The sequence below is a fragment of the Monodon monoceros genome, unplaced genomic scaffold, assembly GCF_005190385.1.
Source record: "Monodon monoceros isolate NGI ecotype Baffin Bay Population unplaced genomic scaffold, NGI_Narwhal_1 Super_Scaffold_12, whole genome shotgun sequence".
NCBI classification, from domain to species: Eukaryota; Metazoa; Chordata; class Mammalia; order Artiodactyla; family Monodontidae; genus Monodon; species Monodon monoceros.
In genome coordinates this window covers 94,584,630-94,656,718 of record NW_021703768.1, presented here as the reverse complement: position 1 = coordinate 94,656,718, position 72,089 = coordinate 94,584,630, and the positions used below count along the sequence as shown (strand labels likewise).

General features: G+C 39.0%; 1 protein-coding gene across 4 annotated transcripts; it reads left to right on the top strand.

The window, feature by feature from the left end:
* Positions 1–17,453: 17,453 nt before the first annotated feature.
* TRIM36 (tripartite motif containing 36) lies at positions 17,454–69,782 on the top strand. 4 transcript variants are annotated; one of them, XM_029217700.1, is made up of 11 exons: positions 17,454–17,762; positions 29,208–29,442; positions 35,919–35,939; positions 36,727–37,052; positions 38,598–38,744; positions 42,932–43,027; positions 60,125–60,378; positions 60,613–60,737; positions 63,944–64,234; positions 67,203–67,500; positions 68,953–69,782. In XM_029217700.1, exons 1-11 carry the CDS (start codon positions 17,700–17,702, stop codon positions 69,305–69,307), a joined length of 2,211 nt encoding a protein of 736 aa, XP_029073533.1. In that variant the 5' UTR covers positions 17,454–17,699; the 3' UTR covers positions 69,308–69,782. The 4 variants fall into 4 exon arrangements, with proteins under 4 accessions (XP_029073533.1, XP_029073532.1, XP_029073535.1 ...); XM_029217699.1 differs by lacking the exon at positions 35,919–35,939; XM_029217701.1 differs by lacking the exons at positions 17,454–17,762; positions 35,919–35,939 and adding an exon at positions 26,854–27,115.
* Positions 69,783–72,089: the final 2,307 nt, after the last annotated feature.

The window sequence follows — 72,089 nt, the reverse complement described above, 5'->3', positions numbered from 1 at the left end:
GCCACAACTACTGAAGCCCACGTGCGCAGAGCCTGTGCTCTGCAACAAGAGAATCCACCGCGATGAGAAGCCCGTGCACTGCAAGGAAGAGTATCTCCTGCTCGCCGCCACTAGAGAAAGCCCGCGCGTAGCAATGAAGACCCAACACAGCCAAAAATAATAAATAAATAAATTCTTTAAAAAAAAAAAAACCCTAAGGCTCAGAAGCTTTCTAAATAAACTAGCTGAAAAAAACGTCAGATTTCTGAAAAAGATTCAGGAAATCTCTCTTTTAAAAAAAAGCCTCACTTACAACCCACATGTACCTGCTGGCTGGTGGAGAAGGCAGACACTTAGTTTCAGTTTCTCCAGCATGGCTGAGTTATACTCCCTCATGTCTTCTCCCACACGATTTAAACTTGGAATCATGTTCAGAGAGCAGTTAACCACGGCTAAGTATGCTGCACAATCGAGGGCTATGAAATGGAATCCAGCCAACTGGCCCTCACTGGAACAGTGAACTTGGACTCTGGCCACTGAGCCAGTCAGCTAATGACCTGCCAACACAAACAAGCTTCAACGTTCACCCTCATCTCAGAGCTCTGGTAAGGCTTAGAGGAACTCAGTTGTGTGAAGGTGCTTGGTAATCTGTAAAGTGATTTTAATTGAGAAGCGTGCATTATCGTATTATCAGGGTTCTGTTCTGCTCTTTGTTCAGGTCTCCATCCCTGAAGAATGGGGCAAGAAACAAATGCAGTGATTTCGTTTCTCCACACACCCTCTCCCTTCACATTTAAACTCCAGGTATGATATTATGGATGGTGCAAGTGAATAATAGTAACAGATGGGATTCATTGAGTGGTCAGTCTGCTCTGGTTACAATTCTAATCACTTTACATGTATTAATTCATTTAATCCTTATAACAACTCTCTGAGCCAGGACTATTATTGTGCCCATTTTTATAGATGAATAAACTGAAATACAGAGAAGTTAAATGAATAGCTAAAGGTCAAATAGCTATAATGTGGCTTTATCAGTTGGGACTAGATTTGGTTGCATGTAACAGAAAACTCAAATAACATGGTTTAAACAAGTTAGAGTTTTATTTTCTCTTGAGTGAAAGAAGGTGGGCGGTAGGTAGTCCAAGGCTAGAATGGAAGCCCCACGATTCCTAGAGACTTGGGCTCATCTCTTTCTCTTCTCTAGCCGTCCTAGTGCGTGACTTCTATCCTCAGGTTCTCCTCAGGAGTCCAAGATGGGGATTGGAATGCCAGGCCTCAGAACTGTGTTTCAGTTAGAAGAGAAGGAAGGAGGGGGCAGAGGGCTTTCCCAGAAGCCCCACCTAACAACTTCCAGTGACATCTTATTGGCTACCCCTAGCTACAAAGAAGGCTGTGTTTTTGCTTGTTTTTTGTTTGTTCATTTGTTTGTTAAGTTGAGCACATTAATCAAGGTTTTGTAACAAAGAAAGGGGAGAAAATAAATTTTGGACTGAAGTGCCATAAAATAGTTTTTCAGACTAGAACTGTGGTGCTGGTAGCAGGTGAAGACAAGGCTGTATTTCTGGTTTTATTTCCCACTTGCAGTAGTCATTTAGAAAAGACAAGGTGATATATGCAATTTTTAAAAAGTTAGAACTTTACGAAGATTTCCAGCTTTTTCTTATCCACAATTTCGAGTTATAATTGATGAGACTCTGTAACTTCATAGTATTTAAATGGTCTTTTCAGTATTTTACAATTAAAAGAAAGACAAAAGTGGTGTTTAGATGAAATAATTTTCTTCCTTATTTTTATTCTGAAATTTTAACCTGAAGGTTTTTTATCTACAAAACATTACTCTCTGGGCTTCCCTGGTGGTGCAGTGGTTGAGAGTCCGCCTGCCGATGCAGGGGACACGGGTTCGTGCCCGGTCCAGGAAGATCCCACATGCCGCGGAGCGGCTGGGCCCGTGAGCCATGGCCGCTGAGCCTGTGCGTCCGGAGCCTGTGCTCCGCAACGGGAGAGGCCACAACAGTGAGAGGCCCGCGTACCGCAAAAAAAAAACAACAAAACACTACTCTCAGATTTCCCTTTCAAAGAGTAAATGTCCATTATTAGAACTTTCACTTGTCTTTTAAGAAAAGAAGGGAAAAGAATATTTGAATCAGATTTTCGGGGGATTTCTTGAGTTATACATGATTATGGCTAAAACCTTTCTTTTGACTTCAGTTTCTCCATTTGTAAGGTAGATATGTTCATTCATTCATTGAATATATATTTGTGGGCTTAGTAGGTGTTGGATACTTTACATATGATAGTCATTTTTGTCTCATTATTAACAAAATAATGGGGTAACGTAACAAATTATTTAGAGTTTGTTACTCAGTGAGTACTTTTACAGTTAAATAGAAAGTACTTCTTTTCATACAGGTAAACCAAATTTGGAATATTGAAAAAAGAAACTTAAAACTCCTTCTGGAATCATGAGATAGAAAGATTTCAGCTAGGTACACATTACACATAGTAAAACGCGTACTGTGAATCTTTACATGAAAGGATACTAGAAGATAAATATTAACAATTTTCCTTTTTAAGAGTAAACAATATACTATGAAATGCCTGTGTGAAATACAGCGCTCCCCCCTAGCAAGCTGCTATGTAGCTATATTGCTACTTCTCTAGGGAAATACTTATAGTGTCACTGTGTTCCAGAAATTATGTTAGAAAGAAAATCATAATAGAATCTTCTATAATGGGAAATGTCATAATAATGTTTCCCCTGATAGAATTCAAAATTGTGCATGTCTCAGTAAATGAAGAGATAGGAGTTCAGAGTCAGAGCGTGAGGCTGTGCTTGGGGTACTGCGGTTTATTCTCAGTTTGTTACTGATTGCAATTACCTTCTGACACTGGCCACACCAGTCAAACTATGGAATTCCCCGTTTTCTTTTGCCAGAGTACACGGGCAGCAGTGTCTGTGGGGGAACCTTGGAGCTCCTGGGAGCTTTGGGACGTAGTTGAAGACGTGTGGGCATTAGGAAAGGGGCCGCAAAAGTGGTTTGAGCCCTTAAAAGAGAGTATATCTGTTTCACATCACAAAAGACTCAGATCCCTCCATTTCAATTATGGATTCAAATAAGAAGCAGATTGAAGTAAAGCCGAGTCGTTGAGGAGAACTGAGGTAGCAAGAAGAGCCAGACTCTGAAGGAGATGTTCTGTGGGAAGGGAGTACATATCGTAGTTACAGAAAAGCAGCAGACAGGTCAATAAATACAATTCTCAGTGTGCTTTCCCGTTGTGCCATTAATCTTATTCAGAAGAAGGTGCTCTTTTAAGACTTCTAAGCATACACCATAGCTTCCCTCTGCCTTGGCTGGCCAGTTTGTAGGTGAAAATGTGGCTGCTTCTTGGCCAAAAGCTTGTCCTTCCTACTGCTCAAAGTCGACACTATTTTTATAGTATGATGCTTATAGAATCCCTTTCTTAGCATTTTCTTCTACTTTGCAAATTCCTTCCCAGATATTTCTCCCCTCTGTAATAGAATAGCAGTGCTCGAAGCCCTAGCAAATACTTAGATTAAGCAATAAGTCAGTGGCCAATATTGATGTTGTTAACATTTTTAACTTCAAATTAATGGAGATATGAGCTGTGTTCTTTGTTGAGGACCAGTGACACAAGAAGGAGATTTTTAAAATATGTCTTTGTGGCAAAATAAAACAAAGACACACTTTATCACTTTTGCCAGAGCCAATGAACTCTGCTATATGATAATCTTACACTAATTTCTTCCTCAGAATACACCCCCATCTCCTCACTCACTGCCACCAAAACCAATACCAGATCTGAATATGAGGTCCTGAAAATGGTCCCTTCTCCTTCCTCCTATATCTTCACTCCCCTAACTCTCACAAAACAAACAACCCTCTAAAATAAACAAGGAATTAGAGGAAGATGGTCGTGAGAACCAGCCCATTTATCTTATTTCCAACACTGATAAGTAACTCCCTTTATCCCTGGCTTATAACATCTCAAAGAAACAATGCACTCAGGATCCTTCAGGATGGTTAAAAAACATCGATGCTGAGCTATGAGGCAGGAGGAATAATACAAAGTGGACCTTTGCCCCAGGAGGATGACTGAGGTCCTGCAAGGAGATTCTTTAGCCTCGCAAAGAGCAAACTTCTGTGGCAGTAACACAACCAGGCATCATGATAGAAGCAGATCAAAGAAACTAAAAACGGAGTATGTGGTTAAATTATTTATGATGATGATGCAGCGGTATTGATCAGAGGCAGTTTTCTCTCTTAACCCTTCCTTCCCCGTACCTATAGAAGGTGTCATCCGCCAAAGAATTATGCCCCAATGTGAGCAGGTTGGGGGATAGGGGTGGGGTTAGTGGTTAGGACCTTAGTTAAGAGAAACCTGGTTATCCAATATAGTTCTAGCATATCTAATGACAAACAAACCAATGATCTCTTTGCATATCTCATTTCCTAGGAAAGAAATGGTATATCATTTCACAGTGTACCTTGCAGGAAAAAAAGGTTCTGCCCTCCCTATCAAGATCATATTACCTCAGCATCAAAAAATCTAGTACAAAATTGAAGCTTTCAAAACACAGCATGGTATTAAAAGGACATTTATATTTTAAGAATCTTGTTTATCTTGTTCACTGCTGAATCTGCACTGCCAGAACACTGCCAGGCACACAGTAGGCCGTCAGTCATATTTAATGAATGAATGAATGTTGTTGGTATACATATCAAGACTCAGTGAATGGACGTGGGATGCAGGCAGTGCAGCCTCTGCTCAGCAGTATGTCTTGTACGACCACAGTCTCCTAAGATAGCCTGAGTTGGCCATCCTAGGCTTCCTCCTGGGCCAAGTCTTGCTTGCTAGAGAAATAACAGTGTCCTCCGAGGACGAATTTAGGATATGTGCACGCAGTTCCAACTTTGCAATTTGGGAAACTCTGAGACAAGAATTGATCCTCTGTCCTTAAACAAACCACCCCAAAGCAGTTTGCCCCCCTCTTTGGGCCAAAGATTGTCTGTGATAAACTTCTGAAGAAAAGAAACTGCTAGAAAGTACAATATCCTTTTCACCTCAAGGGAAAGGGGACTTAAAAAGAAAACTCTTCTTAATGTTGCTGAGGTAACCAGCATTTCATTTGGAGAAAAAAAAAATCCTTATTCTGATGCAGAGGAGAAAACAAATGTTGGTAGCTGACCAAGTTGGTTCATTCTAAGAAGAAATTTAAAGAATTTATCCCCAAAAATAAAAAAAATAAAAAAATAAAATCTCAGGTAGCTGTAACTTAAAAAAAAAAATGGAGATCTATTGCCCCACATTCTCAGGGCTAATACAGATCTATACTGAAAATAAACCATAACATTTGTATGGTAAAAAAAAAAAAAATTATCCCGAATGGGTGTTGAAAAGTCACGTAGGAAAGGCATATTGTGACATATCTCTATAACAGACAACTCTGGCTAATGTATTACTGCCTTTCTTCCTAACAGTTAACATTTTATGGGATTAAACCAAAAAGCATATTATGGAAAGGGAAGAAAATGTTAGGTAGATGTGCTTAGTTTTCTGGTGATATTTAAACTGATTGAAAAGTACTAGAAATAATCAGGTTCCAGCAAGAATCTAAAAATGGCATCAGGGCTTCCCTGGTGGCGCAGTGGTTGAGAGTCCACCTGCCGATGCAGGGGACATGGGTTCGTGCCCTGGTCCGGGAAGATCCCACATGCCGCGGAGCGGCTGGGCCCGTGAGCCATGGCCACTGAGCCTGCGAGTCCAGAGCCTGTGCTCCGCAACGGGAGAGGCCACAACAGTGAGAGGCCCGCGTACCGCAAAAAAAATAAATAAATAAAAAATAAAAATGGCATCAGTTTTGAATTTTGAACAAGATAGAAGATAGAGCCATGCAAAGGCTTCTGTCCCTCCCATTCCAAATTCGTGGAAATGACAGATCTTTTTTTTTTTTTTTTAATTCATAGTAGTACTAGAAAACAGAAATGAATACACTGGGCGGGCCAGAAATTATTATAAGGAATCCTGAAATATGCAAAGCAGATGGAATAATGTTAACAGAGAAAAGCTACTACCTAAAAACGGAAATGACTTCAAATGTGCTACTGACTCAGGGCAGATAAAGGGAACAGGAAGAATCCTAGGCCACCAGAAAGTGACAGTTGGGACAAATGTGGACATTAAAGCAAAAATGCTGAAGAACATGTTGGTACATCAGATTGAGTAATGTATTAATAGATTTATGTATCATAACCAAGCAGGATTTATCCCAGAAGAGGTTCAACACTGGAAAAAAATTAATATAATTCACTCTATTACTAGATTAAAAATGAAAATCATACATTCATATATATAGATGCCTCATAAAAGAATTTGATAAATTTCAACATGTATATCTAATAAAAAAATTCTTTTTAGCATAGTAGGAATAGAAAAAACCTTCTTAACCCAATAAAGGGTGTTATTAACCCCAAATCCTCAACCCCCAAGATCCTCAGCTACAAAGGTGAATTATTTGAATGGTTTCCATTAAAGTCAGAAATAAATCTAGAATGATTGTTTTCATTTCTGCTATCCAGCATTATAATGAAAGTTATAACAAAATAAGAAAAAAAATCTCTAAATATTGGCAACAAGTAAGAAAAATGACCTATGTGTATTCAGATAATTTTTTTTTAATTCCAGGAGAATCAACTAACAAACTATTAGAAATAGTAACAGAGCCCAACAATGTGACCAGAAACAAGATCAATAGACAAAATCTTCAGCCTTAGACTGAATGTATGTGTCCCCTCAAAACTTCTTATATTGAAATCCTAAACCCCAGTGTGATGGTGTTAGAAGATAGGACCTTTGGTGACCTTTGGTATTAGAAGATAGGACCTCAAGAATGAGATTAGTGGCATCTATGAAAGAGATATTTTTCTTTCACGAAAAATGTCATGGGTATTTTGATAGGGATTACATTAAGTCTGTAGATTGGTTTGGGTAGAATGGACATTTTAACAACATTAATCTTCCAATCCAAGAACATGGGATATCTTTCCGTTTCTCTGTGTCATCTTCAATTTCCTTCATCAGTGTTTTATAGTTTTCAGAGTTTAGGTCTTTCATCTCCTTGGTTAAGTTTATTCCTAGGTATTTTATTCTTTTTGATGCTATTTTAAATGGGATTTTTTTTCTTGCTTTCTCTTTCTGATAGTTCATTTTTAGTGTATAGAATAGCAATAGATTTCTGTATATCAGTTTTGTATCCTGCAGCTTTACTGAATTCCTTGATGAACTCTAGTAGTTTTTTGGTGGGATCATGGTGTATAATCCTTTTTATATATTGCTGAATTTGGTTTGCTAATATTTTGTTGAGAATTATTGCATCTCTATTCATCGGATATATTGGCTTGTAAATTTTTTTTTGGTAGCATTTTTGTCTGGTTTTGGTATTGAGTAATGGTGACCTTGTAGAATGAATTTAGGAGTGTTCCATCCTCTTTAATTTTTTGGAATAGTTTGAGAAGGATAGGCATTAGCTCTTCTTTATATGTTTGATAGAATTCCCCTATGAAGTTGTCAGGTCCTGGCTTTTGTTTGCTGGGATTTTTTTTCTTAATTACAAATTCATTTTCACTACTAATGATCTGTCTGTTCAGATTGTCTATTTCTTTTTCTTTCTGATTCAGTCTCGGAACTGAATGTTTCTAGAAATGTGTTCATTTCATGTGTTTCTTCTAGGTTTTCCAGTTTTGGGACATACAGCTGTTTGTAGTATTCTCTCATAGTTCTTTGTATCTCTGTGATATCTGTTGTTATTTCTCCTCTTTCATTTCTTATTTTGTTTATTTGGATCCTCTCTTTTTCTTAATGAGCCTGGCTAAAGGTTTATTAATTTTGTTTATCCTTTCACAAAACTAGTTCTTGATTTCATTGGTCTTTTCAATTGTTTTTTTTTTGTTGTTGTTCTCTATTCTATTTATTTCTTCTCTTATCTTTATTATTTCCTCCCTTCTGCTGACTTTGGACTTTGTTCTTCTTTTTGTAATTAGGTTAGGCTGTTTATTTGAGATTTTTGGTATTTCTTGAGGTAGGCCTGTGTCACTATAAACTTCCCTCTTAGAACTGCTTTTACTGTATCCCGTAGATTTTAGAAAATTGTGTTTCCATTTTCATTTGTCTTGGGGCATTTTCGGATTTCCTCTTTGATTTCTTCGTTGTTCCATTGGTTTTTTTAGTAGCATGTTGTTTGGTCTCCAGGTGTTTGTGCTTTCCCCATTTTTCTCCCTGTAATTGATTTCTAGTTTAAGACTGTTGTGGTCTGAAAAAATGCTTGATATAATTTCTCTCACCTTAAATTTGTTGAGACTTGTTTTGTGGCCTAGCATGTGATCCATCCTGGAGAGTGTTCCATATGCACTTTGAAAGAATGTGTATTCTGCCGTTTGGGGATGGAATGTCTGATAGATATCTCTTAAGCCCAACTGTTCTATTGTATCAAGACCACTGTTTCTGTCTGGATGATCTGACCATTGATATAAGTGGGGTGTTAATAGTCCACTGTTATTGGATTATTGTCACTTTCTCCCTTTATGTCTGTTAATATTTGCTTTACATATTTAGGTGCTCCTGTACTAGGTGCATATATGTTAACAAGTGTAATATCCTCTTTTTGTATTGATCCTAATGCCCTTCCTTTTCTTTTGTTATAAACCTTGTTTTAAAGTCTGATATGAGTATTGCTACCCCTGCTTTCTTGTCATTTCTATTTGCATGAAATATCTTTTTCCATCCCCTCACTTTCAGTCTGTGTATGTATTTAGCTCTGAAGTGAGTCTCTTGCAAGCAGCATATAAATGGGTCTTGTTTTTTTATGCAATCAGCCACCTAATATCTTTTGATTGGAGCATTTAGTCCATTGATATTTAAAGTAATTATTGATAGCTACATACTTATTGCTGTTTTGTTACTTGCTTTCTGGTTGTTTCTGTATTTCTTCTCTTTTTCTTCTTTTAGTTTCTTCTTTTGTGTTTCGATGATTTTCTTTAGTGGTGTGCTGGTGTTCCTTTCTCTCTGTTTTTGTGTATCTGTTGTAGGTTTTTGATTTGTGGTTACCATGAGGTTCATATACGTTGACCTATAACTATGTCTACTTGTTTCAAACAAGTAGTCCTTCAGGTTCAAACATTCTAAAAGATCTACATTTTTTTACTCCCCTCCTCAACATTTTGTGTTTTTGATGTCATATTTAACAATTTCATGTTTATCTTTTTAATAATTATTATAGTTATAGTTGATTTTATAATTTTTTTTGGCTTTTAATTTTCATACTAGCTTATTTAAGTGGTTGATCTTCAGCCTTTACTATGTATTTGCCTTTCCTATAGAAGACCCTTTAAGACTTCTTTTAGAGTAGGTTTAGCATTGATGAACTCTTTTAGTTTTTGCTCATCGGAGAAGTTCTTTATCTCTCCTTCAATTCTAAATAATAATCTTGCTGGGTAAGGTATCCTAGGTTGCAGATTTTTCTCTTTCAGTTCTTTGAATACATCATGCCACTCCCTTCTGGTCTGCAACGTTTCTGCCGAAAAATCAGCTGATAGCCTTTTGGAGTTTCCCTTGTATGTGATTCTTTGTTTTTCTCTTGCTGCCTTTAGAATTCTCTCTTTTCTTTTACTTTTGCCATTTTAATTATGATATGTCTTGGTGTGGGTCTGTTGAGTTCATCTAGTTTGGGACACTCTGTTTCCTATACCTGGATATTTTTTTCCTTCTTCAGGTTTGGGAAGTTTTCAGCCATAGTTTCGTCAAATACATTTTCAATTCCCTTCTCTTTCTCTTCTCCTTCTGGGACCCCTATAATGCAATTGTTGGTACACTTGATGTTGTCCCAGGGACCTCTTAAACTGTTCTCATTTTTTTAATTTGTTTTTCCTTTTGGTGGTTGATTGGGTGATTTCCATTATTCTGTCTTCCAGATCACTTATGAGTTCTTCTGTATCACCTAGTCTGCTGTTAATTCCTTTTAGTATGTTTTTCATTTCAGTTATTGTATTCTTCAGCTCTGACCTATACTTCTTTATGTTTTCTAGTTCCTAGTTAAAATTCTCATTGTGTTCATCTATCCTTTTCCATACTTCAGTTAGCATTTTTATTCCTAATTCTTTGAATTCTTTGTCTGGTAAATTGTTTATTTCTGTTTCATTTTTTGTTTTTTCCCAGGGGTTTTCTCTTGTTCTTTCAATTGGGACAAACTCCTTTGTCTTCTCATTTTGTTTGACTTTGTCACTCTGAAATTGGGTGAAACAGTTACCTATTGTGGTCTTGAAGGAGTGTCCTTATGTGGGAGCATCCTCACTCAGTCTGTGTGTGCCCAGTGGCTTTGGTGGGGGGAGCTGAATCTCATGTGATCATGAGTCACATCTTTCCCCAGGGTGTGCTGGTAGCTGTCACCATGGTAGGAGGTGGGGCTTGAGATGGAGCGGCTAGGGCTGGAGCCAGGTGTGAGCTAGGTCTTCCCATCTTTTCTGTGACCATCATCACCCTATCAGCGGTGGGGTTGGTCCCAAGTTACTGGAACAGAAATCTTGAGAGTTGGGTCTGAGCTGGTCCTGTTCCCTTTAAGTGTGTGCTCTCGCCCCTCCCAGCACCAGTACCCTCACCCCAGAGGGAAGCAGTGCTGGAGCAAGAGGGGCTAGTGTGGGCACTTGGCATGAGTCAGGGTGTGGCCTGTGGCAGTCCGGCTGGGGTCAGAGACCCAGACTGCTTCTGATATGCTGCCTATGTAAGCACCAGTAATGGCTGCCCCCACCCTGCTCAGACGTCACATCAGCCACATTTTTGTCTCACTGCAGAGCTCTCTCCTTGGGCCTTGGCAGACCTTGCCCTAGTGTAGAGCTGTGTCATGATGCAAGTGGCTGGAGCTATCACTCATCTCAGGCTGGGGTACATGCAGGGGCAGTGGTATGCCGTCTCAATCCACTGTCTCTGCCCTGCTTCAAGAGCAAGCAAGTGTTCGCACACTCTTCACAAGTGGAGTCCAGGCTTCCCACAGCCCTCCTGTTAGTGCCACCAGCCCTCCAACCAGGCAACGGGGCTTGTCTTCCCTGTGTTGGACCCCAGGGCCAAGGCGCCCAATATGTGGCTTGAACCACTCACTCCCAGGGCAAGTCTCCACCTGTGTAATCTCCGTTTTCCTCTGAGACCTCTCCCAGGAGTGCAGGTCCCAACCTGATTCTTTCTCTTCCCTTTCTATCTGATTCTGTGTGTAGCTTTCTTACAGGCTTGGTTGTACAGCAGTCCTTCTGCCAGTCTCCAGTTAGTTTTCAGTGAGAATTGTTCCACATGTAGTTGTATTTTTGATGTGTTCGTGGGGGAAGGTGAGTTCCACATCCTCCTACTCTGCCATCTCGACCTCCTCCCTTTCATCACTGATTTGAAATATCACCTTTATTACTTAGTAAATCAACAGAAATCATGTAAAATCTAATCATAAGTTTTAATCTAGATTTTCTATTCTATGTTATTGATCTACTCGTCTATTCTTATACCAGTTCTAATTATTATGGCTTCATTTTTGTATTTGCTACAGCATTGTACTTTTATAAATTGTCTTGGCCAATCTTGTGCATTTCTCTCTTTTTAAAAAAAAAAAAATTATTTATTTATTTTTGGCTGCACCGGGTCTTAGTTGTGGCACGTGGGATCTTTGTTGTGGCATGTTTAGTTGTGGCATGCGGACTTCTTTGTTGCGGCATGCAAACTCTTAGTTGCAGCATGCATGTGGGATCTAGTTCCCTGACCACAGATCAAACCCGGGCCCCCTGCATTGGGAGTACAGAGTTGTACCCACTGGTCTTTTGAATTAATTTTAGAAGTAACTTGACATATTTCTAGAAAATCCTGAAAGTAATTTTATTGTGATTATTTTGGATTTACAGATTAATTAAAAGACTGAAGAAACATTGCTAACACATTGTCTTACAAATATACTAAAGGAGGTCTTCAGAATGAAAGGAAATGACTACAGATAGCAGGAAATTATAGGTACCAGAAATGATAAACTGTGAATAAATAAATTGTGTACATATATTTTTTCCTCCTCTCAATTTCTTTAAAAACACAGCAATCTTGTCTTAGATTGTGTAAAGCAGTAATTATAGAATGTATTCTTGGGTTTATAACATACATAGGTGTTATACATACATAATATGTATGGCAGTGGAGGGAGGAGGATTGGAACTATATTGTTAAGTTGCTGTATTTTACTGGTATTAAGTCAGTATTAACCCAAAGTAGATTGTGCTCAGTTAATATTTATATCATAATTCCTAGAGTAACTATTAAGAAGTAGTAATTTTGTTAAAATCAACAGAATAATGAAATAGGTTCACTAAAAAAAGTTTAACACAAAAGAATATAGTAGAGGAGGAACAGAAGAAGAACAAAGACCTAAGACATGGAAAACCAGCTTTACCTAGCTGATTCCTGGAATGCTGCACCCAACAGAAGAATACACATGCCTTTTAAGCATACATGGAATATTACCCAAAACAGATAATATTTTAGGAAACAATCAGTAAACTACAACTCAAGAGCCAGACACTTAATTTTTTAAAACCATCTTTAAGTGTGCAGTTCAGTGGCATTATTTACATTTGTAATGTTGTGCAACCATCACCATTAACTATACCCCAAATTTTTCATCATCCACAGCATAATCTCTGTACCCATTAAACAGTAAGTCCCCATTCCCCTCTCCCTCCGGTCTGTCTAATCTACTTTCTGTCCCTATGAATTTGCCTATCCTAGACATTTTATGTAAGTAAAATTATATAGTATTTGTCCTTCTGTGTCTAGCTTATTTCACTTAGCCTAATGTTTTCAAGGTCTATCCATATTGTACCATATATCAGAAGTTCATTCCATATTGTAGAAAAAAATATTCCATTATATGTATATACTACATTTTGTTTATCCAATCATGTGTTGATCAACACTTGGGTTGTTTATATCTTTTGTTTATTGTGAAAAATGCAGCAGTGAACACTTGTGTACAAACAAGTATCTCTTTGAGTCCCTGCTTCCAGTTCTTTTGAGTATCTACCTAGAAGTGGAATTGCTGGTAGTCTTATGTTTAACTTCTTCAGGTACCACTAAACTGTTTCGCACTGCATCATTTTATATTCCCATCAGCTATGTACAAGGCTTCCAATTTCTCCACATCATCACGAAGACTTATTTTCCATTTCTTTTAAATTATAAGCATCCCAGTAGGTATGAAGTGGTGTTGGGTTGCATTTCCCTAATGACTAATGATGGTTGAGCACCTTTTCATGTGCTTATTCAGTTGCCTAGTTTTGTAAATAAATGTTTATTGGAACATAGCTTCACCCGCTTGTTTATCTATTGTTGACTGTGCTTTCATCAAAAAGACTGTATTGCTGCAAGTGTTAAATGTTTAACTAATATCTCACCCAGTAAGAGAAGGTTTGCTAACTCCCATGTTAGCCCATAAAAAAGCCTTGATATATTTTAAAAACATTGAAATAATTTTTAAAAATGGTATTTGTTTAAAACTGAATTAGATTAGAAATCAACAGGAAGAAATATGGGAAAACTATTTAGAAATTTGGAATAATTTGGAACTTAAACAACATATTTCTAGATAGCCTGTCACAAGGAAAAATTAGAAAATATTTCTAAATGAATAAAAACAAACCCACAATGTGTCAAAATTTATGGAATGTAGTTAAACCAATATTTAATGGTTAAAGATGGACTGTTTCTCTGCTATTATTGGAATGAGGCAAGGATGTCAACTCCTGTCACTTATATTCAGTATTATAATGGAGGTTCTAACTAGAGTTATAAGGCAAGAAAAATAAAGGCATACAGACTAGAAAGGAAAAAGTAAAACTTTCTTTAATTACAGATTAATGAATTTTACAACATTGCAAGATACAGTTTATTATGCAATTATTAGTTGCATTTCTCTGTACAAGCAATAAACAGCCCAAAAATGAAATTAAGAAATCAAGTTCATTCACAATAATGATACTTAGCAATGCATTTAACAAAAGCAGTGCAATATATCTGAACACTATAGAGCACAGCTAAAAGAAATTAGAGAAAATCTCAATAAATGGAGAGATATTCCAATGTTTTAGAACTGGATTATGAGATGACTGCATAACTCCATAATTTAATAAAAATTACTAAACTGTACACTTACAATTGGTGAATTTTATGGTATGTAAATCATACCTCAATAAAGCTGTTAAAAATTTTGGTTTTTTAAATGACCTTTCTAGGTATAGGTGCTAGGATGCATTTGTGTCAGAAAGCTACATTGTATGTTTCCACTTTTGAAATAAAGACTGTTGAAGTAAATATGAGGGTTTATTAAAACCAGGATATTTTTATATTACTAATTCCAGTCTCTAACTCCTAAACTGCTAAACATTCATCGTCATAGATTTCAACTTCTAAATTTGTACAATTATTTATTTGTGTCCACAGCTAAGAAAAACTTGGAATGTGTATTTTTTGTGTTATTTGTTAAAACTATTGTGTTATGTTGTTTACTATAAGGAGGAGAAAATAGGGTGTCATGGATGAAAATGAAGCCAAAAGCTGTGGCTCTCTATAGGTTAGAGTCATTTCAGGAATCCGCATGGCAATTAAGCAGTTATATTGAAAAGTTTTCTCCATTAGATGGAAACTGACAATTAGATTTCCCACAGCGAGGGACTCTTTAATATTGCTAGACTTCTCAGTGTGAAAAATTCACACATCATGTAATCCCTCTATTAAATATCTTTCTTTTAGGTGGGGAATTTCCCTGTGAAGCAGCATCTGTCATGCTACTTTTATTATTTTTGAGAAATGTGAATTAACTTTTTTCTTAATTTTGGTTCCTATGGGGAATGAAGTTAGATATTAATCTGTATGATATTAATCTTATTTTGTTCTTAGAAGTAAGAGAAATAATAAAGCAAATTTTGTTTGGCACCTACTGACTGATCCTGTGTCTTTGAAGTCTGTACAGAGAATTTCAAGGGAAATGTTAATGCAGTCTTCATTTTGTATGCCTGTCATCTTTGAAAGGTTCTTAATGTTCCATAGTGCTATTCACTCAGTGACTAAATAAAGAGTGGTAAATACCACCAGGCATCTGAGTATAAATGTTCAGTGTCCAACTTGCGGACACCAATCTGGACTCTTATGGGCAGTTCCACTTCTTGCCACTACAGCAGCTGATTCTAAGACCCTTGCCCCCAGCCCCATCTTGGCCTTGGGTGGGAATCCAGGCAACTGTTAAGCATATTTTGCCTGGAGTATTTCCTAATAGCAAGTGATCGGGTGGACAGACCTTTTATAATAGCAACTTATTCAGGGAAAAGAGGAGCAGCTAGTGCTGCCGGATGGTAAAGGGATCCTTAGATTGGAGACATTAGCATTAAGAGGAGGAAGAGGTTACAGACCGTTTAGTTCAAAACCAGTCATTTTACAGAAGAGAAAATTGAAACTCAGCAAACTGGGACTTCCCTGGCGGGTTCAGTCCCTGGTTGGGGAACTAAGATCCCACATGCCGCGTGGTGCTGGCAAAAAAGTGAAAATAAAGAAGAAAGAAACTCAGGAAACTGAATGGACTTACCCCAGGGGTAGCAGAAACCAACAGTTTCCTACTCAGTATCTCTTTCTTCTTCTTCCTCACTAATAAATCCTTGATTTTGTTTAGAGTGGCAATGTTCCCAGAGTAAAATAATCACCTTCCCAGCCTTCCTTGTAACTATGGGTGGACATATGTCCTTGTTCTCATACGGGAGATGTAAGTGGAGGTCATTGGATGGGGTTTTGGGGGTAAGCTTTTTAAGGGGAAACATTTGGCTTATTTTGTTCCTTTGTCTCTCCCTTCCTCCTTCCTGCTTGTCATGCCTGACTTAAGACTGGTTTGGCTCTAACATCGTGATTTTTATTATGTGCCCAAATACTTTCTGGGTGTGAAAAACTCTCTTTTAAAGCAATACCTCTTTCTGGCAATCTGTCAAGTATTGCTAATATTGGGGAGGAATGCATTCATGGATGCTACAGACCTTACTTGAATTCTGTTTAGTTTTCCTTATGGAAGCAAAGGGCATACACAAGGTTCTGGAGAACTTGAGAAGGACAAGAAGCTTCTAAACAAGAAGCATTATGATTTTGTCTTATCTCCTACTGAGCCCAACTGTGAACACCCAACACATTAACTTTTGCTGCTTGCTCTAAGAGGCGATCGGCACCAACTTAGAAAAGTAACACACTGAAGAAGGAGCAAAGTTCTAGTGGAAGAAGAGTCAAGGAGCAACATTATTGGAGCTTTATGTGCAGGAAAAAGAAGAAAGAAATCATTATATACTTTTGGATTTCTGGACCAGAGAAGAGAAATCAGAAAATGACCCAAAGAAAAGGCAAACAAGAAAAACCCCTAAGGGAAATGGTTTCATTCTTGCAGTAAATCTTATAGTTGTGTCTAATCTAATCATAGCTGGCATTTCTTTTCTTTTCTTCTTTCTCTCTCTCTCTCTCTCTTTTTTTTTTTTAAAGAAAAGGTCATGCCCTTATCACTTTCCTCCTTTGCAAGAAAGATAAGAGACTGCCTATAGTGGAGGAATAGAGTAGTCCTGACTTTGTTCCGCCAAGTTTTCTTCTCAAGAGAAGCAAAGATAGTCAGGTATGAGCGAAGCAGGGAGAAGACTAAGAGGCCGTTTCAGCTGCAGCCTCCTAGGGGAGCTGCTATTTTAAAAAGAAGTATAAAATGTGAGAAACATGCACTGAATGTTTAACTCAATGAAATAAATAATTGGAAAGTGAGTCGTAACTAGGAGTGAGAATGTCCAGGAATCTTGCTGGCAGGAATCCTTTTTTTTTTTTTTTTTAAATTAAAGGAAAGTTGAGTATCAAGAGGATATAGAGATACAATCGACCTTACACACTTAGAGTGTTTAAAATACAATCCTGGTATTTGTTCTCATCTCAGAAGCGCTGGCTTGGTCTTTGTTACCTATTGGATTTCAGGAAGGCTGACTTGAGATGCGGCGTTGCCGTTTCCTGGGCCCTCACTTATTTTTTTTTCCGGCGCTGTCAGCCAGATCCTTTGTTGTGCCTGCTTTGCATTCATTCTCTCTGCCCTCGCACCTCCAGACAGTGGGGTGAGGATTTTTCCTGGTCCTTGCGTTGAGAGCTCCAGACAGCCGCCGTCTCAGCCATCGCATAAAGGACGGCTTTAACTATCCAGTGGGTGTCCGGGCTGGGGCGGCGCCACGCCGGGAGCAGACAAGCTTTTGTGTAGGTGTTTGTCTCCGCAGCCTTCCGACCCCTGGCAGGAGGCGCGGGCCGCGATCCCCGAGGAGGCGGGGCCTCCGCGCCCTGCTCCGCCCGGTGAGGATTTCACGGTCGCCACCGCCGCCGCCGCCCTCGTTTGTTGCGTTACGTCGCCCTGCCCGGAGCTAAGAACGCCAGACGTGGCTGCCCAGGAGCCCTCTATGGCCTTCATCCCACCCAACCCCGCTTTTTGCTTTTTCCCCCCGCTTTCTCATTTTTCCTCGTTAACAGCACACAGGCGGGGCGCTTGGCAAAACTCAGACTAAAAACAGAGCAAGAGAGAGAAAAAGAACATATTCGATGCACCTGCCTCGTTCCTCCCGAGTTTGCGAAGGGTCGTAACCATGTCTGAGTCGGGGGACATAAGTGAATTTGGCTACATCATGGAATTGCTAGCCAGAGGCAAGGTAAGTGCCGGGGCGCGCGGAGCCGCGGACTGGGCCCCCACTCCAGGCACTACTCAGCCTGTGGCCCCCACTCCAGGCACTGCTCGGCTTGTGGCTGTAGGCGTCCCGGGCCCTTGAAACCGCCGGGGAGGGCGGGGCTGGAGTCCCAGGTCAGCGCTCTCAGCCAGGGCGCCCCAGCAGCTGCAGAATGCAAAGTAGACGCTTTCTTTTTTTTTTTTTTTAATTGCGCGGCATTTCTGAAATGAGCCAAAAGGCACTTGGCCAGCTGGGCGACCGCGGGGGCTCTCGGGACGGCGAGGGTCAAGATCTCAGCCTGCGAAGATGGGGAGGAGGGTCGGGCATTGGCCAGGGGGCTCTCCTTGACGCACCCAGGGCTCCTAAGCGTGGTGACATCGAGTGGTTGACGTCGCCCGTCCAGGCGCGGAGCGCAGAGGGAGGGCCGGACCAGACGGTGGATAGGCGTGGAGGGTGGGATCGGGTTCAGCAAGCAGTCCGACCTTATGGCGGATAAATAGGAAAAGAACCCCCGTTCGCCAAGCCTTGGCGTTATCAGCACTCCTTCCAGGTCCTTGGCCGTTGTCCCAGGTCGGGAACATTTCAAACATCCTTCCTTTGGTGGGGAGGAGGAGATGCTAAGGCACCGGATTTCAGCCAGGCACCTGTCCCGGAGCCCTTTAGAAACCCAGGCTTGCGCTGTCGGTGACGCGTGGTGACCGCGCCCTCGGCCGGGCCGGGTGGCGCCGCGCCTAAGCTGAAAGCCTTGCGGGGAGGCGGGCCTCCGCGCTGCCTCAGAGAAAGTGCCTGGAGAGGCACCTAATTGGTTTACAGGCGGGAAGTGTCGGGAAATGCGAAGGCTGCGCGGTGCGCTGCCTGCCGGGATTCGCCTGTGGCTAGAAGGCGAGAAACGGCGTCTGCGTTTGTCTTCTGCACCTGGAGTTTCGAGAAAAGGTTGTGGCCCTGCACACGGTCATCAGAAAGGATAAGGATGATCTGCAGCTCTGGTGCGAGCACCTGAAACATCAGTCTCATACCTCACTAACCCCAACTCCGTGGATGCTTCAGGCCAGACAGTCCCGCGGCTCCCGGGGCTGGGGAGCCGGTTAACGCCCTCCCAGACGAAAGCGTCCCGGGCGAACTGTGAGCCTCCCTGAATTCTCTCTCCTGTTCTTCAAACACGGAACACACTCTTCCGAAACAGAATACTTACTAACATTTCGAAGGTAGAGGCTGTGCTTCGGGCCAACCCTATCATTTACAGCCCGGACCAGAAGTACAAATGGAGGACCCTGGTTCTACTTTTCTTCGAATCCTGGGGCTCCATCCTACAACTCTGGGAGCCTCCTGCACATGCATAGGGACATCCTGGCCAGCATCTCCAAGCTCCTTGTCGCCCCAAACAGCTTCCCCTTGGCCACCAGCACCCTGCCCCTCCCCCCCCCCGTCTGGGATGCGTACTACAGCCCTCTCTACCCTCTGGAGGACCGACCCTGGGGAAAGAAGTCCAGAAGGAGGTGCTGGCCCTGAGCGAGAAGGCTTGCCGCAAGAGGGCCAGAAACTGGCCCTCTAAAGCACACAGCAGGACCCTGGTTGCCTAGGAACTCGGGGGGCGGGGGGCGGGGGGCGGGGAGAAGGAAAGAGGATGCCTTTTGTTGATTGTAAAATAAATGTACCACTCTTGATGGGATCGGAATTGGATGATGGAGAGGTGAGTTTAGGCCCGTGGTGCTCAGACATTCTTCAGAGTAAGCCAGAATTGTATTAGTTGGTTAATAATACTTTCCTTCAATAGCAGGCAACACTTGATATACGGAGAGAATAGTTTTGAGGTGGGACCAGGGATCTGCAAGTTGACATCCCAGGTGATTATGAAGCAGGCAGGTGAACTTCTCATGAATACTAAATGGGCGAGTAGGGCAGAACCATTAGTGAACCCTTAAAACTTCTTATAATAAAGTCAGGTGAACAAAAACAAACCTCTCAGAATTAGCATTGTGTTTCACAATATGCTCACTGTAATGAAAAAACAGAACCCAAATAACCTTCTGGCTTCATCCACTGAATTTCTCTGCCTCGCTCTCCAGTAGGCGGACCCTCTTCACTAGGTTTCAGTAATGGGCCTGCAGCAAAAGCAGGAGCCGGAGGTCAGCTGACTTCCAAAGTTAGAGAGGCAGGTATCCCTGTGAAATCTCTGGAGTTGGGAAGTAGCTTCTCACAGTGAGATCTTAGGACAGTTCCTCCCTCTGCCTTTTATTTGGCGGGGTGGGGCGTGAGGGGTCAGGAGTAGCCTCCTAACCATTACAGCTCAAGCTTATTCTCTGCCCACTTTCCTCACAGCTCCGCCCCCTAACTCTATTTAAAACCCTGCTTATATATGTGATTATACAGGATTTGAACACCGAATACCTCGCTGAGTATTAGCCAAGGACTAGCAGACCTTTAACTTGCTTTATTTTCCTCTGAGAAGTTAGGTTCCACTTTGTAGCTCAAGTTGGTAAGGTGAAAAATAATGTGAAACTGATCTAATTACGCCAAGTTCATGGAGTTAAAATAAAAAAAAAAAAAGAGCAGAGGCTCTTGTCTTCCTAACCCCCTGCCCTTTCCTTCCCTTCCTTCAAAGTTGAGACCAGTGGGTTGACCATCATCCTAATTTCTTTCACTTGTCTCTGATGGCTTTAAAATTTTACAACGTTTAATACATGCTCATTGCAAAATATTCAAACTTTACAGAAAATTTTACAAGTAAAAGGTGGAACTTCACTCCCACCTCCAATCCACTGCATCTCCCAGGGGCAGCAGTTTGCTGTGTGTCTATTTCAAATTAAATTAGCTTACTGTTGTGTTCTTGAATGTGGGAGGTGAGCCTTTCATCTTAGAGTAACATAAAACCCACATGACAAAGTTGATCATCTAGTTTTACTCTATTGTGATGAGTACTTTAATATTTAAAGTACACAGTGATCTCTACCATTGTAGTCTTTCTGTTCATCAAACAATACCCTATGGGTATGGTTAATGCCTATGATAATTCTCAAGAGGTTTAAAAATCAATGTAAATGGACTTGCTTATATGTCACTATCACAGAAATACAGAAATTTGTACCATTTCTGGAAGCTGCTTTCTGAGGTTTTGTTTTTTTGTTTTGTTTTGGTTTTTCTTTTGTAACTCATCTCTCTGGGCTAAAAGAGAGCTTTCCAACTCTGTGGTCAATATCTAGGATTACACAAAGCAGTATTTTCAAACTGTTTTGGTCTCTAGAAAGATTTACCTTATTAATTTTTTATCATCTTCATACACTTCTTTTCTTCACACTATCACACACTTTTCTAGAATCATATAATGAAGATTTGATGACAAGGAACATAGAAGAATTTAAATTCAGTATGCTTCTTTATTTAGCATTTAAACATACTTATATTTATGTATTCACAGCCAGAAAGCACTTCTTGTTTCCCACAGTTCAATAATTACTGTTCAGGTACATCCAAGGAATACAATAGTTTGAGCAAAATAAAGAGGCTTTGGAAAGCTTACATTTAATTTTAATCGAGAAACAGGTGATGATTCCATTACTTGGTGAATTATTACTTTTAACTTTGAATATCTTTGAGGCACAAAAGATTCAAGAACTTTTATAAACACAAAATTTGTTTTCAAGAAGATGCTTATACTCTGAAAGAATTACGTTTAGAAAATCCTCACATCTCGACTAATGTAAAGTCTTAAACATCTCCTGAGACCAAAACAAACATACCACCAAATGATCTGTTTCAGAAGGCTCAATAGATAGTTGCTCACACAACTGAATCTAAACTGGCTGATAATGCTAAGGTTGTGCACACTGCAAAGTATCCTTTAAAATATTTTTTTATATCTTGGGATTGGGTAAAGTGTGTGTGCTGTGGGGAGGAGGAAAGGTGAAGAGATTTAGATGATAGCAGGATAACTTGAACATAGCTAATTTTATAAATATCAGAATTTTCCTCTGATGTTTTTACTACATTACTCGAAAGATAATTTGGGGGGAAAAAACTGTCTCTGAAACTGCTTTGTCAAAGAATGTTTAAATCATATTTTCTATTAAATTGAAATTGCATGTTAGACACTCCTGTGGGCCTGAGTAGGGATGCTAGAGTGACACCCAGGTTTGAATCTTGGCTCTTGGTATCTAGCCATGTGACCTTGAGGGTATTACTTAATCTCCGAATAGAGGTGGAGAGGACTTGTGACTGTTACCATGTCCCCTCTGAAGGGAATTATACCTATTTCACAGGGTTATTGCAAGGATTAAATGAATATTCTGTGCAAAGTTCCTAATACTGTTATTGGCACATAGTAGGCCTTTAGTAAGTAAAGCTATTACATCTAGCTACTTTGACAACAGGGTTGGGTCTTGAGACCCCTTATATGCAAACTATGATCATTAACAATGGGAGGTAGAGATGCCAGATAAAATACAGGATGTAGAGTTAAATTTGAATTTCAGTTAAACAACAGATTTTTTAATGTAAGTATATCCCATTCAATATTTGGGACATATACTAAGAAAGTTCATTATGTATCTGAAATTCAAATTTAACAGGGTGTCCTGTGTTTTTATTTGCTAAACCTAGCCTCCCTAAGTGTAGGAATAATAAGATGTGGTCAAAGGGGACCTGCTAACAACCTCTGAATATTATCGATATTGTTCACACCCCAAGTTGGCTAAGGGACCCCTTTGCCCACCAGTTATGCAGCCAATACACTCCTGCCTTTAATGGGGAAGTGTCTGCCAGAGCAGCACTGTACCTCTCATCAACTCTCAAATCGCTGGTCTGGTGCTATCAGTTAGCAGATAAATGCCTCCTGGATTTTCTCTTAAACAAACAAAAGCTTGAAATGGATGGGAAGATAAGGCTTACAAAACATCAAACATGAGTGTACGAAATGAGAGCGTCCTAATCGTGTTAAACTGAGCGGTAAGACCCTAAGTGCTGGAGGAACTCAGAGTAAAGGGAGCTGATCAATGAGAACTAGACTAATGAGGATGGAGGCTCTAGATTTGCACCTTGAAAGATGAGCTCGAGTTGGCTCGGCAAGGGAAATCCGAACTTCCTGGCTTGCTGGACTCCTCTCCCCTGAGGTTGTTCCCACAGAAACACTTTATGACAGGTAAGCTTGGCTTGTCAGATGCTTGGGTCAATAATTGGTAAATGTCATTTGTTGTGCCTTCACCTGTAACCTCCCGATACCCAGCAGCTTAGACAGTGCATGTGGCAGTCCACTGTGAAACCCTGTGATTGACTTCATTAATTGACTTCATTGCCACCTTCTTTACTTCCCCTAAGTCCAGGGGCTCTCTTAATTGAAAACCCAGGTTGTTTCCACCAGGGGGCAAGGTTTAGAAGTATGCTGGCCATGAGACCTTGTTGCTTGTTCTTGTTCAGGATATACTAACAGAACGGTACCCTGGCTGTTTGACCTCTGACCAAACAGATTAAGAGCCTCACAGCACTGACTCAAATATGCACCAGGGTCATTAGGACCTGACTTGGCCAGGAATTTAAGCTCTTGTTGGGGTATTAGGAGTCAGTGTGGAAAGAGAGCAAGTCAGTTTAGTGAATAGTGTAGAAACTAAAGGGTATCGGGTTTATATTTTAAGTGTGAGGTAATGAACATTTATTGAATGTCTGTTTTACCAGACCTGAATAGTGTATGTGTGTGTGTGTTTTGGGAGTGGTGGTTGATGGCAGGTGAAGGAGGAGAAATTGACCTTTTGGACTTCATGAAGCAGATAGACTTGAGACAGCTCACACCCTTGTGATAGAAGAGCAATTACACAACGCCACCAAGCACAAGATATCATAATATAGGCAGGAGTATTGAAGGTCTGTAGACTGGAGGGGGTGATAGATGTGGAATAGGCTTCCTTGTGTTGAATTTTGACCCATGTTTTAAAAGAAACTACTGGAAAAGAAAGTGCTAGGATACTCCAAACTGGGGAGGGGCAGGCACCAAGGGATGGTGTATGCAGTACAAACTGGGAGAATAAGGATTTAAAAAACAAAACAAAACACATCTTTCATGTCAGTCCTACATAAACGCCTTCAAATGTCTACAGAGAAGAAGCATGGTAATTCTAGGCCCTCCATACTACACTAGATTCATTTTGAGTTGTTGTAAGAGGATTTGAAGGCTGTCAGAGAGAGGTATGGGGAAAGGAAAGAGAAGAATTATAAAAAAAAACCGAAAAACCCAAACCATACAGGATTTTAAGTTGAGGAACTGGGAAGGCTCTTGGTATCTTTGATAACTGGGAGGCTGAGATGGATGGATGTTGAAAGAAAGTGATGAGATGCCCCAAAGCATGGCAGCCAAGGGGGGAGAAATGACTAGGCAAATGGGAGAGTGGTCATTTAGACTGCTGGTTTTCATATTTGCTATCTTCTTACCAATATTCCCCCTCCCCCGTTTTGCTTTTAAAAGTATATGGGTTAAATAGTTTAAATAAATATGGATTTAAAAGTTTATGGATTAATTTACATTAAAAAGTTTCTAGAAGTAAAACATACACATATTATAAAGTGCAAATAATACAATACATTGTGGGTGGAAAGTGTCTTCCGCACCTGACTCCATCTCCTTACTTCTCCACAACACTGTTACCAATTTTTGTGCTCCATTTCGGACTTACTTTTATTTACTTATTTGCCTATGTAAGCAATATGCCTGCCTGTTTCACCTTTTTTTTTTTTTTCAAAGTGGCAACATACAGAATCCATATGTTTTTATATTTGTTTTACACTATCTTAGAATTCCTTTTCATGGCATGGATGTACATTATGGATAGTTGATATTTAATTTGTATGAAGTCCCCCTGAGATCTTTGTACATGTTTTTGTGCACAATGCAAGTCTTTCAGTGGGAAAGTTATTAGAAGTGGAATTGCTTAAAAGGAGAAACACTGAAATTTTTTGATAGGTTTTACAAAATTTCCCTTCAAATAAGCTGGACCAATCTACACTGTTACAAAAAAGTTTGAAAGTGTCTAGTTTCCCACATTCTTACCAAGTGTATTAACATATTTTTTGAACTTTGAGAATCAGGTGGAAAATAACTCATTGTCATTTGATTTGCATAATGGAAGGGCTTTCAAATTTATTTTCAGCCAAGTATTGTCTATACAGTTTTTTCTTTAGTTCATGTTAATGAAACCTTCTAATCTCTTTTACTCTGTACTTTCGTTAGTTTTGGACCAAAGCACTATTCAAGTGTGCTGATGTGAGATTACAGCCAAAAGGGGTATTGTTGAGCCCAAAGACCAGAATTAAAGACAGAAACCGACTTATAATGCTTTTTAATGGTCGAGACTTTTAAAATCTACATGGGAACATGGTGTAGGACATCATATAGGTAACTAAATTACACACGCATTTTGGTATCTTCCTCAGTTCCCTTCTGATTAGGATGCTTCAGAACCTGTGGGGAGGAAGCAGCCTCAACTTCAGCATGTTCGGCCACGCAGCGGGCATTAATCTGGATCAGAATAGTCCAGTCATTACTTGGCAAGGTGTTCATCCTCTCTGCACCTCATCTGTAAATTGAGGGTATTCCATTAAAGACAATTGCTACGGTCCCTTGCTGTTCTTAATTCTGCACTGCCACAGCGTTATTTAATTGTCGGCTGGAGAAGAGGCTATTACTGCTGACAGTGCTGTGGGAAGACGGCGGAACTTGCCACAGACAGAGACTTGTCCCAAATGGGAAATAAAAGTGGGAAGCGTGTCAAAACCTAAACGGGATGCCGCGCTACAGCTCTGTGGTCCCTTCGTCCAGCTGCTTAGAGCTCCTGTTTTCTCAGTCTATACATGAGATGGAATTATTTAGCCAGCTGGGAGGGCGGTGGCGTGATCTAACAATACGGTTTCCAACAACCCCACGTTAATGTGTTTTCGGTTTGCCTTGAAAACTGGAAGAAACGCGCTTGAACCGCAGCAGGTGAACTTTATGCGGCTAGTCTCCGACCTGGAAAAACGGTGCCTGAACACAGGGCGGGCGCCCACCGCCTGGGTGCGTGGGTGCCGGAGCCGTTAAAGACCAACCAGCTGTCCCGATTTCCCCACACCCTCCGTGCCCGGGAGTGGGAACCGCGCGGCGGCGGCGGCGGCGGCGGCGGCGGCGGCGGGACGCACACACTAGGCGGGGCAGGGAGCTGCCGCCTCTAATTCCCGGCCAGTACCCGGGAGAGGGACCCCTACGCTGCGGCTTGTCCCCGCGCCACTTGGCAAGAACGTGCCGTGCGTGGCAGCGCGGCGCCCTGGTGTGTAAAAGCAGAAGCAGAAAACGAGTGGTTGGTGACCAGTCAGGGAATGTGAAGTCCACGCTACGAATCGGGCCGGAAGAGAAGGAGGAGAGCGGGGCGGGGACAGGGACCCTCTAGGGGAAACCCCCGGCCCCGGTTGGGGCGGGGTGAGCCGGGTCTCGCCCTGGTCGCCTCCCCCGCGCGCGACTCTGTGTGCCGGGTGCGACGGCACGGGAAGGCGGCCTGGGCCAGCCCTCTCCCTGCCGCCCTGGCTAGAGTCAGGAAATGGAGCTTGTCTCTGAATGCTTAGTCCGCGCTTTAGCAAAGCGCACGGAAAGACAAATGAAGAGCAGAGGGTCGGCGCGGAGCAGTGGCCAGGGCAGTAGTCCGGGGCAGCACCGCCGGACCGCTCCACCGCGGCCCGCTCCACCGCGGCCCCGCCCCGGCTCGGCCCTCGGCCTCCACCGCCCCTTCCCCGCCCTCACTTCCGACCCTCCGAGGCTTCCTACCCGGCAGGGGGCGAAGGTGGCGGCCCGGGCGGCAGTGAGGAGGGGCGGGGAAGGGGCAGCTGCGGTGGCTGAGCGAGCTGGAACCCCGCCGACTGCCACACCCCCGCCCACTGCTCCGCCGCTGGGCCTTCCATCCCCCCGCCCGCGGCCCCTCCTCCTTTGTGCGGTGGGCGCTGTTGCCCGGGCGACGGCGCCGCCCCGCCCTGGCCCCGCCCTCCACGGACCCCTGGCCCTGGTCTCCGCGTGGCTGCCCGCCCAGCTGCAGGCCGCAGGATCCGCCGCTGCAGCCGGCTGCGGGGCGGGATTCACGGAGCTACCGTAGAGAGCAAAGCTTGTCTCTCCGCGTCTTTGCTTTCGCCCGCCCTGGCTTCTTCCTCGCCGCGTCGGTCCGCTGGTCGGGTCCGGCTGACCAGCTCGCCCTCCGGCTCCGAACCGAGGCTCCAAGGCCGCCACAGGGACCCGCTCACCAGACCCAGCCAGGGGCCGCCCGTCTGCCTGTTTGGATCCTGCCTTTGATGACACCTGGCAAAAGGCTACCATGGAGGGGGATGGTTCAAACTCGCTGGTGAGTGGGGGAGAGGGACGGCCGCCTAACGCCTCGGTGGCGGCGCGCCGGGTCCCCTGGGTCTCTCTTTCCCCTCTGCCCTGAGCCGTGAGGGACCCTGTCACCCCGGAGGAGTGAGGGCGGGCGTGTGATGGCCCCGCTTCCTCTTCGCCTTTCCCGCCCCGGGCAGGGTTTCGCAACCCGGGGCGCCCCCTTTCTGCCCCTCAGTGGGACAGTCGGACTCGGGGTCACCGGGGCCCGGAAGAGTGTGCCACTCCTGTGCGGTGATGGCTCACCTGAGAACCTCGGGGAGTTTGGGCGGGGCTATTTAATGGTATTCAGATTGTAGAATTAATTCGCTTTAGGGAGTCGGGTGCCCGTCGCGGCCCGGGGCGCGTGTCCCGCGCGTGTCCCGCCTTCCTTTGTCTGGGAGCGCGGTGGCGCCGGCTCTCGAGTCCCCCTCGGACCCTCGCGGGCCTGGCCCGCAGTCGCCGCGAGCAGTGGCTCCTCCCCGCCTTTGCCTGCTCGCGGGAGGCGGGCTTACTGCAGCAGCTGTCGGGGTACAAGTGTTTTTGTTTCAAGGGGTCGGATATGCAATTCTTTCCAACTTGCTAGTTTCCCGTCGAACCTCATTTATTTTGAAATAGCTTAATTGGGGGAGCCAGCACATCACATTTCTCTTAATCAGGTTGTTTCCTCTCAGTGAGTGTAAAATGAGCACTAAATTTTTCTTTTGCATAAGAATTGCTTTATATCCATCGTGATTAGCAAGCTTATGCACTGCTCTGTGTACAAGAAAAGTGGAAATGATTTTAGATCTTTCAGTGGGAAGTACACCTCTCATAAAATGGGGCGTGAGAGCCTGTTCTGAACATTCAGGACAATAATTTCCTTTTGAATCAGATGTCAAATTCTTTACGAAATGAGAGAGGATGTGAATATTCTGTATTGTTTGATGTGAATTGTGAGGTGTGGATATCCTCCAAATTTACTAAAACTATGATGTGATGTGGGCTTTTTTTAAACATTGTGTGATGCATCAAGAAACGCTGCATCACAAGACCCATTGACAGTGATAAAGCCAGTTGGCTGAAGTGCTGTTGTCAGGGATTATTAAAGCACTTGGTGTCATTTTAAGGGGAATACTCACATGCATTTTTATTTAACTAAAACAAGTGAATTAATTCAGTTTTAATTTTCTCTGTGTTTCCAGTAGTTGAAATGACTGTACAGGGTTATGAGTACTTTAAAATTCTACCATCATTAAAATTGCAGATAGGCTAAATATAGATTCATAGCACCTGAAGTTTGGGATCCGTGGGGAAAAACTACACAGGCAAAGAATGGGAAAACTGGTATGAGGTCATTAGACGTTTTTAGTTGTGATGAGTCTAAATGTTTCTCACTGAAAATATTGCAAGCCTGTAGTATCGAGAGAGCATCTCTAATGGTTCCTTCTAATCCCCTATACCCTTTTAGTAGTCATAAAGTGCTTTTAAGATAACTGCTTTGATATGCAGCCTGAGAAACTCTTACCTACGTTACAGTTGCAGCATGTGGAAAATGGTCACATTTAATGTAGAAAGTTGCAGATAATTCAGCTTGTAAATAGATTTCAAGTAGAGTTCCATGAACATAATGGCTAACCCAGTTTTTACCAGCTCTTGTTACTTGCCAGTTACAGAGCTAATGTGCTAAATAGGAATAATCCTATTCTTAGTGCTATATACTTAATTTTTATTGAAGTAATCTACTTTCAGGATTTCAATGAAGTCCTAAATCAGTTAATTAATAATGATTTAATAACTTAATAATTGTTGATGAAATATTATGGTCCCCTAATACTTTATGCTAATTTTTCTCATACTTCAGGCTTTCTCTTTTTTTTTTTCTTTAACCATTTCATGCCCCTTCACCTCTAGGCAATGGATGATGAGGGGGACATAATTAATGGTATAGACTTTCATAGCCAAAACGAAACTTCACACTTTAAAAAAATCTGTTTAATTCTTTTTTGAAAGGTTAACACATGTACTTATACAAGAGGTATAAGCATGTTAATGTATTTACACACTAAAAGCCTTTGATTCTGATTTCTTTTTCTCAACTTAAGGTTACCATTAAGAATATCGAAAGAGAGCTCATTTGCCCGGCATGCAAGGAACTGTTTACCCACCCGTTGATTCTCCCTTGTCAACATAGTATCTGTCATAAATGTGTAAAAGAACTCTTACTGATGCTTGATGATTCATTCAATGACGTGGGATCAGACAACTCCAATCAGAGCAGTCCTCGACTTCGGCTTCCCTCCCCTAGCATGGATAAAATTGACAGAATTAGCAGACCAGGTATGTGGTAGAACCTGGGGTGGTGGAGTTTGGTTATATGTTCAGTGATAATTGTGGAAGGGAAATTATTTTCGTTATTTTGGGGGTTAATCATTCCAGGTGAATAAATTAAAACTATAGTTAGAAAAGAATCCCTTTCTCTTTCAAAATGAACTTTTAAAACGTCAAAATGAACTTTTATTGTCTTTTGGTATGCATTTAAAATGGATATTGGATATTGAACATGAATTTTGTATTGAACCCATTATTAACTGTGTCTGTATTTTAGGGGGTGTTCTGACCCTGTGAAGTCCTTTATATGAGGAATGAAATAATGGACCACTGAAGTACTTACTAGGGAACCATCTATGTGTGGTAATAGGTAAATAAATATGCAGAATTAAGGGATGAGACTACATAATGCCCAGTTCTAGAAGACTTTTTAGAGGAATGTTATTTGGCATCATTTTATTCCATTTTATTCTTCAGCCATTTTTTAATCCAAATTTTAAAATAAGGATTTTGAACATCAGCTAAACAGTAGTGGAATTCTGTAGTAGTGTGTAGAAGTAGATCTAATTAGATGTATAGCACATGTACTATACCATTATTTATTTATTTTTAAAAATAAATTTATTTTTAAAAATAAATTTATTTTTAAAAATAAATCTATTTATTTTTGGCTGCGTCGGGTCTTCATTGCTGCGTGTGGGCTTTCTCTAGTTGCGGTGAGCGGGGGCTACTCTTCATTGCAGTGCATGAGCTTCTCATTGCGGTGGCTTCTCATTGTGGAGCTTGGGCTCTAGGCGCACGGACTTCAGTAGTTATGGTGCGCAAGCTCAGTAGTTGTGGTGCATGGGCTTAGTTGCTTCTGTGGCATGTGAGATCTTCCCAGACCAGGGCTTGAACCTGTGTCCCCTGCATTGGCAGGCGGATTCTTAACTACTGCGGCGCCAGGGAAGTCCTATACCATTATTATATAGCCGGTGTTTAAATTTTTTCCTATTGGGATGGTGTTTCTTTCTTCTGAACATCTATTGCAGGATTAATGTAGATCAAAATTAATTTAAAATCATTGGGAACAGGGCCACTGGGAAGTTGAGGGCCAAAATCGGCAGTAAGGGTCAAGGGGAGGCAGAGGTTTGGGTAGAAATACCACAGCATCATGTTCAGCACTTCCTTCCTATGGAGGAGAGTCCTCGAGCGGCCGTGAGCACCAGACTTCAGGGCTTCAGCTCTGCCCAGTTTGGGCTTTGAGGTTTTCAGTTTAATCCTTTTGTCCACTCTGTCCATTTCTCCCTCTTTAGTATAGGAGTAACTTTTTAATATTGTAAAAAAAACCCTTTTTTTAAAATCAGAAAAGAATCTTTTTCTCCTCATTTGCATTTTAGAGAATGCCATCTTTTTTGGTCCATGCTGTGATATGGAGTCTCCTTGGGCAATATTTGTGTCTATGTGCTCCATCAGAGAGTGTATAAGAGGAGATTTGTTCTAAGAGTGGTATTATGGTATTTTAAAAACATGAATTTTTTAAAAATGGTAATCACCAATTCCTTGGAGGATATTTTACACACATAAAAATTATATTTATATACAAAAAAGGGAGCATTAGGTAACGATGGGAGTGCAGGATGTATGAGGTTGGAGAGGGTTATGCTCTTCGTGAAGTCATCACTTTTATGTTTTCGTCCCTGTTAGGAAACTGGCATACTGAGGAGGGGAGGAAAGACAGCGATAGCTTGAAATCATTCTACCAGATAAAAATTCATATTCTGTTGCTAGATCCTCATTGGATAATTAGGGACCCTGGCTTGATTGACCAAGAAGATTCACTTTTTGTATATTAATATTCAGCACAGACCATTAAATAAAATTGTAGTTAAATACTAGTATTTCTACTGATCATTAGATTGAGCTCACATGTGTATTTCATGAAATTCTGTGTTTTATATAGGCTTTGAATCTTAAGATTTGGTTTTTATGTGATCGATATAAAGTATGAATGAAATATAGATGAAAAATAGTTAACTGTTTCTGTTTTCAGGAACTTACCTAGCACAGTAGTTGGTAGATGTTTAATAAATATGTGTTGAGTGGATGTTGAATGACAAACGTTTGCTATAAGATTTGTACAGAGCATGCCATGATGGCTTATATTTATCGATGATGGCATTTTTCCAGAACAAGAGATCAAAAATAGATGTACCGAGATGTTCCTCCCTCTTCTTTAGGAAGAACCCTGTTAAGCTGTATTATGTCCTCATGGGGGGCAAGTTGGAAAGCTTCTCTGTGGAGATCAATTATAGGAAATAAGAATATTTGGTGAAGGGATGACTGCAGAATATGATGGCTGCCTTGTGGAAGAGTAGTAGTACTCTGGGTATATTCACAGCAAAAATTCCAGATCTGTCCAGTACACTAGCCACATATGGCTGTTGAGTGCTTGAAACACATTAGTCTGAATTGAGATATGCACTTGTACCTCTTAGAGTGAAAAAATGAATATAACATACCTCTAATAATTTTATATTACATTTTGAAATGAGAGTTTTTGGATATATTGGGTTAAATATGTATTACTAAAATTAATTTCACTTGTTTATTTTTACTTTTTTGTGGCTACTGGAAAATGTAAAATGACGTATGTGGCTTACACTTTCACACATATTCCTTTCAAATAGCATTGCATGGGTCATTTGACAGATTTTAAAATAAAAGGATGCCTTGAAAGGAGAGTAAGATTTGTGTGTATAACACTAGCATGTTAAATTGTGTAAAAATAAAAGAGCTATATAAGTGTTCATTTTTGGTCATATATATGCAAGCTTTTCTCCCATTCTGTATTACCTGTTGTCATTAAGATACAACCATTGGTAGTAATGTTTATTTACTGTGTTGATTTAGATCACTTAAAAAAACCAGAAAAGAGATGCTTGATTTTTACTTTATATATTCAACAGTTTTCAGAAGTGTGATTGTTTAAAAATACAAATCTATAGGATAAAGTATAGGTCTCTTAAGTGATGCACCAACAGAGATTAATTCTGAACTGTGATAGGATAAGCTTGATGACTGTTTTACATTGGTGGCTTTATATAAATACCATGCGTACCAGGAAAAACATTTTTTTTTTTTACTGTTAATTCAGTAATTGTATTATGTGTAGGACACAGTTACTGCTTTATCTTTTGTTAACATGTTGTGAATCTTCTCTTTGAAATTAAATTCTAAATCCAGCTTTCTGTTCGTTGTTCACAGCATCACAACGGAGATCTTTGGGGTGGAGAGGTAGAAAATGCTTTATTGCTTGTGTGGCCGCAGGCAGTATAGTGTTAGATTTAAATTAAATAACTTTATATAGATAAAGTTTGTTTTTAAATAAATATCAGTGGTCAAGTCTTCAAAATCATGTAGAAAGTGAACAAATTTGGCTGACATGACTTAAAGGTCAACAGGACTAAAATTCCAAGCAATTTCTGATGTTTTTAAATGGAGCTCTGATTATTAGTGCTTGCATTTTGCCATGTATACACACACACACACACAGACACACACACACACACATATCCATTATGGGATATTTTTAAAGAAAATGACACCCCCGTGTTTTTTTTAATGTTACCTTAAAAATGCTTTACATTTACTTAGTGGAACAAAGCTTACGTTGACAGCCATATTACCTTTCGGGAGGTTAAATAAGCCAGTACTTTCTTCTGTATTTAAAAATTTGCTTAAAGGTATTGATAATTTTTGTAGTTAATACCATAATCTTTGCTTGTTTGTACATATGGTGTATTTTTTGTTTTTATTTTAAGGTATTTGGGTTCAGAGTTTTAACACTCAGGTCTCACTTGTGGGTAAATAACGTACATTGCTTTTGTGTGAAAGGTGGGCCAACCCATTTTATTAAAATAATTTTTTTTTTTTTACTCCAGTTGACCTTTAAAGTAAAATTGGCTACTTTTTTTCAGGAATGCTGGTGATACCTTAAATTTTAGTGGAGAAAATAAACACCTGAAATGTATCCCTTTTCTGGTTTCCTCACCTGCTTCTACATGCCTCGATTTTAAAATCTTACAGCCACTTCTAGAAGCCACGTGTAATCCATTCTCTTACAGGCTTTAGTGAGTCCCTGAGAATTTTAAGTGTTGAAAGTTAATAATTAGGAGGAAAGATAGGAGCAGTTTGCTTAAAAAATTACCTTGTTACCTACTTTTGCTTCAGAGGGTAGTCGAGAAAAAGTTTTTGCAGTTTGAAAATGCTAATACTCAAAGGGTAAATGTAACTCATAGGCATCAGATGGTCAGAATGTGGAAGCATTAAGGTGGAAGCATAAGGCATCAGCCCAATGCACAACACCAGGAAGCCCAACGTGAGTGTCCAGCATGAGGAGAAGTAGTCTACTTAACGTGTCCAGGTGTTAACAGTGGAGAAGTTGTTTGCAGCCAGGATATGGGAGAAGATGCAGCTGGCACAGGTTTGGAACCTGTTATGAATTGACTCTCTTTGTTTTGAAATACTTTATTATTCTCTTTGATCATTTAAACGGTAAAACATATGATGGAAAGCTGACTTTTTGGGGGGGATTTGCTATAAACGAGTTTGAAATTTTTATTGCGTCTTCATTTTATAATTGTGTCGTGGTTTCTGCTTAACTAGTTTAATCTGTCGTTGAAGTTAAAGGTATGGGGGAAAGAATTGATTCTGTGAGGTGGCAGTGTTCAGATAATTAGCAAATATTATTGACCCCGCAAATGGAGTTTGACATAGAAAATTGCATTGCTTGGCCTATATTGCTTCTTTACCTTTCTAAGACATCATTACTTTTTTTCCCGATTATATCATGCTACTGGGCAGTACTGTCCCATAGACCTTTCTATAATTATAGAAATGTTTGACCCTGCACCATACAAGATGGTAGCCACTAGCCGTATGTGGCTCTTGAGAATTTTAAATATGGGTACTACAACTAAGGAAATGAATTTTAAATTAAATTTTAATTAAATTTAAATGGCCACATTTGGCTAATGTTTACTATATTAGCAGAGTTATAGAGAAATATTGATTCCGTTATGTTTTATTCTTAGTTCTACCATCTTGATCGTTTTCCATCAGGCTCACTTCCCAGAATATCCTTAGATCTGTCCTGTTTTCTTTATTGCCCTGAATATATATTCTATTGATTGTTTTTATGAAAACAATGGTAGAAGTTAAGACAGATGAAATAAAAGTTCTTTAGCAGATATATTGATTTAATATTTTGTCTGATATAAGTTCAGTGTGATGCTTTACACCTTGTTTTTTTTATTATTATAAAAACAAAAGAGGTTTACAGAAAAGGGATAAAACTTTTTTTCTAAAATTTCTGAACATGAGGCCAAAGTCTGGGTGTCACCAGTGTATGTGTTAAAGCGTGATTTTACTGGCATAATTTACTTTTGTTTTTCCCCATTACTTAATTGATCACAATCTTCTATTCATAAAACCAATAATTCATTTTTTTAAAAACATTGTTGAGATTAGTTATCCATTTTAATTTATATCACCTAGTTCATGTGTGGAAGCATGCAATTAAATATGAATTTCCATTTGTTTAAACTTGACCACTGTACTATATATATCACTTCCAGAATTATTTGGCTTGTTTTTTCACTAAACAAAATTTTCATTGGCATGTGTTTTAAAAGTAGCTCTGCTGCTTATTTTATTATGTGCCTGCTGTGGTGTGAAATATCTTGTACTGTATTGCATGTTTTTAGAATTATTACAAGAGTATATTTTATGTAGGATTTTCAAATTTTTATGGGGCAGATTTTTTTGTATGCTTTTTTGGATATGTTTTAAAATGTGAAGGTTAAAAATATCTTTAAATATTTTGAAAATTTAAAATAGTGCAGCTGCATGTTTGTTGCATAAGTAGCTTTGGGGGCCTAATGCCATTTTGCATGGTGTAAAGTCACTTCAAATGAATAATATCGTGGGCTGATCACTAAATTTTACCTGTAGTGATTTATGTAGTGATATGCCAGATATCTTTTAAGACAGTCTTCAGTGATGATAGTAATGTTGCCAAGGCAATATTAATATAGCTGTTTAAAGACCTTTTCTAAATGTCGTATACTAAGTTTAGCCATTCACTTTTGGTACTGGATACATAGTAGTATGAAAGAAGGCTGTAGGTTAAAAACTTTGTGTTTATATTTAGGAAGTTATTTTGCGGGCAACCAAGGCTACATACTCAAATTTATACAGAAGAGGAGGGAACATGATAGGCATACACCTGTGTTAAACAGACTACCCCAGATTCTTGCGAACCTGTGGGTAAGGGCTGTCGTGCCTTGGTTTCTTGATTTGTTAAAATCAGGATAATACTGAAGAAGAGTGTGATGTTTAAGGTCATTCATTGTATTATTTATACATTGTAAAGTTATCTGTAATTTTTTTGGTGTATCTTCTGGCTTACTGAATTAAATAATCTTAATGATTCTTTTTTTCAGGTCATAAGAAGATATTAAATGGTTGGTTCCTCTTAAAGTCACTAGATTCTAGATCTATGAATGAGCTTTTTACTCTTTTATAGATTGCACTCAATTAACTAATGATTTTGCCTACTGAATTTTCTAGATAAAACAATACTACAGTGGGATACCCTCTCTTGCGGTGGTTCTTAACAGTTTTGTGGTCACATATTCTTTTGAGAATCTGATAAAAGCTATGGGTTGTTTAACCAGAAAATATGTATGGATACATACATGCGAAATTTTGCATATAATTTCAAATAGTTTACCAAACTATTTGAATCTTCCTGGAGTCAATCCATGAACCCTGGCTGGGTTAAGGACTCTTGCTCTTTTATGTATAAACTCAGTTCCTATCAATGAGCCAAGGCTGTGTTCATTTAAATGCAAGCCAAATTCCTTTGGGAATGATATATGAAATTAACTATAAATGTTAATTGTATAATTTCAAAAGATCTTGACCCTGTGTAGTATTGTATTATATGTTTTGTCCACATATCTGTTTGATTTAATATGGTTTTTATATGGGATTTATTACAGAATAATTTCATTCCTTTTTGATTTGATCACTGTTTAATAACTTGGGCTTATCTTTTGTATGCCAAGGAAAAAGCATTTTAAAAAAAGCATTTTCAGTACATAAATTGATTTATATGGAGCCACTTTGAGAATTATGTTTTTGCAATATATTTGTAGTTATGTATCTTTCCAAAACATGACTCCTTAGTTTTCATTCTATCCATTTTCCTACTGATGTAACTAAACAAGGACTTAACTAATTACACAGGCTGGAAGCGCAATTCGTTGACCCCTAGGACAACTACTTTTCCGTGTCCTGGCTGTGAGCATGATGTGGATCTTGGAGAACGGGGAATCAACGGTCTGTTTCGAAATTTCACTTTGGAAACTATTGTTGAAAGATATCGTCAGGCAGCCAGGGCAGCCACAGCCATTATGTGTGACCTTTGTAAACCACCACCTCAAGAATCCACAAAAAGTTGCATGGACTGCAGTGCAAGCTACTGCAATGAATGCTTCAAAATTTATCATCCTTGGGGTACTGTAAAAGCGCAGCATGAGTATGTGGGCCCAACTACGAATTTTAGACCCAAGGTAAGTGAAGTTTCTATTAAGTTAGAGTATTAAACTTAATATGATAAGATAAATTGTAACAAGTCTAGAACCTGACGGTAAGAAGGGAAATAACTTTCAAAGCTGGAACAAGAAATTAAGGCCTAGTAGTTGGAGTTATTTAGTATGTTGCTAAACATCCCCAGAGCTTAGAAGGCAATATTATGGTTCACTCTATTACAATACAGTGTGATACAATGCAATATATGAATGTTTGTAATGATAACTGAGTAAGAGAGGAAAGGTGATGTCAGATATACTGTCTAAGATTGAAATGGTTAAAGTTAAAAAGCTTTTGTGCTTTAATATGATAAATCCATAATTGTCTAAAAGATGTGATTGGGAAACATTCTGACATTTTTAGTTACCTAAAACTGTATTATGAATAAATAAGAGTAACTACAGCCTAATAGTTTGAAGCTTATGATATAATGGTTATATAGTATTTAAAGTGGAATTTGCATTTCTTAAATATTCTGGGTAATTTCTATAGTAACGTACAGAAAAACTTTATGAATGAATGAAGTTATAGATGAAACAAAATAGTGACTAGTGTAATTCACTATAGTCAAATTCTAAAAAGGTGTCTCATCCTATAGAATATTTGCCTTATAACTTTGAGTTCTTGCATTCCTTGCAGAAAGCCTGACTTTATATTCTATTTTAAATGTAATGGCTTTGAGAATGTAGGAACCTGGGCATGCTTAGAAATTTGAAATCTTTTCCAGTTTTTCTCCTGGAGCTACACATTGGTATTAGGACTTTTTATAATGGAATTAAAAAAATTTTTCTCTAAGTTATCAGACCAGTTGTAGTTGCTTAAAATCTAATCTTTTGGAATAATGGGCAGCTTTTTGATTTCCATTAACACACTAGTTTAAAAGAATCCTCCTTCTTTTCCAAATGAAAACAGCTACATTATGTAAAAATTCAGCGTAACTATGATGATAGTTTACAGAGTAAACAAAAAGGTAGAAACTTAAATCAGGAGAACACAGTTCTAAATTTGGTCAGTGTGTGTGCAATCAATATGTAAAAGCAAACATCTGGAAGCTTATAAAGTGTTCCAAGACTCTCTTAGTAACAGATTTCTTGTGAGGATAATGAGGCTATGGGTCCTCATAAGTTATTTGTTATGATACCTTAAAAAATATTGATCATGATCATTAAGAATTTACTAGTCATTATGATCAGAGGACCTTTCTAGCTTGTTTAAGCATTTCACTTAAGTCTTACAGGAAGTAAATTTTTACCTTCTTATCACCAGGTTTAGAGGAAATAACACATAATTAATTGACCGTTTGAACCCTCAAATTGAAAAAGAGTAATTCTAATGTAGAGAATTCTCATATAATGTACCAAATGCTTTTATTTCTTTTTACACTTCCATTACTTTAAATGGCTTTATTTAGTGATTTCATAAAGCAAATCTTTGTGTTTTGGGACTTTATCCAATTACTTGAAATCTTTTGAGTGCCATGTAACCTATGAAGACCCTTAATCCCACTTTTATTCTTTATTCAATAGATTTTAATGTGCCCAGAACATGAAACGGAGAGAATAAACATGTACTGTGAATTATGTAAGAGGCCAGTTTGTCATCTCTGTAAGTTGGGTGGTAATCATTCCAACCACCGTGTAACCACTATGAGCAGTGCCTACAAAACCTTAAAGGTAGAACTTATTTTTAGAACTAAATTTTGATCCTTTATAACTTTAGACCTTTAACTTTTTCTGTATAAAATCATACTGTGCATATTGTGTGGTCTGTTTTACTGAAATGAGTTAATAATCTAAAGTGTTACTTAATGATCTATTAATATTAGGTTGTTAGTATTTCTGACCAGGCAGCTCTTTGTCCTACTGATATCTAGTTCTGAGGAAAGAGAGGGATGAAGGACACTTCATTATGATCCATCCCTACATGAGCCCAATGCCACAACATTGAGTGTGGTTACGGGAGTGACACACTTTGAAGGGTAGTAGCTGTTTTAAGACACTTGATTCTTATTGCTGCCAATAGAATTAGTATAAGCATTTTTGTTTATTCTGGTGGGTTCCAGCTAAAACTGAGTTATTTACTGTCTGTTAACCTTATACACGGCCTTTTTTTTTTTTTTCGGTACGCGGGGCTCTCACTGTTGTGGCCTCTCCCGTTGCGGAGCACAGACCCTGGATGCGCAGGCTCAGCGGCCATGGCTCACAGGCCCAGCCGCTCTGCGGCATGTGGGATCTTCCCGGATCGGGGCACTAACCCGTGTCCCCTGAATCAGCAGGCGGACTCTCAACCACTGCGCCACCAGCAAAGCCCACATGGCCCTTTTAAAACTTTTAAATTTGATAATCTACAGCCAAGTAGGCAGTGGTATAGTGCTTTTTTTGTTTCATTCTTTTTTCCTTTTTAAAAGGGAATCAATTCATTTATAAATCTACTACCCATTTAAATTTTTGATTCCTTTAACAATATGTGTATGCATTTTTTGACCTGTATCTATTTTGCATCTATACATACAGTTTCATATTTTGTGTTTTGTATGTCTGACATGCTCAGTCCTCCCTCTACATTGAACACATGGGTTACAGTATTGTTGTTTTATTGTCCATCCTCATTTACTAATTCTGTTATCTGTGTCACTACTAGGTCAATTTTGACTGATTTTTCTTATCATTATGAGTTGTATTCCCCTCCTCCTTTGCAAGCCTGGCAACTTTTGATTGGCTGCCAGGTATTGTAAAGCTCACCTTGTTGGGCACTGGATATTTTTATATTCCTAAAGATATTCTTGAGTTTTCTTCTGTTGTGTGATGAAGTTACTTGGGAACAATTTGTTCCTTTTTGGTCTTGCTGTTAAGCTTTGTTAGGACAGAGCAACATTTTGTTCTAGGACTAATTTTATGTGATTATTGAAGTAAAGCCATTTGTTTACTCTTCGCAATGCCCTATGAATTTTGAGGGTTTTTTTTTTTTTTTTTTTTTTTTAGTCTGGCTGGTGGGGAACAGACACTATTTCCGGCATGTGTGAGCTCTGAAATTGTTCCTTCTAATTCTTTGGGGTGATACTTGCCCTGGCCTGTGGCAATTTCCTCACACATAAAAATTGGTCAAAGCTCATATGAATAAGCAAGGGGGCTGCTTGGTAAATCTCTGGAGTTCTTTCTCTTTATGGCCACCTGTTCTTAGGTGTTATGTTTTATAAACTCTGGCCTCCCCAGACTCCCAGCTTCATCACCTCATCTCACGGGAGATCCTGGGCCCCATTTGAGTTCTCTGCACCAGGCCTGGGAAGCCTTCTCCTGACAATAAGCTGAGAGCAATCATAGGCTCATCTTGTTTCCCATCCCTCAGGGACACTGTTTTTTGTTTCTTGATGTCCAGTGTCTTGAGAGCTGTTTCATTTATTCTGTTAGGATTTTTTAGTTGTTTCAAGCGGGTGAGTAAATCCAGTCTTTGTTTCTCTGTTGTGCCTCACAGCGGCAATAACACTGTTTGCTAATTTTAACTTTGACACCTTTTTCGTTTGTTTCTTATTGGTTGGATATTATATAAGTTGTCCAAAATTTTTTTTTCTGTTACTTGGAATCAATATTTGACAATAGCATACACTTAAGTTATCCTTTGCCTGGTTGTTAATTTCTCCCATTTATGTTTCACACTTTTAAAACTGAGACTCCATAATGGATTTTTCCATTTATTCACTTTTTAGTAAGAGTAAAATTATTCAGTTTTGCTGAAAGTAGTAAACAGATCTCCCTAGATCTTCCTTTTTACTTGTTTTAGATTTTAAGCTGAAGGCCTTCATGATGTAGGTGACATAGGTAGGTTTATAATATCATTTTCATTTTTACTCACTTGAGTGTTGCAGGAAGAGAGCTCAAACTCTGCTGGGTGTTAGAATCACCTGGAACACTTGGTAAAACTATGGAAGCCAGGCCTGTACTACTTTAATGACCTTGGGCCTCTGTGTTCTTTATGGACTCTCAGGAGACTGATGCACACCAGCATTTGAGAACCACTGCTCTAGAGGAAGCTTTGAGCAACTTTGGGGTCCTTGAGAATTTAGCCTCTGATCAGTTCCTAGAGAACTGGGGTCCTAATAACACTAAAGGATTTAAACCTGCTTCTCACGTTAGATGAACTTCTTGGATAAAACGCCTAGTATCAGTGTCTGGTGCATATACTTTTTTGAGGATTATGAATAAATGGGCCACTGATTCTTGGTTAAGACAGATCTAGTCTTAACACAGACTGCCTAAGTTTAAGGGGACTGAGAAGACTGGAGCCATCTCAGATAAAGGCTGTGGTTGGCCAGAGACTTGGTCTAAGCATCACAGCTCACTGGAACCACTTAGACCTTGGATGGTGTTTCTGAATTCTGTCCTCTATTCTTCTCTAGCCTATTTAGCACTGTTAACTTAAGCTGTTTCAGAACTAAGCCCTACTTCAGTTTAAATGGCCAAATTCCTTTCTTTGCTACCATAGCTAAAAAGAGTGCCAGCCCTCATACGCCGTAGGTCTGGTCCTAACATGGGCCTGACAGTGGTGGTATTGGAGGAACTATCATCCTCCTTGCAGCTTGGTGCTGAGGAAGCACCTCTCAGCCTGTGACATCATGGTTACTGTGTGGTGAGGAGTTTTCTAGTTCAGCTATTGACTATGTGATATTTGTACTCAGGGAGCTTTGGTTTCCTTATCTGTAAAATGCTGGATTAAAATGCAGGATTTTAATGTCTCTTCCTATCCTTAACATCCTATGATTTCCTTCTTGGTCCCATCCTGCCTTGAGCTCTCAGAAATCTTGTTCCTCTGCCTAACAGGTCTTTCCTCTGTCCCTCCAGTGAGCCATCAAGGAAACTCACTGGGTCTGATCGCTGGGTGTCCCAAAGAGTTAAAGATGGGCCATGCTGGAGACCTGTCACTTTGATTTCTGCATACGTTCTCTTACCCTGTAACATGGTCTAAGTAAAAAAAGAGGACGATGATATAAGAAGGAGACTCACTTCTTCAATTCCTAGGAGCTTTGCCCCTCTTCTTCCTAACTCTTTTCAACCCTTAGTCCAGTTGTGAGCAAGAAATGTTCAGATCCTCCTGTCAGGGCTACAGCATGGGAGGTGTTTTCTGGATGTTCTTATTCTCACTTAGTCTTAGGATACATTGTCTCTTACTGCTTTGTACCCCGTGGTGCGTCAGGGTATTATTGTTTGTTTTTAAATGTATTTCAGGTATATTAATGTTTTCTGGGCTACACTAGTGATCTCACCAAAATCTATGACATTATTTCTATGGTAAACTATACCAGTTTCAAAATGACTACTTTATGAACAAACTATTCAATAAGCTCTTGAAGTTACCTATTTTTATAAATCTGTGTTTTCATTATTGTGTATTGTGTAATTGTTTAGTGAACATCTAGGCTGGGATGGACTCTGAAGATTATTTTGGAAGGGTCTTTGTTGTTTTTCCTGTTGTGTGTGGGGTGTGTGTGTGTGAGAGTGAATTATAAAATCTGGCGGAAGACAACACTATTTGGATTGCTGCCCTTCCATCTACTTAGAAGCCTTGGGAGGAAGCTTTCTGGGAGTGATGATGAGACAACAAAAATATACTATTTGTGTATTCAGGAGTTTTTACTAATCTGACCATCACTACCTTGTTCTTTTTTCTAACTGCTTCTAATCCCTCATGTATCTTTAGGCCTGTGTGCTCAATGCCAGTGACTGTTTACCCTGGGTTAATAATGATAATCACCATTGTTGATTTTACTGTCTGTTCATCATAGGCTAGAGAAGAGGATACTGTGTTAAAAGAAATTCTGGAAGGCCTTTGTTACACTTCTATTTCTGTTTCTAATATATTCCAATAGGAAAAGCTTTCAAAAGATATTGATTACCTTATTGGCAAGGAGAGCCAGGTGAAGAGTCAGATTTCTGAACTGAACTTGTTAATGAAAGAAACGGAGGTAAGTGATAAGCTGATTTGCATATTTTTCACTTATTCATTTAGACATTCATTTATTCATTCATAAAATCCAGAGGGTATTATTTGAGCTGGGAGTACAAAGTTGTGTTAGATCTCACTCCTGCTTTTCTGGAACTAAGAAAACAAATGTAAAATATAATGCTATGTGATCAGTGCTGATAGAGGCTGTGATTAAATGATATTGGAACACAGAGGAAAGAATGACTAATTCTTTATGTGGCAGTTAATGAGTTCTCCAAAGTAGCAATATAAGGAAAATGATAGCTTTTATGATTATCTGTTTATAAAACTAACAGATTGCATTTGAAAAATATACTATATGTCAATAAGACCAGGTTTATTTAAGTTTCCAGATACTCCGAAATATATTCCTGTCACATATGTTCACCAAAAAACACGTATTAAGATGTTCTTAGCTGCATTATTTGTGATAGCCACAAAACGGAAAGTACTCAAATGTTCATGAACAGTGGAATATAAATAGCAGTGAAAGATGAATATCTACAACTATGTGCAACAATGTAGATAAGTCTGGCACTAATATTGAAAGGAAGATGCCAAATACAAAGGAGTACATGCTGAGTGATTCCAAGACAGGTGAAACAAGACTGTGTTGTTCAGGATAGGAGTTACTGAAGAGAGAGAGGATTAGTGCCTGGAAAAGTTCTAAGGGTGGCTTCTGGGATACTGGTAATATTGTTCAGTCTGGATGCTGGTTACATGGGTGTGGTTGCAAAGCCTCACTGATCCTTACACTTATATGTACATTTTCCTCTTTGCATATTATACTTCAATAAAAAATTTTAAAAACTGATAGCACTTTAAAAATACAGTAAGAGAAGATAGGACTGGGTTATTTTAAAATTCCTAATAGTCTTCACTGATTTTGATCCCTATTTCTTTTCTCTATTTGAAATAAACTGAAGAGCCATTACCCTTGACCACTTCATGTTTTGTAATTAAATATAAAAATATTCTGGCTAGTATGAGACTGTCATTTCTTACAAATTTTTTTCAAAAATGGGTAAAAATCATTGAAAAATTATGTGAATTAGCACCATATTACCAGTAAATTTTTTTTTGAATTTTATTATATTTATTTTTTTATAGAGCAGGTTCTTATTAGTCATCCATTTTATACACATCAGTGTATACATGTCAACCCCAATCTCCCAATTCATCACAACACCACCGCCACCCACAGCTGCTTTCCCCTCTTGGTGTCCATACGTTTGTTCTCTACATCTGTGTCTCAATTTCTGCCCTGCAAACTGGTTCATCTGTACCATTTTTCTAGGTTCAACATATATGCGTTAATATGCGATATTTGTTTTTCTGACTTACTTCACTCTGTATGACAGTCTCTAGATTCATCCACGTCTCTACAAATGACCCAATTTCGTTCCTTTTCATGGCTGAGTAATATTCCACTGTATATATATACCACATCTTCTTTATACATTTATCAGTCAATGGGCATTTAGGTTGCTTCCATGACCTGGCTATTGTAAATAGTGCTGCACTGAACACTGGGGTGCATGTGTCTTTTTTTTCTTTTTTTTTTTTTTTTTACAGTATGCGGGCCTCTCACTGTTGTGGCCTCTTCCGTCACGGAGCACAGGCTCCGGACACGCAGGCTCAGCGGCCATGGCTCACGGGCCCAGCCGCTCCGCGGCATGTGGGATCCTCCCGGACCGGGGCACGAACCCGTGTCCCCTGCATCGGCAGGCGGACTCTCAACCACTGCGCCACCAGGGAAGCCCGCATGTATCTTTTTGAATTACAGTTTTCTCTGGGTTTATGCCCAGTAGTGGGATTGCTGGGTCATATGGTAATTCTATTTTTAGTTTTTTAAGGAACCTCCATAATGTTCTCCATAGTGGTTGTATCAATTTACATTCCCACCAACAGTGCAAGAGAGTTCTCTTTTCTCCACACCCTCTCTAGCATTTGTTGTTTGTAGATTTTCTGATGATGCCCATTCTAACTGGTGTGAGGTGATACGTCATTGAAGTTTTGATTTGCATTTCTCTAATAATTAGTGATGTTGAGCAGCTTTTCATGTGTCTCTTGACCATCTGTCCGTCTTCTTTGGAGAAATGTCTATTGAGGTCTTCTGCCCAGTTTTTGATTGGGTTGTTTGTTTTTTTAATATTGAGCTGCATGAGCTGTTTATATATCTTGGAGATTAATCCTTTGTCCGTTGATTCATTTGCAAATATTTTCTCCCTTTCTGAGGGCTGCCTTTTCGTCTTGTTTGTAGTTTCCTTTCTTTTGCAAAAGCTTTTAAGTTTCGTTAGGTCCCATTTGTTTATTTTTGTTTTTATTTCCATTACTCTAGGAGGTGTATCAGAAAAGATCTTGCTGTGATTTATGTCAAAGAGTGTTCTTCTTATGTTTTCCTCTAAGAGTTTTCTTTTTTATTGGAGTATAATTGCTTTACAATGGTGTGTTAGTTTCTGCTTTATAACAAAGTGAATCAGTTATACATATACATATGTTCCCATATCTCTTCCCTCTTGCGTCTCCCTCCCTCCCACCCTCCCTATCCCACCCCTCCAGGCGGTCACAAAGCACCAAGCTGATCTCCCTGTGCTATGCGGCTGCTTCCCACTAGCTATCTACCTTACGTTTGGTAGTGTATATATGTCCATGCCTTTCTCATGCTTTGTCACAGCTTACCATTCCCCCTCGCCATATCCTCAAGTCCATTCTCTAGTAGATCTGTGTCTTGATTCCTGTCTTACCCCAAGGTTCTTCATGACATTTTTTTCCCTTAAATTCCATATATATGTGTTAGTATACGGTATTTGTCTTTCTCTTTCTGAGTTACTTCACTCTGTATGACAGACTCTAGGTCTATCCACCTCATTACAAATAGCTCAATTTCGTTTCTTTTTATGGCTGAGTAATATTCCGTTGTATATATGTGCCACATCTTCTTTATCCATTTATCCGATGATGGACACTTAGGTTGTTTCCATCTCCAGGCTATTGTAAATAGAGCTGCAATGAACATTTTGGTACATGACTCTTTTTGAATTATGGTTTTCTCAGGGTATATGCCCAGTAGTGGGACTGCTGGGTCATATGGTAGTTCTATTTGTAGTTTTTTAAGGAACCTCCATACTGTTCTCCACAGTGGCTATATCAATTTACATTCCCACCAACAGTGCAAGAGGGTTCCCTTTTCTCCACACTCTCTCCAGCATTTATTGTTTCTAGATTTTTTGATGATGGCCATTCTGACTGGTGTGAGATTATATCTCATTGTAGTTTTGATTTGCATTTCTCTAATGATTAATGATGTTGAGCATTCTTTCATGTGTTTGCTGGCAGTCTGTATATCTTCTTTGGAGAAATGTCTATTTAGGTCTTCTGCCCATTTTTGGATTGGATTGTTTGTTTTTTTGTTATTGAGCTGCATGAGCTGCTTATAAATTTTGGAGATTAATCCTTTGTTACTTGCTTCATTTGCAAATATTTTCTCCCATTCTGAGGGTTGTCTTTTGGTCTTGTTTATGGTTTCCTTTGCTGTGCAAAAGCTTTGAAGTTTCATTAGGTCCCATTTGTTTATTTTTGTTTTTATTTCCATTTCTCTAGGAGGTGGGTAAAAAAGGATCTTGCTGTGATTTATGTCATAGAGTGCTCTGCCTACGTTTCCCTCTAAGAGTTTGATAGCTTCTGGCCTTACATTTAGGACTTTCCATTTTGAGCTTATTTTTGTGTATGGTGTTAGGGAGTGATCTAATCTCATACTTTTACATGTACCTGTCCAGTTTTCCCAGCACCACTTAGTGAAGAGGCTGTCCTTTCTCCACTGTACATTCCTGCCTCCTTTATCAAAGATAAGGTGACCATATGTGCATGGGTTTATCTCTGGGCTTTCTATCCTGTTCCATTGATCTAGCTTTCTGTTTTTGTGCCAGTACTATACTGTCTTGATTACTGTAGCTTTGTAGTATAGTCTGAAGTCTGGGAGCCTGATTCCTCCAGCTCCGTTTTTCTTTCTCAAGATTGCTTTGGCTATTCGGGGTCTTTTGTGTTTCCATACAAATTGCGAAATTTTTTGTTCTAGTTCTGTGAAAAATGCCAGTGGTAGTTTGATAGGGATTGCATTGAATCTGTAGATTGCTTTGGGTAGTAGAGTCATTTTCACAATGTTGATTCTTCAAATCCAAGAACATGGTATATCTCTCCATCTATTTGTATCAAATTTAATTTCTTTCATCAGTGTCTTATAATTTTCTGAATACAGGTCTTTTGTCTCCTTAGGTAGGTTTATTCCTAGATATTTTATTATTTTTATTGCAATGGTAAATGGGAGTGTTTTCTTGATTTCACTTTCAGATTTTTCATCATTAGTGTATAGGAATGCCAGAGATTTCTGTGCATTAATTTTGTATCCTGCTACTTTACCAAATTCATTGATTAGCTCTAGTAGTTTTCTGGTAGCATCTTTAGGATTCTCTATGTATAGTATCATGTCATCTGCAAACAGTGACAGCTTTACTTCTTCTTTTCCGATTTGGATTCCTCTTATTTCCTTTTCTTCTCTGATTGCTGTGGCTAAAACTTCCAAAACTATGTTGAATAAGAGTGGTGAGAGTGGGCAACCTTGTCTTGTTTCTGATCTTAGTGGAAATGTTTTCAGTTTTTCACCATTGAGGACAATATTGGCTGTGGGTTTGTCATATATGGCCTTTATTATGTTGAGGAAAGTTCCCTCTATGCCTACTTTCTGCAGGGTTTTTATCATAAATGGGTGTTGAATTTTGTCGAAAGCTTTCTCTGCATCTATTGAGATGATCATATGGTTTTTCTCCTTCAATTTGTTAATATGGTGTATCATGTTGTTTGATTTGCGTATATTGAAGAATCATTGCATTACTGGAATAAACCCCACTTGATCATGGTGTATGATCCGTTTAATATGCTGTTGGATTCTGTTTGCTAGTATTTTGTTGAGGATTTTTGCATCTATGTTCATCAGTGATACTGGCCTGTAGTTTTCTTTCTTTGTGACGTGTATGTCTGGTTTTGGTATCAGGGTGATGGTGGCCTCGTAGAATGAGTTTGGGAGTGTTCCTCCTTCTGCTATATTTTGGAAGAGTTTGAGAAGGATAGGTGTTAGCTCTTCTCTAAATGTTTGACAGAATTTGCCTGTGAAGCCATCTGGTCCTGGGCTTTTGTTTGTTGGAAGATTTTTAATCACAATTTCAATTTCAGTGCTTGTGATTGGTCTGTTCATATTTTCTATTTCTTCCTGATTCAGTCTTGGCAGGTTGTGCATTTCAAAGAATTTGTCCATTTCTTCCAGGTTGTCCATTTTATTGGCATAGAGTTGCTTGTAGTAATCTCTCATGATCTTTTGTGTTTCTGCAGTGTCAGTTGTTATTTCTCCTTTTTCATTTCTAATTCTATTGATTTGAGTCTTCTCCCTTTTTTTCTTGATGAGTCTGGCTAATGGTTTATCAATTTTGTTTATCTTCTCAAAGAACGAGCTTTTAATTTTATTGATCTTTGCTATCGTTTCCTTCATTTCTTTTTCATTTCTTTCTTTCTTTCTTTTTTTTTTTTTTTTTTTTTGCCTTCTGCGGGCCTCTCACTGCTGTGGCCTCTCCCGCTGCAGAGCACAGGCTCCGGATGCGCAGGCTCAGTGGCCATGGCTCACGGGCCCAGCCGCTCCACGGCATGTGGGATCCTCCCGGACCAGGGCACAAACTCGTGTCCCCTGCATCGGCAGGCAGACTCTCAACCACTGCACCACCAGGGAAGCCCTTTCATTTATTTCTGATCTGATTTTTATGATTTCTTTCTTTCTGCTAATTTTGGGGGGTTTTTGTTCTTCTTTCTCTAATTGCTTTAGGTGCAAGGTTAGGTTGTTTATTCGAGATGTTTCCTGTTTCTTAAGGTAGGATTGTATTGCTGTAAACTTCCCTCTTAGAACTGCTTTTGCTGCATCCCATAGATTTTGGGTTGTCGTGTCTCCATTGTCATTTGTTTCTAGGTATATTTTGATTTCCTCTTTGATTTCTTCAGTGATCACTTCGTTATTAAGTAGTGTATTGTTTAGCCTCCATGTGTTTGTAATTTTTACAGACCTTTTCCTGTAATTGTTATCTAGTCTCATAGCATTGTGGTCGGAAAAGATACTTGATACAATTTCAATTTTCTTAAATTTACCAAGGCTTGAGTTGTGACCCAAGATATGATCTATCCTGGAGAATGTTCCATGAGCACTTGAGAAAATTGTGTATTCTGTTGTTTTTGGATGGAATGTCCTATAAATATCAAATAAGTCCATCTTGTTTAATGTATCATTTAAAGCTTGTGTTTCCTTATTTATTTTCATTTTGGATGATCTGTCCATTGGTGAAAGTGGGGTGTTAAAGTCCCCTACTATGATTGTGTTACTGTCGATTTCCCCTTTTATGGCTGTTAGTATTTGCCTTATGTATTGAGTTGCTCCTATGTTGGGTGCATAAATATTTACAATTGTTATATCTTCTTCTTGGATTGATCCCTCGATCATTTTGTAGTGTCCTTGCTTGTCTCTTGTAACATTCTTTATTTTAAAGTCTATTTTGTCTGATATGAGAATTGCTACTCCAGCTTTCTTTTGGTTTCCATTTGCATGAAATATCTTTTTCCATCCCCTTACTTTCAGTCTGTGTGTGTCTCTAGGTCTGAAGTGGGTCTCTTGTAGACAGCAAATATATGGGTCTTGTTTTTGTATCGATTCAGCCAATCTGTGTCTTTTGGTGGGAGCATTTAGTCCATTTACATTTAAGGTAATTATCAATATGTATGTTCCTATTCCCATTTTCTTAATTGTTTTGGGTTCGTTATTGTAGGTCTTTTCCTTCTCTTGTGTTTCTTGCCTAGAGAAGTTCCTTCAGCAGTTGTTGTAAAGCTGGTTTGGTGGTGCTGAACTCTCAGTTTTTGCTTGTCTGTAAAGGTTTTAATTTCTCCCTCAAATCTGAATGAGATCCTTGCTGGGTAGAGTAAACTTGGTTGCAGGTTTTTCTCCTTCATCACTTTAAATATGTCCTGCCAGTCCCTTCTGGCTTGCAGCGTTTCTACTGAAAGATCAGCTGTTAACCTTATGGGGATTCCCTCGTGTGTTATTTGTTGTTTTTCCCTTGCTGCTTTTAATATGTTTTCTTTGTATTTAATTTTTGACAGCTTGATTAATATGTGTCTTGGCGTATTTCTCCTTACATTTATCCTGTATGGGACTCTCTGTGCTTCCTGGACTTGATTAACTATTTCCTTTCCCATATTAGGGAAGTTTTCAACTATAATCTCTTCAAATATTTTCTCAGTCCCTTTCTTCTTCTCTTCTTCTGGAGCCCCTGTAATTCGAATGTTGGTGCGTTTAACATTGTCCCAGAGGTCTCTGAGACTTTCTCAGTTCTTTTCATTCTTTTTTCTTTATTCTGCTCTTCAGTAGTTATTTCCGCTATTTTATCTTCCAGGTCATTTATCCGTTCTTCTGCCTCAGTTATTCTGCTATTGATCCCATCTAGAGTATTTTTAATTTCATTTATTGTGTTGTTCATCGTTGTTTGTTTCATCTTTAGTTCTTCTAGGTCCTTGTTAAATGTTTCTTGCATTTTGTCTATTCTATTTCCAAGATTTTGGATCATCTTTACTATCATTATTCTGAATTCTTTTTCAGGTAGACTGCCTATTTCGTCTTCATTTGTTAGGTCTGGTGGGTTTTTATCTTGCTCCTTCATCTGCTGTGTGTTTTTCTGTCTTCTCATTTTGTTTATCTTACTGTGTTTTGGGTCCCCTGTTTGTAGGCTGCAGGTTCGTAGTTTCCATTGTTTTTGGTGTCTGTCCCCAGTTGCTAAGGTTGGTTCAGTGGGTTGTGTAGGCTTCCTGGTGAAGGGGACTAGTGCCTGGGTTCTGGTGGATGAGGATGGACCTTGTCTTTCTGGTGGGTAGGTCCACGTCTGGTGGTGTGTTTTGGGGTGTCTGTGGACTTATTATGATTTTAGGCAGCCTCTCTGCTAATGGGTGGGGTTGTGTTCCTGTCTTGCTAGCTGTTTGGCATAGGATGTCCAGCACTGTAGCTTGCTGGTCGTTGAGTGAAGCTGGGTGCTGGTGTTGAGATGGAGATCTCTGGGAGATTTTTGCCGTGTGATATTATGTGGAGCTGGGAGGTCTCTTGTGGACCAGTGTCCTGAAGTTGGCTCTCCCACCTCAGAGGCACAGCACTGAATCCTGCCTGCAGCACAAAGAGCCTTTCATCCACACGGCTCAGAATAAAAGGGAGAAAAAGTAAAAAGAAAGAATTAGTAGAAGGGAGGGAGGGAGGGAGGGAGGGAAGGAAGGAAGGAAAGAAAAAGAAAGGAAGAAAGAAAGAAAGAAAGAAGGGAGGGAGGGAAGGAGGGAGGAGGGAAGGAAGAGAAAAAGAGAAAGAAGATAAAGTAAAATAAAAGAAAATAAGATAAAATATAATAAAGTTATTAAAATAAAAAAATAATTTTTAAGAGAAAATAAAAGAAAAAATAATAATAATTAAAAAAAGGACGGATAGAACCCTAGGACAAATGGTGGAAGCAAAGATTTACAGACAAAAATCTCACACAGAAGCATACACATACACACTCACAAAAAGAGGAAAAGGGGAAAAAATCATAAATCTTGCTCTCAAAGTCCACCTCCTCAATTTGGGATGATTCGTTGTCTAAAGGAGGGAGGGAGGGAGGGAGGGAGGGAGGGAAAGAAAGAAAGAAAGAAAGAAAGAAAGAAAGAAAGGAAAGAAAGAAAGAAAGAAAGAAAGAAAGAAAGAAAGAAAGAAAGAAAGAAAGAAAGAAAGAAAAGAAAGAAAGAAAATAAAGTAAAATAAAATAAAGTTATTAAAATAATTATTAAGAAAAAAATTTTTTAAAAATGGACGGATAGAACCCTAGGATAAATGGAGGAAGCAAAGCTATACAGACAAAATCTCACACAGAAGCATACACATACACACTCACATAAAGAGGAAAAGGGGAAAAAAGTCATAAATCTTGCTCTCAAAGTCCACCTCCTTAAGTTGGGATGATTCGTTGTCTATTCATGTATACCACAGATGCAGCATACATCAAGTTGATTGTGGAGTTTTAATCCGCTGCTTCTAAGGCTGCTGGGAGAGATTTCCCTTTCTCTTCTTTGTTCTCACAGCTCCCGGGGCTCAGGTTTGGATTTGGCCCTGCCTCTGCGTGTAGGTCGCCGGAGGGCGTCTGTTCTTCACTCAGACAGGACAGGGTTAAAGGAGCAGCTGCTTCGGGGACTCTGGCTCACTCAGGCCGGGGGGAGGGAGGGGCACAGAGTGTGGGGCGAGCCTGCGGCGGCAGAGGCCGGTGTGATGTTGCACCAGCCTGAGGCGCGCCGAGCGCTCTCCCGGGGAAGTTGTCCCTGGATCCCGGGACCCTGGCAGTGGCGGGCTGCACAGGCTTCCCGGAAGGGGGGTGTGTAGAGTGACCTGTGCTCGCACACAGGCTTCTTGGTGGCGACAGCAGCAGCCTTAGCGTCTCATGCCTGTCTCTGGGGTCCGTGCTTTTAGCCGCGGCTCGTGCCCGTCTCTGGAGGTCCTTTAAGCAGCGCTCTTAATCCCCTCTCCTCGCGCGCCAGGAAACAAAGAGGGAAGAAAAGGTCTCTTGCTTCTTCGGCAGCTCCAGACCTTTTCCCGGACTCCTTTCCGGCTAGCCGTGGCGCACTAACCCCCTGCAGGCTGTGTTCACACTGCCAACCCCAGTCTTCTCCTGGCGCTCCAACTGAAGCCCAAGCCTCAGCTCCCAGCCCTGCCCGCCCTGGCGGGTGAACAGATAAGCCTCTTGGGCTGGTGAGTGCCGGTCAGCAGCAATCCTCTGTGCGGGAATCTCTCCGCTTTGCCCTCCGCACCCTTGTTGCTGTGCTGTCCTCTGTGGCTCAGAAGCTCCCCCCCTCCACCACCCGCAGTTTCTGCCCGCAAAGGGGCTTCCTAGTGTGTGGAAACCTTTCCTCCTTCACAGCTCCCTCCCACTGTTGCACGTCCCCTCCCTATCCTTTTGTCTCTGTTTATTCTTTTTTCTTTTGCCCTACCCAGGTACGTGGGGGGTTTCTTGCCTTTTGGGAGGCCTGAGGTCTTCTGCCAGCGCTCAGTAGGTGTTCTGTAGGAGTTGTTCCACGTGTAGATGTATTTCTGGTGTATCTGTGGGGAGGAAGGTGATCTCTTCGTCTTACTCTTCCGCCATCTTCCCGGAAGCCTACTCCTCTAAGAGTTTTATGGTGTCCAGTCTTACATTTAGGTCTCTAATCCATTTGGAGTTTATTTTTGTGTATGGTGTTAGGTAGTGTTCTAATTTCATTCTTTTACATGTAGCTGTCCAGTTTTCCCAGCACCACGTACTGAAGAGACTGTCTTTTCTCCATTGTATATCCTTGCCTCCTTTGTCATAGATTAGTTGACCATAGGTGCGTGGGTTTATCTCTGGACTTTCTATTCTGTTCCATTGATCTATATTTCTGTTTTTGTGCCAGTACCATATTGTCTTGATTACTGTAGCTTTGTAGTATAGTCTGAAGTCAGGGAGTCTGATTCCTTCAGCTCCGTTTTTTTCCCTCAAGACAGCTTTGGCTATTTGGGGTCTTTTGTGTCTCCATACAAATTTTAAGATTTTTTGTTCTAGTTCTGTAAAAAATGCCATTGGTAATTTGATAGGGAGTGCATTGAATCTGTAGATTGCTTTGGGTAGTATACTCATTTTCACAATATTGATTCTTCCAATCCAAGAACACAGTATATCTCTCCATCTGTTGGTATCATTTTTAATTTCTTTCAACAGTGTCTTATAGTTTTCTGCATACAGGTCTTTTGTCTCCCTAGGTAGGTTTATTCCTAGGTATTTTATTCTTTTTGTTGCAATGGTAAATGGGAGTGTTTCCTTAATTTCTCTTTCAGATTTTTCACCATTAGTGAATAGGAATGTAAGAGATTTCTGTGCATTAATTTTGTATCCTTCAACTTTACCAAATTCATTGATTGACTCTAGTAGTTTTCTGGTGGCATCTTTAGGATTCTCTATGTATAGTATCATATCATCTGTAAACAGTGACAGTTTTACTTCTTCTTTTCCAATTTGGTTCCTTTTATTTCTTTTTCTTCTCTGATTGCCATGACTAGGACTTCCAAAACTATATTGAATAATAGTGGCAAAAAAAAAAAAAAATAGTGGCGAGAGTGGACATCCTTGTCTTGTTCCTGATCTTAGAGGAAATGCTTTCAGTTTTTTACCATTGAGAATGATGCTTGCTGTGGGTTGGTCGTATATGGCCTGTATTATGTTGAGGTAGCTTCCCTCTATGCCCACTTTCTGGAGAGTTTTTATCATAAGTGGTTGTTGAATTTTGTCAAAAGCTTTTTCTGCATCTATTGACATGATCATATGGTTTTTCTTCTTCAGTTTGTTAATATGGTGTATCACATTGATTGATTTGCATATATTGAAGAATCTTTGCATCCCTGGGATAAATCCCACTTGATCATGGTGTATGATCCTTTTAATGTGTTGTTGGATTCTGTTTGCTAGTATTTTGTTGAGGATTTTTGCATCTATAATCATCAGTGATATTGGTCTGTAATTTTCTTCTTTTGTAGTATCTTTGTCTGGTTTTGGTATCAGGGTGATGGTGGCCTCATAAAATGAGTTTGGGAGTGTTCCTTCCTCTGCAGTTTTTTGGAAGAGTTTGAGAAGGATGGGTGTTAGCTCTTCTCTAAATGGTTAATAGAATTCACCTATGAAGCCATCTGGTACTGGACTTTTGTTTGCTGGAAGATTTTTTTTTAATTAATTTTATTTTATTATTTATTTTTGGCTGCGTTGGGTGTTCGTTACTGCGCGTGGTCTTTCTCTAGTTGCAGCGAGCAGGGGCTACTCTTTGTTGCGGTGTGCGGGTTTCTCATTGCGGTGGCTTCTCTTTTTGCAGATCATGGGCTCTAGGTGCACGGGCTTCAGTAGCTGTGGTACGTGGACTCAGTAGTTGTGGCTCTCGGGCTCTGGAGCGTAGGCTCAATAGTTTTGGCGCATGGGCTTAGTTGCTCCGCAGCATGTGGGACCTTCCCAGACCAGGGGTCGAACCTGTGTCCCCTGCATTGGCAGGCGGATTCTTAACCACTGCACCACCAAGGAAGCCCTGTTGGAAGATTTTTAATCACAGTTTCAATTTCATTACTTGTGATTGGTCTGTTCATATTTTCTATTTCTTCCTGCTTCAGTCTTAGAAGGTTATACCTCTCTAAGAATGTCTCCGTTTCTTCCAGGTTGTCCGTTTTATTGGCGTAGAGTAGCTTGTAGTGGTCTCTTAGTATGGTTTGTATTTCTGCAGTGTCTGTTGTAACTTCTCCTTTTTCATTTCTAATTTTATTGATTTGAGTCCTCTCCCTTTTTTCTTGATGAGTCTGGCTAATGGTTTATCAATTTTGTTTATCTTCTCAAAGAAGCAGGTTTTAGTTTTATTGATCTTTGCTGTTGTTTTCTATTTCATTTATTTCTGCTCTGATCTTTATTATTTCTTTCCTTTTGCTAACCCTGGGTTTTGTTTGTTCTTCTTTCTCTAGTTCCTTTAGGTGTAAGTTTAGGTTGTTTTTTGGGGATTTTTCTTGTTTCTTGAGGTAGGCTTGTATAGCTATAAACTTCCCTCTTAGAACTGCTTTTGCTGCATCCCATTGGTTTTGGATCATAGTCTTTTCATTATCATTTTTCTCTAGGTATTTTTTGACTTCCTCTTTGATTTCTTCAGTGATCTCTTGGTTATTTAGTAACGTATTGTTTAGCCTCTATGTGTTTGTGTTTTTTACGTTTTTTTCCCCTGTAATTGGTTTCTAATCTCATAGCGTTGTGGTTAGAAGAGCTGCTTGATATGATTTCAGTTTTCTTAAATTTACTGAGGCTTGATTTGTGACCCACGATGTGACCTATCCTGGAGAATGTTCCATGCGCACTTGAGAAGAAAGTGTAATCTGCTGTTTTTGGATGGAATGTCCTATAAATATCAATTAAATCTATTTGGTCTGTTGTGTGATTTTAAGCTTGTGTGTCCTTATTAATTTTCTGTCTGGATGATCTGTCCATTGGTATAAGTGAGGGGTTAAAGTCCCCCACTATTATCGTGTTACTGTCGATTTCTTCTTTTATAGCTGTTAGCAGTTGCTTTATGTATTGAGGTGCTCCTGTGATGGGTGCATATATATTTATAATTGTTATATCTTCTTGGATTCATCCCTTGATCATTATGTAGTGTCCTTCTTTGTCTCTTGTAATAGTCTTTATTTTAAAGTCTATTTTATCTGATATGAGTATTGCGTCTCCACCTTTCTTTTGATTTCTGTTTGCATGGAATACCTTTTTCCACCCCCTCACTTTCAGTCTGAATGTGTTGCTAGGTCTGAAGTGGGTGTCTTGTAGACAGCATATGCATGGGTCTTGTTTTTGTATCCATTCAGCAAGCCTGTGTCTTTTGGTTGGAGCTTTTAATCCATTCTTGTTTAAGGTAATTATCACTATGTATGTTCCTATTACCATTTTCTTAATTGTTTTGGGTTTGTTTTTTAGGTCCTTTTCTTATCTTGTGTTTCCCACTTAGAGAAGTTCTGTTAGCATTTGTTGTAGAGCTTGGTGGTACTGAATTCTCTTAGCTTTTGGTTGTCTGTAAAGCTTTTGATTTCTCCATCAAATCTTAATGAGATCCTTGGCGGGTAGAATGATCTTGGTTGTAGGTTTTCCCTTTCATCACTTTAAGTATGTCATGCCACTCCCTTCTGGCTTGTAGAGTTTCTGCTGAGAAATCAGCTGTTCACCTTATGGGAGTTCCCTTGTATGTTATTTGTCGTTTTTCCCTTGCTGCTTTCAATAATTTTTCTTTGTCTTTAATTTTTGCCAATTTGATTACTGTGTGTCTTGGCATGTTTCTCCCTGGGTTTATCTTGTATGGGACTCTCTGCACTTCCTGGAGTTGGGTGGCTATTTCCTTTCCCATGTTAGGGAAGTTTTAGTCTATAATCTCTTCAAATATTTTCTCAGGTCCTTTCTCTCTCTCTTCTCCTTCTGGGACCCCTATAATGGGAACACTGTTGTGTTTACTATTGTCCCAGAGGTCTCTTAGGCTGTCTTCATTTCTTTTCATTCTTTTTTCTTTATTCTATTCCACAGCAGTGAATTCCACCATTCTGTCTTCCAGGTCACTTATCCGTTCTTCTGCCTCAGTTATTCTGCTATTGATTCCTTCTAGTGTGTTTTTCATTTCAGTTATTGTATTGTTCATCTCTGTTTGTTTGTTCTTTAATTCTTCTAGGTTGTTGTTAAACATTTCTTGCATCTTCTCGATCTTTGCCTCCATTCTTTTTCCGAGGTCCTGGATCATCTTCACTATCATTATTCTGAATTCTTTTTCTGGAAGGTTGCCTATCTCCACTTCATTTAGTTGTTTTTCTGGGGTTTTATCTTGTTCCTTCATCTGGTACATAGGCCTCTGCCTTTTCATTTTGTCTATATTTCTGTGAATGTGGCTTCTGTTCCACAGGCTGCAGGATTGTAGTTCTTCTTGCTTCTGTTGTCTGCCCTCTGGTGGATGAGGCTATCTAAGGGACTTGTGCAAGTTTCCTAATGGGAGGGACTGGTGGTGGGTAGAGCTTGTTGTTGCTTTAGTGGGTAGAGCTCAGTAAATCTTTAATCCGGTTGTCTGCTGATGGGTGGGGCTGGGTTCCCTCCCTGTTGGTTGTTTGGCCTGAGGTGACCCAACACTGGAGCCTACCCAGGCTCCTTGGTGGGGCTAATGGCGGACTCTGGGGGGGCTTATGCCAAGGAGTACTTCCCAGAACTTCTGCTGCCAGTGTCCTTGTCCTCATGGTGAGACATAGCCACCGCCCGCCTCTGCAGGAGACCTTCCAACACTAGCAGGTAGGTCTGGTTCAGTCTCCTATATGGTCACTGCTCTTTCCCACTGGTTCCTGATGTGCACACTACTTTGTGTGTGCCCTCCAAGAGTGGAGTCTCTTCTTCCTCCAGTCCTGTCGAAGTCCTGCAATCAAATCCTGCTAGCCTTCAAAGTCTGATTCTCTAGGAATTCCTCCTCCCCTTGCCAGACCCCCAGGTTGGGAAGCCTGACCTGGGCTCAGAACCTTCACTCCAGTGTGTGGACTTCTGTGGTATAAGTGTTCTCCAGTTTGTGAGTCACCCACCCAGCAGTTATGGGATTTGATTTTATTGTGATTGCGCCCCTCCTACTATCTCATTGTGGCTTCTCCTTTGTCTTTCGATGTGGGGTATTTTTTTTTGTGAATTCCAGTGTCTTCCTGTCGATGATTGTTCAGCAGTTAGTTGTGATTCTGTTGTTCTTGCAAGAGGGGGTGAGAGCACATCCTTCTACCCTGCCATCTTGAACCAATCTCCATATTACCAGTATTGCTTTAATATTTTAAATATTATTTTTCTGTTAGTCACTGATTGCATTTTCATGTAATTTAAAAGTAGGATTCTGTTTCTCGCATTTGTATCTGATTGACAAACTCTCTCAGTTTACTATAATCCCCGAACACATAGCACATTATCATCTAGATAGTAGGTTCCTTCAGGGATTGTGTCTGTGGTAATTTTAGATTTGTCTTTATTGGTTTTCTCAGTCAGGCTGCCTTTACTTCTGAGAGAAGGAAACCCAGTGCTTGTTTTTGAGTTTGTCATTCAGTAGGTTGGAAACTGAGGAACTCAGGCATCAGGTATTCATGTAGGCATTGATGCCTTGGGATCCTGGAGAAATTATTTAATCTCTTCTTGTGCCTTTGACCTAAGCTGCATTTGTAGGCTTATCAGTAAGAATCTTCTGCACTAGAGAATTTGTTTCCATTCTTGAATTTTACTCAGGGAAGACTGTGACACTATCTTTTTGTCTATAATTATACTTAGCTGGAAAAAGTTTCCTCTTGATCTATGTGTAATGATATTTCTGAACTTAATGTGATATGTCACTGAAATACTACCAGAATGTCACTACCCTCTGTTCTTTCCTCCTATCCTCCTTTAAAAAAATTGGCTGTTGAGGTTAGGAATCAGAGAAGGAAATCTGGAAAAAATTTCCTTTCATTTTAAATATTGGCCAGAAGCCATTGGAAAATGAGCAATGCACTTCTACCATATATTGTCAGCTTTTAAGAATGTTCTTGAAGACTCTTTTCTGTGGGCTGCTATTATAATAAATGCTTGTAAGTGCTTTGCTGGTCTTATTTTCAAAATCAGGTCAAGCTCTGATTTTGTGGACATTTAAAATGTTTAATAAGCACTATAGAGAAGATCATTTTATGGCAAAGTAGAGGAATAGCTATGTGTGCAGTGAAAATAATGTTTATTGAGAGTATATGACATTGTGGTGGGCATTTTATGTAAATAATCTTTTTCAATCTTCAGAAAAACCTAAATGGCCTCTCTTACCCCTAGTTTTCAGAAGAGGAAAAACTCAAGCATAAAGAAGTTAATTTGCATAACTTATAATTAAATCAATATTAATTAAATTACAGCTTAATTACAATTATATATAACTAAATATTAATTTGAAGAGAAGAGAGTTACATTTTTATTACTTAGTATAGGATGTAATTTTTTTGAGTTTCATAGCTGTGGCTTAACTTTTTAAAAAATTGGCATATGGTAGAAAGGATAAAATTTCCTGAATTAGAAATGAATGAAAATAAATAAGTGCAAGATTGTATTTTCCTGTGTCTTTGGTTAAATCAGTTCATTTCTGCCTTAAGTTCCTTTGTATACAAATTGAACGTTGCTTTCTTATTTCATTGAATAAATTGTTTATTGCTGGACTTTGGAGATTGAAAGCTTAAGGAAATATAGTATTATAAAATTACAAAGTATGTCTCAAAGTTGCTGATCATTCCTTATTAAGCATATCTGATGCCAAATTATTGTTCTGAAAACAAGGAGTCAGACCAAACCTTTTTCTTTCCAGTATTTGGGTTCGTTTTGTTGAATTGTGACTCTTTCTTGAAAAGACATTTGGATTTAGCAGATGAGGTAAAGCTTTGCTTGTTTTATAATAGTGTAATGGAGAGCGGGCTAAAGAAGAAGCAATTACACATTTTGAAAAGCTCTTTGAAATCCTAGAAGAAAGGAAATCATCTGTTTTGAAGGCAATTGATGCTTCTAAGAAACTAAGATTAGACAAATTTCAGACTCAAATGGAAGAGTATCAGGGGCTGCTAGAGAACAACGGACTCGTGGGATACGCTCAAGAAGTGCTGAAGGAGACAGATCAGTCTTGCTTTGTTCAGACCGCAAAACAGCTCCACCTCAGGTATTTAACTTTGAACTGACAGTCTCTCTCTAGCAGTGTCATTAAATGCTGCTTTATGTTTCAGCTGTAGCTCTGAGTGGTTCAGAATGCTGTGTTATGTGCAGTATCTCTTGCTTCACTCTTAACTTGAATGTTGAGTGAAGTTTTCTTTTGTTATTCTCATTGAAAATACTTAGTCTGATTTGCCTTTTTAAAGAATCATTTTTGTGTAAAATATTTTATGTCTGTCTGTAGAATACAGAAAGCTACAGAATCTTTGAAGAGCTTTAGACCTGCGGCTCAGACTTCTTTTGAAGACTATGTTGTTAATACATCTAAACAAACAGAACTTCTTGGAGAATTGTCCTTTTTCTCTAGTGGTAAGTTTTAGTAACAGCATACCTTCACTTTTTTAGTTTGAATTCACATTGTGTAGGAGAAACACAAATTCTCCTTAGTTTGACATTATAATGCAACATCTCAGTTGCCCAGACCATCATATGCTAAAATCATATGCCATTTATGTTTTTATAACCCAGTTTTTATGCAGAGAAGCTAGATTCTTTTGGTTTGTATGTTTTTAAACATTGTGTGAATGGCACCACATTGTATGTATCTTTTTTTGTAATTTGTTTTTTTGAGAAATTAAGTTTAAGATAAATATTTGTTAATACATGAAATTCTGGTTTACAGCTATATGTTAACCTTACAGTATTCCATTATGTAAGTAAGTTTCCCACTGAGAGAGAGTCTGTTCCTGTTTTTTTTTCTGTTGTAAGCAACGCTCTATTGAACATCTTTGTCAGTGTTTCTTTGTGTGTGTGTATGAGTTTCCCTAGGGCAGAAACCTAGAAATGATATCTCCAGGCTAAAAATGACTCTAAGATGTTTAAGTGTTTACATTGTTGTATGAGTTTGCTAGGGCTGCCAAAACTAAATACCACAGACTGGGTGACATAACAGAAATTTAATTTCACAGGATTCTGGCAGTAAAAGGTTTTATTTATTTATTTATTTATCTATCTATCACACCTTGGGGCTTGAGGGATCTTAGTTCCCCATCTATCTATCTATCTAATATATCTATCTATCAGTCACACCTTGGGGCTTTCGGGGATATTAGTTTCCTGACCAGGGATCAAACCCAGGTCCTTGGCAGTAAAAGCCCACATCTTAACCACTGGACCGCCAGGGAATTTCCTTAGGATTCTGGAGGCTAGAAGTCTGAGATGAAGCTGTCACCAGGGTTGGTTTCTTCTGAGGTCTCTCTCCTAGGTGTGCACATGGCCGTCTTCTCGTGTCTTCACGTGGTCTTCCCTCTATATATATCTGAGTCCAAATTTCGTCTTATAAGGACTCCAGCCCTATTAGCCATAGTGGACTAGGGTCCACCTTAATGACCTGATTTTAACTGTGTTACTTCTTTAAAGACCCTCTCTCCAAATAAAGGCACATTCTGAGGTACTAGGGCCTACAACTTCAACATATGAGTTTTAGGGCAGGCAACTCAGCCCCTCACATTTGGTTGTGTTTGTGTTCTGCTGCTCCCCAGCAGGGAGGTCTACCTTTCCTTTTTTCTTCTCACCTTGTTCATCTCCCTCAGATTTCTCTTCTAATAATGGTGAACAATTACAGTCCTTGGAAAAGTACACTTATAGTTTAATTACTGTACAGGTATGGATACATAGATTTGTATTCAGTCAGAGGAAATTTGTCTTGTTTAAAAGTTAAACACGCTGAAGGATTATTACTATGACCACCTTTCTCTTCCAATCAATACCTGTATCTCTGTCAGGTATATACTTTTCTTGTCTATTATGGTGATCTTGTTTTTCCAAATATGTGGTGATATTTGAAATGCTGATTCTATTTCATATACTGTACTTTCTTCTTTTTCCAAAATGTGTACTTGAATTGTTTTTTATATACATGCTAGTTTACTTAGGAGTACAAGGTCCTCCCTTCCCTGGGGGTCCCAAAAAAGTCTTTGGAAAAAGGAAGTTGAGTGTGGGTAATCTCGGGTTATACCAGTGCATAACGAAGGACCAGTAAAACGGGTGGGTCAGAATGGAAAGCTGCCGGTCACCCAGCTTCCTGCTGATGGATGCTCTTCTCGTTTTTTCCTGCACGCACGTAGAGCATTCCAGTCATGTTATTCTTTAACTAGCTTTTCTTTTTCAACTTTAAAATGTAGTTTGGATGACTTTTCAGATACCATGGCTGCATAACATTGAGTTGCACAAATGCACACATAGACATCCTTATGCTGTACATTGCTTGTACATAGCTGGAGGATAAGGAGAAGAGGGAGACTTCTGCTTTTCATTTCATGTATTTCTCTGTGATTTGATATAAATATGTGTTTATTTATGTGTGTGTGTGCATGTGTAACTCCTATAGCTTATTTTTACCATATGACCAAAGCAGTTAAGCTGTTTGGAATTTATTCTATGGAAAAGATTATGAATATGCACAAAGATTTAGCTGTGATATTTTAAACATTGTATTTTTAGTGAAAAATTGGAAACATGTTTCTGAAAATAGTTAAATGTTGCTACAGTGGAATGCCACTGGAAGAAAAACACTGGCAGGAGCTACACAAAATTATTGTAGTGATAATCTTTGAGTTACTTAATTTGTGTGTGTTTTATGTATTTTCTGATTTTCTTTAAAAAATACCTATCTTGCTTATACCAAGAAAAAGTCATTTAAATTGCTTTGCCAGACTTCCCTGGTGGTCCAGTGGTTAAGACTCCATGCTCCCAATGCAGGGGGCCCGGGTTTGATCCCTGGTCGGGGAACTGAATCCCACATGACGCAACTAGGAGTCCGCATGCTGCAACTAAAGATCCTGCACGCTTCAACGAAGATCCCGCGTGGGGCAATGAAGATCCCGCATGCCCAACTAAGACCCGGTGCAGCCAAATAAATAAATTTTAAAATAAATAAATAAATTGCTTTGCAACTCTGTGGAAGATAATATGAAAGAAAACTATATATTTACTTATTTTGTCTGTCTTATTTTTCATTCTTCTTTCCCCTTTCAGTTATAAACATAAATATACCTTTTAAAATCTCAATTTACTTTCCTTTTTAAATTTTATTATGATAAAACTTACCCTGAGATCTAGCCTCTTAAATTTCTGGTATACAATACAGTATTGTTGTCTACAGACACAAGTTGTACAGCACATCTCTAGAGCTTATTCATCTTGCTTAACTGAAACTTTATGCCTATTGATTAATAAGCGCCCATTTCTCCCTGCTCCTCAGCCCCTGGTAACCGCCATTCCAGTCTTTGATTTTATGAATTTGGCTACTTTAGATACCTCACGAAAGTGGAATCACGCAGTCAGCATTTGTTTTTCTATGTCTCACTTATTTCACTTAACATGTCCTCAAAGTCCATCATCCTGTTGTATTTGCAGGATTTATTCTTTTTCTTATACACAGTATTATAAATGTAGAAAGTTCTTGAACAGCAGAGAAATCCTTTTAGTATTGTCAATAAATCATTTTTACTGAGGAAAAATAAAGGTTCTGAAATAATATTTTAACATTGTTTTCTATTTCATAATTCTTTCAGGCATAGATGTGCCAGAGATCAATGAGGAACAGAGCAAAGTTTATAACAATGCTTTGATAAATTGGCACCATCCAGAAAAGGATAAAGCTGATAGCTATGTCCTCGAATATCGGAAGATTAATAGAGATGAAGAAATGTTGTCTTGGAATGAGATAGAAGTGTGTGGCACAAGTAAAGTCATTTCCGATCTTGAAAGTAATTGTAACTATGCGTTCAGAGTAAGAGCCTACAAGGGTTCAATCTGCAGTCCTTGCAGCAGGGAATTGATTCTTCATACTCCTCCAGCTCCAGGTATTGTGAATAGTGGGAATAAGAAAAGCATAGAGTTAGAAGAGACCGTGATAAAAAATAAACCAGTTAATGTGTCCATGCAGACCTACATTAAAACCACCTCTCATCTGTAAAATACTCTAGAAAAGTAGATTCCATACCCAGCTAGGATTTAGAAATAGACTGAATACTTGAATTTCACCATCTAGGCTGAGAACAGGATTAGATTTCTGACTGACATCAGATACAGAAAAAACATGACATTTGAGTGAGCAGGGCTATTAATTTGGGGTTAAAATAGCATAAATGCTACCTTACAAGTATTAAATAGTATAATTCTGTATTTTTGATCAGTTTATAGAAATCTCTATTAACATAGGATCTAGGCAGATATTTTAAAAATTTATTGGTACAATAATGTGAAGAATAATTTTAATTTACCTAATTCTGACTTGTCTGGCTTTTCTAACTCAGTGATTACGAGCACATGGGGATGGAAGGCAGGTATTAGAACCACATGGATAGCTTTTTCCTACACTAAAAGCTCCTCCTGCCCAGCAATCTTCCCTCCCCTTTCCAAGTTAATAACCACTGATACTACTTAAACAGCATCTGTAAATTTTTATAGAATGAGAATGACTTACAGGTTAAGTTGATGTTCACTACAGTGTCTCCGTGGATAAGGGACATTTAGAACCAAAGTTGTGCTCATCCTGGTGAGCAGGAAATCATTCTGCCCAGTTGGTCACGGCCTCAGAGGTTCCTTCATTTGGCTTTTAGACCTCATTGCTCCTGCCCATTGTTAGTGGCTTATGTACCTATATTTTGTGCACTCTGCCCATCCTTCCCTTTTTGTCCAGAGTGTACTATTCACTCTGTTTTTCATGTACATTGTGGCTAATTAAAAAGAAATACAAATAAATAGGGTTGGCTCAAATTATTTTTCTTGAATTTTAATAAGATCCAAAAGAGAGTTTTAGGATCCATTTACAAGTATTAAGTAGATATTTTACTGTTTATGCAGTTTCCGCTTTCTTTTCTAGTCTCTGACTGAAATTGGAAGAAAAAGGAAACCTGAAAGTAGCTACTGTTTTCAGTGTCAAAGTGAAGGGGGATGGAGGAAAGGAAACATTAAAAACTGTGTTTCTTTTCTCCAAGAGAAACCACATGAATAGGGTGACCATTTAAATTTATTTTGCAAACTGGGAGACTTTTGAGATTGAGAGACAGTGTGAATTGCCATGCCAGGGCAATAGGCATTACCAAGGAGACTGGTCAAATCACATATGGAGAATAGTTTTAGCTTGTTAGCAGACAGTTTTTTACAATTGTGATATTGTATAGTTAAAATTTGCCATTTTAACCATTTTTACAGATCAGTGGCATTAAGTACATTCAACAGTGTTGTGCAGCCATCACCACTCACAATCTCTGGAACTTTTTCATTTTTCCAAACTGACACTCTGTGCCCATTAAACAGTAACTCCCCATCCACCCTTCCCCCAGAGCTTGGTAACCTTTATTCTACCTCTGCCTCTATGAATTTGCCTATTCTAAGTACCTCATGTGAATGGATTCACATAATCCTTTTGTGACTGGCTTATTTCAAGGTTCATGCATGTTGTAGCATGTATCAGAATTTCCTTACTTTTTTAGGCTGAATAGTATTCCATTGTATGTATATACCACATTTTCTTTATTCATCTATTGATGGGCGTTTGGAATGTTTCCACTTTTGGGGCTAGCAGCCACCAAATGTTAGGCTTAATGGGTTTAAGTTGATAGAAGAGTAGTGTTATTGAAACAGGAGGGAAGGGGCAGGGCACAACCTTTAAAAGAAAGATGTAGCCATAGTACATGAAGAAAACTAGTGAGAACCAACTAGGTCCAAGATGGCGGAAGATTCAACTTCCAGTAGACCTTGAGCCTCATACGCTCATTGTAATACATTAGCATGTTAATGACACATCTGCTAGCACCATGACAGTTTTGAGGCCAACCATAAAAGGTCAAGAAGTGGGTGGTAACACACCACTGTAAAACAATTATACTCCAATAAAGATGTTAAAAAAAAAAAAGTGAGTGGTAGCCCAATTCCTGGCTATCCCCGCCCCTTCCCCAAAATAATTGGAATAATCCTCCTACTCATTAGCCTATGAAATTATCCAGCCCATAAAAACTAACCACGCTGTATTTCGAGGCCTCTTGCTTCTTGTCTTCCAAGATGGCCCACGCTCTGTCTGTGGAGTGTGTTTCTCCCAAGGCTTCTTGCCCTCCAAGATGGACCACACTCTGTCTGTGGAGTGTGTTTCTCTCTAAATAAATCCACTTCTTGAATTTGGAATTCTCCAAATTCTTTCACGATGAAGAAAGAACGTTAAATTCACTGGCAACATTATCTCCATTCTGTAGTTGAGGAAATCAAAGTTTAGGTTAAACTCTAGTTAAGTGCTTGAGCCAAGCATCAAACCCAGGTCTCTCTGAACCCAAAGCCTGTGCTTTTTTTTTTTTTTTTTTAACACTGTATACTGTTTCTCATGTCTGCCATCTTGATTGATAAGGAAAAGACCTTATTAAAATTGCTAATAGTTTCCATATTTATAAAATTTGGAATAAAATTTTAATAAAATAACAGATATTTTTGAAAATGTACAGCCCCTTATTTTAGGGATAAAAGGACAGATTCAAGAGTGTAAAATACTTAGGATAGATTTCCTATATCTAGTCCAAGGAACTGCATTCATAAATTTCTCATGCATTTAAAATGTTTCTTCTGCTTTGAAATTTCTGAAGATTTTCAGGTACAGAGAATTTACTGGAAATTATTTCTAGGTTGGGGTTTTGTTTTGTCATAGTTTGTGTAGGGTAGAATGAGATATTCCTCTTCCTATATCTTTTTAGTAATTTCTATTTGAAAAACCTGTTAAATTTAACCATAGATTGTAGAAATGCTAACAATTTGCAGACTAATTTTCTGCTCTATTTACAGTTTTCAGTTTCCTTTTTGATGAAAAATGTGGCTACAATAATGAACACCTCTTGCTGAACTTGAAGAGAGACCATGTAGAGAGCAGAGCTGGATTTAATCTTCTGCTTGCTGCGGAGCGGATCCAAGTGGGTTACTACACAAGCTTAGACTACATCATTGGAGATGTTGGAATTACAAAAGGGAAGCACTTTTGGGCCTTCCGTGTAGAACCATATTCATACCTGGTAAAAGTGGGAGTTGCTTCCAGTGATAAACTACAAGAATGGCTCCGGACTCCCCGGGATACAGTTAGTCCAAGGTAGATTCTTCTACTGATAATTCTTTAGCTCTTTAGGAAGTACACATCCTGGTTTAGCAAGGTGAGACTGAAAATAGACTTGGATTTACTTGTTGCATTTAGAGTATTTAGTATTTAGAGTATACATTTCTTAGACTCAGATGTTTTGGCTGTGCTTATGTAGCTAGCTGGCTAAGAAAAGGAGTCAGGTTGTGTTGTATTCACACAGTGAATAATGAGATTCAGCAGTTAATTTCTCATGCTGTGAGGAAGTAAGTCTGTTTTGGGTACACCTCTTGATTATGGTATAGCTTCGCAATTTAGAATTTTCAAAGTCTTTCAATCAGGTACCTTAATGATGTGATAAAATTGCATAAATAGTGAAATGCCTCTAAATGCCATATTTCACAATTGATATTAAGTTGTTCTTTTGTTAAAGGATACAATTCTTTAAACTGTCCCTTAAGTACTTACAAAATTGGGTCATGGTAAACGTGTTTCCATGGCAGAGAATTCCAGTTTCTTGAGTTTGACTACTTAATGGAGACTGTACAGTTTATTTTTATTAGATGGTATAGTGTGCACTAGTCCAGTCAAGTAATTTTTGACCATTTATGTCTACAGAAATCCCAGATTAACAATCTGAGTAATAGGAAAAACTTTTTGCACCAAGATGAGAAATTGAAATAACAGCGAAAATTGAAATAGGGAAATAGTCCCTTAAACAGAGTGGCATGTCTACTTGGTAGATTATTATTAGTAATGCTAAAAAAGTTTACAACATGAGAAATATTAGAAGTGAAAAGACCTGATTAAAGTTGTTGATGTAGTATTATCACAAATATATAAGAAGCAATCTATGCATAGGGAAAAAATGGAAGGAACTTTGTATCAAAATTTTCTTCAAGGTGTTACTGTTTTATAATCAAGGGGGGAAAAAAACCTTCATAATACTTGCTTGCATCATAGATCCATGTAGAGCTCCCAACCAGTAAATATAGTTCTTAGCAGGAGAATGAAACATGGTTTTTTCTTCTGCATTATTTTGCAGTGCCCATTTATTTTACTTAGTCTGATAATTCCTTGGATTAGGGGGCCTGTCTTGGTTTTTAATTGTTTTATATATGATTTTTGTGCTAGGAATATTTAATCTTTGTCAAATCCCTTCAGTTCCCTTCCCCCTGTTTTATTTTTGATAGGCCAAAATTATTATTTTTAGGTTCTCAGATATATAGGTAAAAATGGATGCTACTTAACGACAGGATTTGGGGCTGAGTTTGTGGTGTAATTCTAAGAGGCAATGTGTAGTCCTTATGTTTTTAACGGATTATGGTTTACCAGAAAGGTTTTGATGTACAATTGATTTTAATTTTAACTCAATGTATATTATCTTGTGAAAATGTTTTGAAGCTACTCGAAAGCCTATGCTGATACAGATAAGATTCTGCTTTGTCTGTCTGTGTTGTATTTTAGATACGAGCAAGACAGTGGGCATGACAGCGGAAGTGAGGATACCTGTTTTGATTCTTCACAACCCTTTACGTTAGTTACTATAGGCATGAAGAAATTTTTTATTCCCAAGTCACCTACTTCTTCTAATGAACCTGAAAACCGAGTTCTCCCCATGCCAACAAGTATAGGGGTTTTCCTCGACTATGATAAAGGCAAAGTGGGTTTCTATGATATGGATCACATGAAATGCCTTTATGAGCGCCAAGTGGACTGTTCGCATACTATGTATCCAGCATTTGCATTAATGGGCAGTGGAGGAATTCAGCTTGAAGAACCCATCACAGCAAAATATCTAGAATACCAAGAGACCATGTAGTTTAAGCATCTGATGTGAGCTAGGATAAAAAATGTGAGCAAAATAATGCCTTGGTGTTAAGCTTTGTAACTCATTACATATCATCTAAGTATCCTGTCGCCACACTTGTTTTTTGTGTATGTTTCTTCTTAAAACCGAAAGCCTAAACAGCCTTCCTGCCTTTCACAAACACCGGGAAAAAGGTACTTTTTCATAGTTAACACTGAAATGGTTAACTGGATTATCTTTTTATGCACGGAAAATCTAATTTATTTATGTCAGCTTGTGTTGCTGATACTTACATTCCTTGTTTCGGGGTTGGGGGAAGGGATACAAAAGTATTTATTGTGCTTCTTTTGTGTTTGGTTTTTCATTTTTATATCATGTTTATGTCCTAAGAGAAGATATTTTTTAAATGCCTTCTGGATAGAAATTAGTACTAAGCATTGTGTTGTGCATTCATTTTTAATGGGAAAACAAAGGTATAGATAGGTAAAAAAAGGCCATAGAAACGGTAGTATGTTTAAATGGAAAATTATGTATTTAATATTCAGAATATATTGCCTGGAAAATGAATACTACTGTTTTTTTTTTTTGAAGACCACAAACTGTATTCTTAAGGACATTTTTAAGAGTTCTCTTAGCTGTAATGCCCATACTTGCATGTGTAGGAAACATGGTTTCTTGCAGGAAACACAAAATTCTTGGCTAACACACGAAGCTTTTCACTTCATATGATTTTCTGGGAAATTTTTTTTCTTCAATTTTTTTTTTTTAGTTCCTCTATGAAAATATTTGAGCTGATATCAAATAATTATTTTTCATAAATATTAGTGAAGATACACTGATAATTGTCATATACTTTTGCTTTCTTTTTGTGTCTTGTAATTTTCATTCTTTGGCACAAATATTATATATCAGATTGTTCTGGTTTATGTTCGCATGTTTGAAAAGTTCTTGATACATTTTTAGTGTCATTAAACATATTATAAAATGTGAAGTAACTATCTGGTCAGTTGTATGGCATTTTCTATGACTCAATGATAGTAAGCATTTGTCATATAAGCAAGTAAAAATACAAATTTAATTGTTTAGGAATAATAATTAAAATCATAACGACTGTGTGTACCCTTTTTTAAAGTTAAAATTTCTTTGAATTTGAAGAATCTCATTTTATCTAAATTTTATCTTCATTTTTGGAAGATTCTTTCTTGGGTGGTTTTATTTAAACTGGTTAGTTTTTTTAAAGTTAGAGTATTCAGAAACTAGACTGTTAGGCATTTAGCATTAATCATCTTGGAATTCTTTTGACATATTTTAATTGACTAAACAAAACTCTTAGATCTGTTTTTTTTTTTTCCTTTCTGGTTATATATATATATATATATATATATATATATATATATATATAAATGGAAATCTGCTATTCAGGTTGGTAGCACTAAATTAGCTTTCTTTTCCCTGACTGAGGTAGGAAATATCATGGAGAATTTCAGTGTTTAGTAAGCTTTGTTCCTTTCCCACCTATGAATAGCACTTTATGACGTAGGGTGAACTAAACAAATATGCAGTGTTAACGTAGATCATTGTGCAATAAAGCTGCTAAAGTCACATGTGTGGTAAACTTTGATAGTGTCAAGCCTGTGAAGCACATATTATGTAGACATTTTAAATATAAAGCTTTAATAGGAATAGGAAAACCACTTAAAACATTGTATAGTTGCATATAAATTGTTCTCTTGGACTTCTTTCATTTTTAATAAAAGCTTAAAGTAAGTTAAGTATAATTATAGAAATCTACATTCCAGGAATTCTCTGTGTTTATATGGAAAATAAGAACAGTTTATGAAAAGATGTTTGACTGAATATATTAACTTAGAGCTAAAGTTCTATATAAAATTATTTTGGGCATTTACTAGCTTTAATTCTTGTGGAGATGATCATTAGAAAAGCGTAACATGAAACTAATTTACAGTTGACCCTTGCATAATGCAGGGGTTAGGGGTGTCCACCCTGCATGCGGTTGAAAGTCCGAGTATAACTTTATGGTTGGCCCTCTCCATCCTCGGTTCTACATCTGAGGATCCAACCAACCGGGGGTTGTGTAGTACTGTAGAACATGTTTACTGAAAATAAATCCATGTATAAGTGGACCTATGCAGTTTAAACCTGTGTTGTAGAAGGATCAACTGTCTAAACTGATCTGTTTTTCTAATATTTCTTTTCTGATCCATAATAGGTCAGATTTTGGTTTAGATGAGTGGCCCTTTAGTTCACATTCATACTCTTGGGTTATGGGTCTCTGGTAGTTAAGTTTGAATTGCAGTGAATTGTTACAAATGCTTGATGGGTCTTAATTTTAAAATAAATAAGAGTTGACTCATGCATATCCCTATGATACTGTATAATAACTTAATTCTCATATTCACAATTGCTTTCTTGAAAGTAGTAGAAATTAGAGCTACCTTTGGGGGATTGAACACCATCTGAGCCTGTTAAATCTTTGGACTAGTCCCTGTTATCTGATAGACCCTGACAGTGTATCCCATGTGGGAATATAATCAATTATTGGATTGCTACAGAAAACAATCAAGAACTAGTGTTATAGGCAGGAATACTCTTAAGAAATTATGTTCTACCAAACATTTGCATTCATTTTAAATGAGTTTTACCTGCTTATGGGAATAACATCCCATAAGAGTTGGAGATTGTCTTGGGACTCTTTCGCTTTAAAAATTAAACTTGAAGGAATTTGTTTTTTAAGTTTGATTTGAAACCACGTCATTTCACACGAAGTCTTTAA

Coding starts and splice junctions, on each gene's coding strand:
- TRIM36 (XM_029217700.1), top strand. CDS start 17,700: ATGTCTGAGTCGGGGGACATAAGTGAATTTGGCTACATCATGGAATTG. Junction 17,763..29,207: donor AATTGCTAGCCAGAGGCAAG/GTAAGTGCCGGG, acceptor TCTCAACTTAAG/GTTACCATTAAGAATATCGA. Junction 43,028..60,124: donor TGTTAATGAAAGAAACGGAG/GTAAGTGATAAG, acceptor GTTTTATAATAG/TGTAATGGAGAGCGGGCTAA.